The 72,089-nt window shown below is 40.8% G+C and overlaps 1 protein-coding gene across 1 annotated transcript; it reads right to left on the reverse strand.

The window, feature by feature from the left end:
• Positions 1–12,959: 12,959 nt before the first annotated feature.
• LOC136883528 (uncharacterized) lies at positions 12,960–54,099 on the reverse strand. The gene is made up of 4 exons (XM_067155895.2): positions 53,993–54,099; positions 39,962–40,111; positions 19,619–19,783; positions 12,960–13,201 (listed from the first exon to the last, which is right to left on the reverse strand). The coding sequence occupies exons 1-4, from the start codon at positions 54,068–54,070 to the stop codon at positions 13,040–13,042; spliced, it is 555 nt and encodes a 184-aa protein (XP_067011996.2). The 5' UTR covers positions 54,071–54,099; the 3' UTR covers positions 12,960–13,039.
• Between the last annotated feature and the right edge of the window lie 17,990 nt (positions 54,100–72,089).

Genomic DNA, 72,089 nt, shown 5'->3' on the forward strand with positions numbered 1-72,089 from the left:
GAGTATAACCGACAGATCTCACCCGAGCGTAGCCGAGTGGCTGCACATTGTCAGGCGCTAGACACAAGTCAATTTCCAGCTGTCTCACGGAATGACAATGAATAACTATAGAAGAAATGATGGTTGGGCGTATGTTTGTGTAATAAGGTGTTACTGCTTAATAGACTTTAAATTGCGAGTTTATTACACATTATCTGCCTCTACAAAGATCTTAGATCTTTCTCAAATTTGAGTATAAAAAGGGACATATTCCTTGACATAAAAAATGGTATAACTTGAAAACCGTACGTAATATGATTTCCATACTTTGTAGTTGAATACGTAGAAATATGATGTATAAATGCCTAATAGAAACTTTTTTGATTTAACCTTTCGTTTAGCTACAAAACAGGTTTTCCTTTCTCCTGAAAAGTAAGGATTTCGGAATGTGTACACTTTTCAACTCGCCGATTCAATTACAATTGCTTACGTTTTCCGTACTATCCCAGTTAGGAGCTATTTATCTTTTCTTAAGCCATTCCATTTCTTTTTTTGGCGTTCATTACACAAGCAAGCTGAAGAAATGTTGATATCAGTATAAGCGAATTTTCAGCTGTCTCACTAAGTGTTGCCACTGCCTTTTCGATACGCCGTGCTACTGTGCGACTTTCCGGAAAGTTTTGCTCGTAGATAACCAGCATAAGCGATCATAAAGGCGGTGAACGTGCGAAATACGTCAGTGAACTGCAGGAAGAGATTCCTACTCCTTGGAACGAGTGTATACGTGCTGTGTAGTAATACAATGCGTATACCTCGTTTATTAGTAAGAAAAATGTAAAACGCTTATACAGGGTTTATTCACTGTATAACTAAACAAGAGTTAAACAACGGTATAAGGACTTTTTATTAGTAAGACCCATTATGTTTTATGTGTTTTCCTTATCTTCAATTTTATACTTATTTATGCTTCTGACACGATATAAATAAATTTTGAAGTTGGCGCTCATAGTTGTAAGATAAATTTTATACGTGATGTTGGTAAAACTTCCTCCCTGCAGGTGTGCCAACCCTGGTATACTGCTTTTGTTTCTACGGCATTGTTTAGTGCCTGTGTGAGCAGCGCCTCTTGCGAGGTTACCGACTCCAAATGTTCGTCACATGGAGTTCCCGTCGCAGGTGGGATGGACCTTCATTCACTGACTGTAGCAATTCCTGTCGGGTTTGGAAGCGATTTTGATCCACATGCCGTGAAACGCATCTCCGGTCCCTCTCAGTCAGATTCTTTCTCGGACCACAATTCTGACTTGTTTCGAGGCCATGTGTAGTACACCACTACTTGTAGACACGCTGAACAGTCCGCTGCGAAACACCAACAAATTCAGCAACTTAATGCATAGTACGGCCACGGGCACGGCCAAATACGGTTGCCCCTTTTGCCATTTTGTCACATCCTCACATCTACCCATGCTAACGTACACTGTCCGCTCGAAGCATCAATGTTTCACTGATTCCCACTGCCTTGTGCTCACGTAGAGGCAGTACGCGTGCAGTTGAGCAGGGGATTCGTTAGCTGCGCCATCTGTACCGGCCTCTAGTGCATGCGCGCTAGTTTGACTCTTTTGTTTGAGGAGCTTATCATGTTCTGCCTCATAATAAACATTCAACGATGTATTTCCTGTTCCACAACTCTAGTTTGAAGGTTCCCACAAACGTTACAGTTCTATTCTGGAAGTAGGACATTGTCCACGCTTATCTCCTCGTAGCACCATGGCCATGAGTAATTCATTTCATAGTTACTAACATAAATACTACGACTGTTTGTTAATTTCACTATGCATTCTCTGTAGGTTAGGAAACTCAATTTGAATAGATCACTTACGGGGCCCTGGAATGCCCTATTCCTTCAATGTTAAATTATCAATGTTTGGTGTACCTTTTCTAAACAAAAAATCTATCCATGATAGACGTGTGAAGTTTTTGTGTGGTTAGGATAGGTATGTTGACTAGCTACTGAAGCGTATATAATTAAAATGTTGCCTCAGGTTTAATAAATATGTACTCTTAAAGGTGTCAAGTTAATATATATAATGTACAGAACAGAATCTCCACTAACCCTTGTCTAGTCCCGCGAAAATTATTACGTTACTAGTCGCGTATGGAGGTAACCTCCGGGGTTAAAAATGCCTGCCATTTTCGTCGTTTGAGATGTTGTTTTGGCATTTTCGGTTGCAGTATTCTTCGATATAATTAAAAGAAACCCTTTTAAGTACTTGTAGGTTATTTTTACACAGGTTGTTTGATCTAAAAGCAGAATACTGTAGACCTTAACTATGTCGAATGATCTTATGATATTAAATTCGTGAGACTCGCCATTACCTACGACGATCACATCATATGACATATGAAGTAATATTTTCTAAAATAAGTTTAGAACAAAACAACGAGGTCATCGACCTCCAAAATAAAATAAATATGCACTAAAATTTAAGGTAATTTACTTAATGGCACACGGAGGAAACGTCCAGGTGATGTCACTCGTCACAACAATGATCCCACATCGCCGAAATGGTGACAGGACGAGTCCAAACGAACAAGGAGAAAAGTATAGGGAAGGGGAGACCCACAGATCAACTGGGAAATTCAGTACCGTGCAAAATGTAATCGGCCCGGAGGAAATCTCCGTGAGCGACTATTAAAGGTTAAGGTGACTAAAAATTTGAAATCGAGTAATTAGAGACCTTTAGTACATGTAGAGCACTGGAATAAACGATCCGTGTAAGTCTCAAGCTCCTACATATATCCGAAGCTGAAGAACGGTGCATTAAGTGATAAAAAAGTAAACTTATGGGAAAATAGGCTCGAAAGTTAGAATGTTAAAATAAGCCACCCCCATACCTGGGGTCATCCGTCCCCTCTCGAGACTGGTCCAGCAGTTTTATTTTCATTGCTTTGTCGTTTCCTGGCTTCCTTGGTTAAATTTTGGAATTCTCCGTCAGCATTTCACAGTCATTCCTTGTCGCATCGTAACATGGTGTCCAGAGTTCGACACCCTACACCCAATCCTACCTTTTGCAAACCCTTACATCTTGTTACATATCATTCAATGAATGTTTCAACTGCATCAAATACTCCGAAGTGTAGGATATAAATACCCACGGACACTGTCTTGAGAATCCCACTCCAGATAACATTGTTTGTCCTCTCGCGTGGATTTGGTGTCCATTCGGCCCCGTGGTGTAGGGGTAGCGTGCCTGCCTCTTACCCGGAGGCCCCGGGTTCGATTCACGGCCAGGGCAGGGATTTTTACCTGGACCTGAGGGCTGGTTCGAGGTCCACTCAGCCTACGTGATAAGAATTGAGGAGCTATCTGACGGTGAGATGGCGGCCCCGGTCTAGAAAACCAAGAATAACGGCCGAGAGGATTCGTCGTGCTGACTACACGACACCTCGCAACATGCAGGCCTTCGGGCTGAGCAGCGGTCGCTTGGTAGGCCAAGGCCCTTCAAGGGCTGTAGTGCCATGGGGTTTGGTTTGGTTTTTGGTTCGGGCAGATATTTTTTCAGTAGATCAAGTATGCTAAATTCCTAAAATTTTCCTTTATTATTTCCATCGCAGAAAGAGGTAGACTGTGTAAATTGTTGTACTTATTTTTCGGGTATCAAACCACCGATTTCATGACAAAAGTGCTATATTTGAAATACTCAAACTGAAACCTTAGAGATAATTCCGTCGGCCATAATGGCTAACTGCTGACTACATTGCATGCATGAAATACTTTAAATATTTAAAAAATGCTTCCACTTATCACAAAAAGTGATCATATCATTTTAAAGCCGGGAATTCAAAGTTAATTTTACATTAAAAATAAGAAAATTGATTTTTATGGCTCTAAATCTCCATTCCGGGTCTCCTTAAGAAACCCACACCAGTCATAACTAGTAAGTATCGAGAAAAAATAAATAAAACTGTCAACACACTATAAGAAGGAGAATTAAACGAAACCGTGCAATATATGGTTACTATAGACATACAATTTTATCCTCGTCGTTCTTGCCTTGGAGTATGAAAAAAGTTATTGAAATCCATCTTCAAACTATTAGGTCGTGTTACATACATGTAGTACGTGTTGAAGAGATGTTAAGTACAGAACAAAAATGGCCATCCGGACACCAGTGGGATCCGAACCCACAACTTGGGAAAAACGGGTGACTTGCCCACACCAACCAACCGACCGACCGACCGACCGACCTACCTGATATGCATTTGAGGCAGTCACGCAGGTAATTATTTTCCCTATCTGTTGTTTTCCTATCCTTTTCTTAAATGATTGTAAAGAAGTTGGAAATTTATTGAATATATCCCCAGGCATAGTATTCCAATACCTAACTCCCCCTCCTATAAACGAATATTTGCCCCAATTTGTCCTCTTAAATTCAAACTTTATCTTCATATTGTGATCTTTCCTACTTTTAAAGACACCACTCAAACTTATTCATTTACTATTGTCATTCCACGTCGTCTCTCCACTGATAGCTTGGAACATACCACTTAGTCGAGCAGTTCGTCTGTTTTTTTCCAAGTCTTCCCAGCGCTAACTTTGCAACAATTTTGCAACGCTACTCTTTTGTCGGAAATCACCCCGAACAAATGGAGCTGCTTTTCTTTTGATTTTTTTCTATTATTTTCTTGAATAAAGTAATCCTGTTGAGGGTCCCGTACATTGGAACCACACTCTAGTTGGGGTCTTACCAGAAACTTATACACCCTTTCCATTACATCCTGACTACAACCTCTAAATACCCTCATAACCATGTGCAGAGATCTGTACCCTTTATTTACAATCCCATTTATGTGATTACCCCAATGATGATCTTTTCTCACATTAACATCTAGATATTTATAATGATCCCCAACAGGAACTTTCACCCCATCAACGCAGTTATTAAAACTGAGAGGACTTTTCCTATTTGTGAAACTCACAACCTAACTTTTAACCCCGTTTATCATCATACCATTGCCTACTGTCCATCTTAGAACATTATCGAGGTCATTTTGCAGGTTCTCTTAATCTTGTAACGTATTTATTACTCTGTGCAGAATAACGTCATCCACAAAAAGCCTTAATTCTGATGACAGTATTGCTAGACCTGTAGCTTACATCCTTTACTACAGAACAAGTATGACTTAGTTGGATTACAACGCTGTCGTGAAAGTTCAATATTCATAAAAAATAACCGTATTAAATTTCCCCTTGGAAAATTCAAATGTTCATAAATATGTATTTCAATAAAATATGTGGCGCGATGTTAACTAGCAACCATGCAGGCTGTGATGTCAAGTAATGACGAATGGTCATGACATACAAATCGACGGCCTTTACACCTCTCAAGGTACTGTTGCTAGGTAACAACGCGTAACACTTCTGTTACATGGAAATATTTCGTTATACATATTTTATGATGACCCCCCTCCACTCCCACCACATCACTAAGATATATTTGTGTCAAAATTTAATAATCACCTTGTGGGTGGGGGCAGTAAAGTAAACCCAAGGCATCCCCTGTCTGATGTAAGACGTGACTACAAGGGGATCCCAGGGACTTCGAACTTGGACGTGTGGTTTGGCAGCCACGGGGCTCTAGCAGAGTCTGACATTGCTTTCGTTTACTTGTGCCAGACTCCTCACTTTCACCTTTCTTTTCTGACCTCTCTTCGTCAACTCTTGTTTTCTTTCGATCACGACGGTATTAGATTAGCGCGACCTCGGAAGTTGTTCATGGCTTTGACTTTTTCTTTTGCCGATATCTTCATTCTTCAAAGTGTTGGACCTCCTATACCTGATTAAAGAGAGGATTGTTGCCCAGTTGTACTTCCTCTTAGGATAAAATCACCACCACCACCACCATCACTACTACAATCACGAAAATTAAGTAAGAATTATATTTCCATATAAAAGTGACAAGCAAACTTTCTGAAATGACCGACCGGACGAGTCGGCCATGTGGTTAGTGGCGCGGATCTGTGAGCTTGCATCCGGGAGATAGGGGGTTGGACCCCACTGTCGGCAGCCCTGAATATGGTTTTCCATGGTTTTCCATTTTCACACCAGGCAAATGCTGGGGTTGTACCTTAATTAAGGCCACGGCCACTTCCTTCCCATTCCTAGGCCTTTCCTATCCCATCGTTGCCATAAGACCTATCTGTGTCGGAGCGACGTAAAGTAAATCGTAAAAAAGTAATAAAAAATAAATCAAATGACCGATTATAGAGAGCCCAGTTTGAAATCTCGGAAGTGAGTGGTTCCTGCTGTAGTCGCTTCGGAATGATCCTGAGGTGGTATCCAGTATCAGTTATAAGTCCCAGCTTGCCTTCTTGATGGTGGTGGTGATGATGTTGATTATGATGATTATGGTCATCATCATCATCACCATCATCATCATCACCTTAACCTTCTTCTTCCAGTGAAAGGGTCGACCGCAACGAGAAGTGTCCTCTCTTTCTCAAGTCCTATCTCCTCTCCCATCTCAGGTTTTGTGTAACTCTAGACCTCATTCTATCTATGGTTTATTTTTATTCACCTGCTGTTCCGTAAGTTATTTATTTGTTACTCGCTATATTTCGTTGTCCGTGTTCTTGGCTAACTGGATGGCACACTCCTTTTCGAGTTCGTTTCGCGGTTAGGTCGCGAATTTCAACCTTCATTTGTTAAGCATTCTGCCTCGGGGACTAGTTGTTTGTACCATCTTCAGTATTCTCACAGACGCACAAGTCTAGTCTTTCCGTGGCCTGAGGTAAAAGCGAGAAGGACATTGCACCCTAGGACATAAATATTATCATCCTATCGCATACCTTCAGGGTATTTACACGCGGTAGGTGTTACACAACACGGGATATACAATAAACAAACTTTCACAACAAAATACGAGGAATGGAAGCGCACTTACCTTAAGTCAGTCCCAATAAATATGCCGTGAAATAGAACAAGACAACAAACTAGGCCCAGGAAGGTCAGGCGGATCAAGTAATTAAAATTGGAAAACTAAATTACTGACTAAAATTAAAACACTAGTTTAAGAGAAAATTTTTAAAAACTTTCATTTGTTGAAAATAATTAGATCTTCAACCTGATATTGTTTAAAACAAACAAATAATGAAGCTTTTAAAATATGTGTATTTTACAGATACAACCCTTTAATTGGTTCAAAAGAATTAATTGAGTTGAATACGGCCTCTGTATGACTCGGTTCAAGATAAGAGTGAAAATAAATGGATAAACTTATGCCATCAAGTAAGAAATGTCAAGAATTGAAACCGACGATCAAATGTAATAAAGAATACTCGAAATATTCATACGATTCAAAACGGAGCAATTAAACTAAAATCAAATAGCATTTTCCCAGATCCAGACATCCACAGATTCATTTTTTCAGAATCAGGACAGACGAACCAAGACTCAATCGTCTAATGTCATATGTCAACATATCATAACAATGGGACACGCCCCCCAAATACAAATCATAGCAGCCAAGGCAACCAGATCAGGTAACACGGCGTCCCATATCATAACTGAAGCTAGATACAAGAAACTATTTTCTACCCATTATTTTAAATGTAACCTTTGGTGCTATTTAAGAGTGAAAAATATAAGTTAAGAGAAAATCAAGTAACTTAAACCACCGTCGAATCAATGAAATAAGAAAATAAACTTGCCAAGGTAATTCAATTAATAAACAAAGTCCAAATTCATGACCCATACAATAGAATATCTTAAAACAACCGCAAATAACTAGAATCTGCAGTATAGATAATAACAATCATAATAATTTCGAACTTTGAATTTAGAGGAAAGGTCAGAGATGTTAAGTTTTAAAGCATAATTCGAGTCGAGTGCGTTACATTCTCATTGCTACGATATACATATATCCTCGAAAGGAATTCTATACATTGTTACCGAAAAATATTACTATTTAAATTACAATTAAGTGAAGCCCATATTGAATTTCTAATGATAAGACAAACATTCCAAAAGTCCCGATAAATTTTAAATGAATTTATACGGATTTCAGTCCAACGTTACTTTTTGTTTACGAAGATTATATAGCTCCAGAATAATTTAGGATTTTCATGTTTTTCGTACACAATAAAATCGTAGTTACCAAAATTCCAGGTAAAATAAGATGTTCAGCTTACTTGAATTTATCCATCCAGCTCCAAAGGAAGGTTAACGACAGTACTCACAAATTAAAGATTACAGGAATTTAAAAAAATCCTTTCAAGAAATTTTGAAGGCATATTGCCCTAGAGTGATTTCATTACCCGGGATCCACAAAAATTTCCATCTCACACATTTTCTTCATCGAATTAAAGAAACTTCGAGCTCCCCAGAAAAAGTGACTCTTCTCTACTCAAAGAGGGTAAAACAACCGAAAATCACTCCATTGTCAACAGTTAGTGTAAACTCGTTAGATAACTGTTCTGGTGGTTGCGCGACTAACCGCTAGATAGTGCCAAAGTACGGTGAACGGTAAACATCCTCTATCGTTTAGCGCTCAACATAAATTATATAAACTAATAACACAGATATACAGAATTTAAAACATGGTAGGATGAAATGAAAATGATAATCCACAGCCTGTTTCCAGTCACTCGACCGGTTCAGGTATGGAATAAATGAAGCCCCATCTAGTGGCGAGGATAGGAAAGGTGCCGGCTGCCGAAGCCTGTCACACTCCTCTGGGGCAATGATTAATGGCTGATAGATGAAATGAAATGTTAATGGAGAGTGTTGCTGGAATGAAAGATGACAGGGAAAACCGGAGTACCCGGAGAAAAACCTGCCTTGCCTTCGCTTTGTCCAGCACAAATCTCACATGGGGTAACCGGGATTTGAACCACAGTATACAGCGGTGAGAGGCCGGCGCGCTGCCGCCTGAGCCACGGAGGCTTCAGTAGGATGAAATAATAGGAAAATTAATTTGGGCCTTAAGGCCAACCACACAATAACACATATACTAATGTTTACGAACATAAGATTTCTACCAGTTCCAAAACTCATTACAATCTTGAGGAAGTATTTCAATCTGCAGGTGTATACATTAACTGAGAATGAGGTTTCAAATACAAATTACAATTAAAAGAGCGGCAAAAATATTTTTAAATCAAAAATTAAGTTCGCAAAAGTAAACCATAATTTAATTCAATCGATTGAAAATGTTAAAGTCATTTAAGCCCTTTAGGCTTTTCAGTCGTGAAATTACTAGCTTTTCGCCCCAGTGTGGCAGTGGGACAAAGGCAGGCATTGTCCCACATAAGAGGCTTTCAGTCGTGTCTCAACGGCACACTAGCCACCAGTATCTTGGAAAGGTGTAGCAATCCAACTGATGAGCCCGCAGCTGTATACTGGTAATTTGACTACTGAAAAGCCTAAAGAGCTTAAATGTATTTTAAATATACACTGACTGACAGAGCAAATGCAACACCAAGAAGGAGTGGTCAGAACTTTATGCCAATTGCAGGGTAGACTGACGTCACTGAGGTATGCTCATGATGTGAAATGCGCCGCTGTGCTGCGCACGTAGCGAACGATAAATGGGACACGGCGTTGGCGAATGGCCCACTTCGTACCGTGATTTCTCAGCCGACAGTCATTGTAGAACGTGTTGTCGTGTGCCACAGGTCACGTGTATAGCTAAGAATGCCAGGCCGCCGTCAACGGAGGCATTTCCAGCAGACAGACGACTTTACGAGGGGTATGGTGATCGGGCTGAGAAGGGCAGGTTGGTCGCTTCGTCAAATCGCAGCCGATACCCATAGGGATGTGTCCGCAGTGCAGCGCCTGTGGCGAAGATGGTTGGCGCAGGGACATGTGGCACGTGCGAGGGGTCCAGGCGCAGCCCGAGTGACGTCAGCACGCGAGGATCGGCGCATCCGCCGCCAAGCGGTGGCAGCCCCGCACGCCACGTCAACCGCCATTCTTCAGCATGTGCAAGACACCCTGGCTGTTCCAATATCGACCAGAACAATTTCCCGTCGATTGGTTGAAGGAGGCCTGCACTCCCGGCGTCCGCTCAGAAGACTACCATTGACTCCACAGCATAGACGTGCACGCCTGGCATGGTGCCGGGCTAGAGCGACTTGGATGAGGGAATGGTGGAACGTCGTGTTCTCCGATGAGTCACGCTTCTGTTCTGTCAGTGATAGTCACCGCAGACGAGTGTGGCGTCGGCGTGAAGAAAGGTCAAATCCGGCAGTAACTGTGGAGCGCCCTACCGCTAGACAACGCGGCATCATGGTTTGGGGCGCTATTGCGTATGATTCCACGTCACCTCTAGTGCGTAGTCAAGGCACGTTAAATGCCCACCGCTACGTGCAGCATGTGCTGCGGCCGGTGGCACTCCCGTACCTTCAGGGGCTGCCCAATGCTCTGTTTCAGCAGGATAATGCCCGCCCACACACTGCTCACATCTCCCAACAGGCTCTACGAGGTGTACAGATGCTTCCGTGGCCAGCGTACTCTCCGGATCTCTCACTAATCGAACACGTGTGGGATCTCATTGGACGCCGTTTGCAAACTCTGCCCCAGCCTCGTACGGACGACCAACTGTGGCAAATGGTTGACAGAGAATGGAGAACCATCCCTCAGGACACCATCCGCACTCTTATTGACTCTGTCCCTCGACGTGTTTCTGCGTGCATCGCCGCTCGCGGTGGTCCTACATCTTACTGAGTCGATGCCGTGCGCATTGTGTAACCTGCATATCGGTTTGAAATAAACATCAATTATTCATCCGTGCCGTCTCTGTTTTTTTCCCAACTTTCATCCCTTTCGAACCACTCCTACTTAGTGTTGCATTGTCACTGTCAGTCAGTGTATTTTTGTCAGTCCGCTTCAGTAATATTTTACGTAGTAGAGCCATTAATTTCGTGGACTGGCCCTAATGTAGCTGTGGTGCAATATAGCTGAGAGTTTGCACTACAGGATGTTGCCGTGACAGTTCTTCGCTAGCCCGAGCAAGAGGCAGTTGCATGCATACAGTATAAGCAGAACTACAGTCTCTGTTGCGAAGGGTAGTTGAATGTCAACGAGAATGTCATAGTTTGAGCAGCCGACAAATTTCAAGTTCTACCAGAAATTAGTTAAATCCGCTAGCGAAACGTTTGAGATGATCAAATCGAAATCGCCCAGATCACTACGACGAGAAAAAGACGCGAGAAGGCAGGTTTAAAGACTATGTAATCCTTGACCTGTTAGCGCCAGTTAACGAACAAATTGACTTCAGCACGTACACAGGTGTACGCCGTGTTGCCTACACTGTAAGCTCCAGTACAGGACGTTATTAGTCTAATTGTAGTTCATGAGTGTACGCCATGTTACCTGCATTGTGGGCGTCAGTCTACGAACTGACTTTAGTAGTATATTGAATTTGTATCCTGAATGGTAAAAATCCTAATTTTTCAGATATCTTGTATATCAATAAGTAAATAAAATTGCATTAACTATGATAACTAGTACACGAGCTTTCCACTGACATCTGATCTGCGAAAAATAATGCCCAAACTAAAGCAGCACCTTCTGAAGTGTTGGGATATTATATCCTTCCAATTCTTCCTCCTCCTATGGGTGTGGATGGTGCAATACGTCCATTATGGAACCCCCATGAAAAGAAAGTGGAAGTTCCAGTTGATGAACTAAAGAAGGGGAAACCAGTAATGAGTAGCAAGTGTGTTTTTTCACGTGAAAGCATTCTCGTTGTACACACGTCGGACAAGAAAGCAGATACTCTTGACAACAATGTTTCTCGGTGATCAAATAGATCAAATAGATGAGGCCACTGAGTACGTTCTACAACGTAGCAAAGGGGGCAGTAGACAGAGTTAAGAAGTACAAATTGTTGGCCATTGAAAATATTTGTTCGTCTTCTGAACATGAATGCGTACAATAGCTATGTTGTTTATGTTGGAAACAACCTTGGAAGAATTGAACTACTTTTCTTTTTGAGAAAATCAAATGATCTTAACTATGTCTCTCGGTCATGGCCATCCGTCAACGGAAGCTAATTTGAGATGACCATCAGCCATTAGACAAAGAATGAACGGTTGCTAGGTAACATTGTCTGGCCATCCATGCATACTTCACGTCACAGCCTGCACGGTTCTTAGTGTTAAACTTCCGGCACACGTTTTATGACAGTACATTCGTAACCTAAATTTATAGATGACCCCTCAAGCATAAGACACATGTATGTCAATACTCACAATAGCATAATATTTATAAGATAAATTGTTATAAAATTGGTGAAGGCTCAGATAGCAGTTATAGCGATACTAACGAGTTTGCTTCGCAGCATTAGAGAGGAAACCTTGAAATTGAATTCAAAATATAAATAATAAATTCTCTAGTGCTCTCAGATACCACCATTGAAGAGAAAACACTATGCCGTGTGTCCCAGAAATCGGAGCAGAAAATACAGAAACCTTTGTGAGCTGGGTGAAAAGTATGTCTGCCAAAACCATTTCAGTATCGAGTACGAAGATTGTCTCAAGCAGAAAACCAAAAGTCAGTAAAATACACCAAATATTAGTGTTGAGACCCTAATTAATTAATTTTTATAATTCCACTTTTTACGACACTAGGATTATTTTAGACGAGTTATGTCTTCTTTGAAGTTAAGATATTTTCTATATGAAGTATTAATGGGAAATCTAAGGTTTATTTCAATTGTATTTTCTTCAATTATGGGCTCTTTATTCAAAATCATCGTCAAAATAGCAAAATTTTGTTATCATAATGCGATAATCTCACAAAAGAATGGGGTAATTTATTACCCGGTGCGAGCACTAGCGTGACAAAACCTGGCGCGAGAACTGAACCATTTCACTGAATGGAACCTAGATCTGTAGGTAAGATTATTTCAAAGATTGCTTTGAAGAAAATTACGAAAAATTATTTAGGACAATATATATTTCAAATGTTACATCTCACACAGAATTCTTACAATTATTTTTCTTCCTACAAATGTCAGTTAATTTTCTTTATTTCTTTGTGAATCATTTCCCAAGTCTAATTAGCAGCCTTCTCCTCCACACCAACATACAGCTCAACGCAACCAATTCTTTCCTCACCACGTTGAAATACGTCTACTACTCTGTATTCCCCATATTCCAGCTCCTCCACTGGAGTGTCCTTGAAAAAGACGATCCAGTTATCCGCATTGTAGGTGCCCTAAAACAAAGGAAATAATAATGATTAATAGATAAAACACACTGAGGGCGATGAATAAAAACAAGCGATTGCTTTAGTTTGATTTTTCCAGTAACTGCTTGGCACTTTATGAATAATGCCTTAAGTAATTGCTACTTCTATTAGTAATTGCTGGAATAGAAATCCAATGATGGTAAGTCAGCAAAAGTCTTGTATTCCTGCAACAATTGTTTAGCAATAAACCAATACAACTTTGTAACAGCTTTTACTAAACAGCTTTTGCTTGAAAGTTCTTAAGGGAAAATGGAATATGACATTGGGTGAAAAAAATAAAATTCGTTTTTCTCTTAATTTGTTCTGTAAACATTCCTCTTGAAAATGACACCTTAAACATGGCTCTATATTAATTGTAACTATTTTATTTTTCCATTTATCTGAGACTGGGTGTGGCGTCATGCCTGACTCCACAGCTGTCTACCTTCATTCGTGACTTCAAAGCACTTACTTTCCAATGGGATACTAATATGTGGTAAAAGAAAGGTTTTGGCCGATGACCTTAGATGTTAGGCCCCTTTAAACAACAAACATCATCATCAACATCAAAAGAAAGGTTTAATTCAGTAGGTACTGTTTGAGTGAGTTTGAAAGAGGACGCATTATTAGCATGGGAGAACGTGATGCATCCATCCGGGAAATTGCTGCTCGTGTGGGACGAAGTGTGTCGGCAGTACAACGGGTGTGTACAGAATGGATCACGGAAGACCGTAGAACACGATGAGATGGGTCTGGTCGCACCACCCAGACCATCAACCGAGAACGTCGACACCTCATCCGAATGGCATTGCAGGACAGATCTGCGTCCTCCTTGGCTCTGGAGCAACAGTGGGACAGTGTAACACATCGTACACTATCAGGAGTGATCAGTCCGTCGCCGTTTATTACGGTCTGGATTACCGGCGCGTCGTCCACTTCTCTGCGTACATTTGACTAATGTGCATAAATATGCTAGAGTGCAGTGGTGTATGGAACGACCTCACTGGGGACAGGAATGGCAGTAGACAGTGTTTTCGGACGAATCCAGGTTCTGTTTGTTTGAAAATGATGGCCTCATTTTAGTTCGCCGCAGAGGGGGTGGAGCATCCCATTGACTGCATTCGCACATGACATACAGCGCCAGCTCAAGGCCTTATGGTGTGGGGTGCTATTGGGTACAACCACACATCACAGTTGGTGAATGTCCAGGATACTGTGACCAGTTTGACCTACGTGAATGGCATCCTGCGACCCGTAGCCATACCCTTTCTGCACGACACCCCAGACGGCATATTTTAGCAGGACAATGCTCGACCGTATATTGCTGCACGAACACGTGCCTTCTTTTTGTCAGAGGATGTCAGACTATTGCCCTGGCCCGCCCGATCACCGAACTTGTCGCCAATCGAAAATGTGTGGGATATGGTGAAACGACGGGTGCGGCGCTGTGACCCAATGCCAACCACCAACGATGAACTGTGGAACCAGATGAATGCAGCATGGATGGCTATACCCCAGGACACCATTTGCGCCTTGTACGCTTCAATGCCATCTCGGATGGAGCAAGTTATCAATGCCCATGGGGGATCCAGTGCCTACTAGGCAACAGGACACATGCTGAATTTAGGTGACTGAAATGCTAATCGTTTCTGCAGAACATACTAATGAGCATGTCAAGTGAATATGAATTTACAATCTCTAGTCTTTCAAGGTGTTCTGCTTTTTCTTTTTAAACATGAATATATACTCCTTGGATTTTATTATCCTTGATGTGTTTGTAAACATTGCGATTGTTTCGACTTTGTGTTTTGGTGGTACCAGTAGTTTAGTGATCTCTCTCTCACCTCCATAGTACCCTTTTTCCAGATGGTAAGTCATAACTAAGTTTATGATACAAGTAAATTCCCACCTTCCAATACTTGTCAATTTGTTATAGCTAGTTTATTATTTACATAACACAATCCAGCTTAATCTATAAGTATAATACTAAATAGAACATGTTTCGTTCCAATTATAGAACATCTTCAGCTAAAAGATTGAACAAAAATTGGCGAGACAAATAAAACGATCGTGATGATCATGATAATGATAATGATGATTAGATACAATTATCATTCATGTTGGGTTAAAATTTTCCAACAAGTCAATGTCCAAGTTAACTAATAAAATCGACGTAAGGGGTCTTCTTTTTAGGTTGGAGAAGTGTGTACTTGTTGAATCTTGAAAGTAAAATTAAGAATATAAAATATTCTCTTACGATATGATTGTCGGGGAAACTGTTGAAAACAACCGCAGTTGAATTTGAATTTAAAGTTAGACTGTTGAAATAAGTCTGAAACGAGAAAGAAATTAAGTAACAAGGGTGGTATTTTAAAGGATAAAACCTTGTAAGAATGTATATTGGTGAGGTGTATATGGATATATGAAATTATTTAAACTTACCTCATAGTCGGTCGTGTTGTGTTTAGCCTCCTCCCTTACGCCGTATCGTCAACTGACTAAGTTTGTATGTGTGTTAGGAGCTTTTGGTATGCGAAGGGAAGCGGAAGGAGAAGTAGGGGGAAATGCTGTGTAGGGTGGAGTTAACGGAGGGGAAGCGTGTTGGATGTTTTTCCGGATCTTATTTGATGGCTTTCCTGGATAAATCCAATTTGGTAGCCTCTTCTAATAATATATTGATATTCTCTGTTATTTCGTAAATATTCTGGCTAGGGTTCTGTTTCTGATCTATCTTAATATAAATGTTTTCCAGAATATTCATTAATTTACCTTTATAAAGACCTATTGTTTACAATGCACTATGTCTGCTGATATGGGTTAGAGCAATTTTGTTACTTTCGTTGATCTATCTGTCTTATCTTTGGCTTTGACAATATGAAACTGACTAAGGTATGAGCGATGCTAGTAATGCCATTCCTTCTGCGGCCAGTCCCTGCTATCAATGGTGTGAAAATGTTGCTCATAAGGTCGGTTGGTGCATGCATTTCAATGGGATTGGCAGACTGATATATAATAGCAACTTCTGGCTCGATGAGGAAAGCAACGGGAAACTACCTCACTCCTCATTTCCGTAGTACGCCTCTTCAGTGACGCCTAGGTCATCTATGACAGCTGATGGCAGAGCTGTTGAGGATCCAACCAGCCTTAGGGGTGAAGAGTGAACATACATAATAAAAACTTCCGGGTTATTATGCCTATTATGCCGTGGTCCAGCGGTAGTCGAAACGTCTGGACGAAATGAGAGGAGTGCACCACGGCATAATAGCCCGGAAGATTTTTATTATATTGACGCCCGCCGTAAAAACCTTCATACCTTAATAATTTACCTTTGTCTTTCGTTAACAAAGTGGTCAAGATTTTCTATTGTCGTAAAATTATGTTTATATTCAGTCATATGTAGACTCATGGCCGAGTATTTCCTGTTTCTCAGCATTAACATGTTCCTGGTATCTTGCTAAGAAATTCCGTCCTTTTTGCCCAGCCCTGAGAATCCCACGATTCATAAAAGAGTCTATTCCAAAAGCCCACCGAAGATTCATACCATCCTGACGCACAAAAAAGGAGTTCCTTTTTACGCATGTTAAATTGAGGATTTAACACACCCTTGTCCAAAAACGATTTCAAAAATGAAATAATCTCGTTTACAAAATAGAGATAAACAACGGATACACAAAACACTACAAAGATAGATTAATAAATAAAATGAAGAATAAACCTCAAACGCAGCTGATGAAATAGCACAAAAAGAAGAACTTTGCCACTTTCACCTATAATGATGGAAACATTTACCAGATTAGTAATATTTTTAAGAGACTTAATTTCGAAATTGCCTTTCGCACCAATAACAATAATCAACGTTTAATTTTCAATTACAAAAGCATTGGAAATTATAACAGATATTCAAACTCGGGTATATATACACTTATGTGTTCAAATTGTGTCAAATCATACATTGGGCAAACAGGACGGAATTCCTTTGTAAGATACCAAGAACATGTTAATGCTGAGAAACATATGAAGTACTCGGCCGTGAGTCTACATATGACTGAATATAAACACAATTTTACGACAATAGAAAACGCATTAACCATTTTGCGAACGTTAAACATGTCAGACAAACTGTGGCTTTGAATCCTGTTTATTCTGCTATGGTATTCGTCCTAGATTATGTTGATTGAGCTTCAGATCCCCTATTCTGTACCTTGCAATTCTTGTTCCACCATTTCTTCTCCTTTCTGGTGTTAGTTTCATCTTAACTTTTGTTAGGTAGTGGTCAAGTTGAAGTTGGTCCCGCGGGCCATATGTACATCTTGAATTTCCTTGGAATTGTCATACCTGATCACAACATGGTCAATCTGGAATTCACCCAGAATCTCCACGTTTTTGGTTTCTTTGGCTTCTTCTGGAACTTGATGGACATGATATCCAAGTTGAATGTTTTTCTTGAGAGTGGTTTTACGTCGCACAGGCACAGACAGGTCTTATGACGACGATGGTATAGGAAAAGCGTAGGAGTTGGAAGCAAGCGGCCGTGGCCTTAATTAAGGTGCAGCCCCAGGATTTGTCTGATGTGAAAAAGATAAAGCACGTAAATCCATCTTCAGGGCTGCCGACAGTGGGATTCGAATCCACTATCTCCCAGATGCAAGCTCACAGGTGCGCGCCCCTGTTTAATTTTTAATAATTAATTTTTAATTTCTCACATAACTATATCAACCTCTTAGCATTCGTGTTTGTCTTGTTATGGGCCGTGAAGTTTCCTGTGGTTCTTGATGGTTAGTTCCTTCCAATTGGAGCATTAAAGTCTCCTAGCAAAATTGCAACATTCTTATCTGGAACATTTTGTATGATTTCTTCCAGGTCTTTCCAGAATTTTTCTACTTTCTCTGGATTTTTTGGGTTGTTCTTATTTATTGGTGCATGTGCGTTTATCAGTGTGTATTTGTTATTCTTATTTATGACAGTTAGTGTTGACATCCTTGGTAAGGTAGACTTGAATTCTTGTCTGCCAGTGAATTGTGTACTACAAATGCTGTTCCAAACATCCAAAGACCTTTAGTATTTTGTATTTTCTGTGCTGCTCTGCCTTTATATATATATATATATATCCGATAGTGGTGCGTTTGTGTTGTGTCCTCGTCTCTGTATCTTGCTTCTTGAATAGCTAATATTTTCAGTTGTTCATCCCTTATTTTAGTCAATTCAATTTTCTTTCCTATTTTCAACATTGTATTTATATTCAGTGTCCCTATGAATGATCTTTGTCTACATTCGTGACTTGTCTTAGGGATTCTAAGACCCCGCGACTGATCTTGAGCTGCGCAATGTTGCTGGGCCCCCGGATCCGAATGCCTAGCTTCGGTGGCTTTACCATCACGAGGAATCGAGTTAATCATTGCACCTTTCATGACTGATACTTGTTTATAGATAGTGCTTCTAGAAATTTGCATTTATGAACACCAGTCAAAGGTAGGTGGTGAAGTGGACGAAGCGCCGGTAATCCAGACCGTAATAAACGGCGACGGACTGTCACGCCTGATAGAGTAGGATGAGTTTCACTGTTCCACTCCGGTTCCGTGGCTAAATGGTCACCGTGCTGGCCTTTGCTCACAGGTGTCCCGGGTTCAATTTCCGACAGAGTCGGGAATTTTAACCAACATTGGTTAATTTCGCTGGCAGGGGTGATGGGTGTATATTTCGTCTTCATCTTCATTTCATCCTCATCACGAGGCGCAGGTCGCCTATGGGAGTCAAATCAAAAGACCTGCACCTGGCAAGCCGGACATGTCCTTGGACACTCCCGGCACTAAAAGCCATACGCCATTTTTACTATTGCACCAGAGCCGACGGGGATGCAGATCTATCTTACAATGCCATTCGGATGAGGTGTCGATCTTCTCGGGGGTGGTCTGAGTGGTGCGACCAGACCCATCTCATCGTGTTGTGCGGCCTTCTGTGAACCATTATGTACACACCCGTTGCACTGCTGACACACTTCGTCCCACACGAGCAGCAATTTCCCGGATGGATGCATCACGTTTTCTCATGCCAATAATGCGCCCTCTTTCAAACACACTCATTTGACGGTACGGTTCTCGCATACGTCTGCGAGGCATTCTGCACGTCTGCTCATGTCACATAGATCCATCACCTTCAGTTTGTAGCCAAAACGAGAGCCGCAGGCACATTTTACCAGTTGGTGGTGGTGCGCCGAGAGATCGATGTGGACCATGAACCTGAGGGCCGACATGGTTCAGATGCTAATCATTTCTTCAGAACATAGTAATGCACATGTTATGTGAATATGGACTTCCTATTTGTTGTCTTTCAAGATGTTCAGGTTTTTATGAACATGAGTGTATTACGTTAGAAACTAGGGGTCAGTTGTAAAAAAAAATTACTTACTCCAGCAATAGGACATTCAGGCTTCACTTTCAAGTACTCCTCAGTGTACTTCTTGAAAATATCAGGCAAGTATTTTTTGACATCTTCACAAGCGTCGGCGACAAAATAATCATAAATTTTGAACCATTGTCCACTTTGCATTTTCTTGAATACGGTGGCGGCGATCTGAAATATGAAAATAATTAACATTTCAGTAATCTGAAAATGTGACCAAGTCAACCAAAGAAGCTGTGTGTGATTCCAATGAATGAATGGAATACTCTTCTCTCCCAGTCAGGGATGACCGCCAATTGGGAAGAGAATGTTCATTTATTATAGTCACAATACAATACCGGGTGAGCAAAATAAAGCGGAACCACTCCATTCTGTGCGTAAGTGAGTCGGTCGGTGACGAATTACATTGCCGGATGTATTGAAGGCCGCGCAACTGCGCCAGGATATACTTTTTGTTGAACTTTTGCGAACGTGGCAAGTGTTTCGTTGGTGACTTTAGTACGTGTGATTTCAGCGAAAAGGCTCAAGCCGGGTATCGGTATTCTGTTCCCCTAATAGTATTTATTTACGATCCATACGTCTGTACATAAAGTGCGAAGGCCGTGAGAGGATAATTTCAAGAGAAGCTTCTTGATATTCAAGTTCCAGGTCGGGTTTCGATTCATAGATTAGTAAATAAATTACGTAAGACGGGAAGTCGTATTGAATAAGAAACGTAATAAGTCACGTACAGGACTCACATAAGAAACTGTAGGTAACATTGGTAACGCCCTGGAAAGGCCTCCTGCAAAATCACTTCGACAATTTGCTCAGGAAATGGCAATTTCCTATGGTTCTGTTCGAACGGGTGCAAAGTTACGGAAGGGCAATAAACAATTTCGTAAACAGGTGCCAGAAATATTTGAACAACGAAGGGAGGTAGTTTCACCATCTCCTGGCATGATATATGTGAGTACATTTAATTTTCGTGTTGTTTTGTGTTGTTTGTTTGTTTGTTTGTTAGAAATAGCTTACACGACAATGTATTCACTGCGGACTTCCTGTCACGCACGCACCTCCCGTGTGGAGGCTGTTGCCGGGCTGCGGGATGGTTTCGTTTTATGTTGCTCATCCTGTATAATATAATGTAGGCAGTTATTTTTTTTACAATATACAATATTTTAAAATACACAACATTGTTACAACCTTCGCCTTCTGAGACATTTCCTAGATTTTAATCATGTTATAGTGTCCAGGATATCTCCTCTTGTATATTCCTACCACATATGAATGGACGAAAACGATGAACAGATCCCCCCACCCCCAGTGACGGGTGATCAGCAATTGGGGGAGAGAACATCCGCCCACATCAAAATTATCAAACTTATTCCATCTAAAAGACTGTCAACACATTATTACACTATCATTTACTGCTACAGTACATTATATAAACTTATAATTTGAAGTACATCCTAGGCTTTAACAACGTCATAGGGCCTAGGATACCTCCGCATACATGTTCATACTACTACATGAATTTTCTCTGCTTTCATCTTTTAATTTCGTTTCCCACATTCCTCGTATAATATTACATAGTTTTGCTGTTTTTCCTGGTGCCTTCCATTCTCTGTTTAGTAACTTAGCAATAGTGTAAAGCAGCCATATCAAACCTTGCTTCATTTCTCGAATGTTAGGCTGATAAAACTAATATGTGAAAAGTTACAGTTTGGGTGTCCGTGAGGTAGCTCTGTAGAGTTAGGCCTATAAGAACAATATATCGCCATTAGCTCCTGGTCCAGCTCTTAAAGTTAGTCTCATATAACCAATGTATAGCGGCCATCTTGCATCGGGGCCCTAGCACTAAGAAGTTGCGCGAGGCCGCCATCTTGCTCATCCCTTTGTAACGGTTCAAATCCCGTTACAAGATGATATCTGTATTTTTATTATTTTATTATTTTATCTGTATTATTATTATTATTATTATTATTATTATTATTTTATCTGTGATATTATTACTATTATTGTAATTATCAGTCTTATTCAATTCTATTTTGCAATGCCTGTTGCTTGCAAGATTGTACTTAGATGTATGCATATATACGTATGTGTAGAATAACACTCAATACCTGTACAGTGAGAATTGTTGTATATATCAGAGATTGGGTGTGACATCCTTACATTGTGCAATATGGCTGACATTTCTGCCAAGTCATTGCCAAGTTATAGCTACGTCATCGTATTTATTTAGAATATGCGCTCAGAGAGTCAGCCGCCCCGGGGCTATTTCACAACTGTATGTAATATCTGTCGCGTAGGTGGGAGTATGTCATTGTTATTTCTGGAGATTACGTAGTTGTGTCAACCAACGTCTATATAAGGTGGATGCATATTGTAGCGTCAGTCATTAGTTATACGGATGCAGTACAGTGAAGAAGTCTACTAGATCAAGAGGCCTTAGTTGGTCAGCTAACGAGTGTGAACGAGAGATGGAGAAGACTCAGTGAGCCATTAATTATTGGTCATTGAGAGAGTGAGGCCAAAAGTTAGTTGGTCGCTTAGTTGAAGACACGGACGCAAGGCTTACCATGGAGTCAGAGAGGGCAACCCTGGACCTGCCAAGAGGTCATACCATATTGACTTACAAAGAAGTCAGATGATATGGAGAAGAAGCAGTCACAAGGATGTATCACCAAGTTAGGCGTGACACATCTACGGTAAACACCAGATCAAAGGAATACGTCGTAATTACACTAAAAGTGTTGAAGGTACAGTCAAGTGAATCAGTGAGGGAAATATTTCGTATAAATTGTTAAATGTCCGGTCAAGAAGAATTCAAATTCATGCCTAGTTTCTTTCAGTTGCAATGTCATAATTTCATATTCTCATCTGTTTTATCGCAACAAGACTCACTATTTTTTGATATATTATTTAAAGAATATATATTGTTCTATCAAACGAATTCATAGTTTTATTTCAATGAAAGTAAAATATCTTAACCTCAAAATTAATGGGGAAACCGAACGCCAATCTCCTTTTCCCAGAACTTATATGGTATGTTGTCAAAAGTAAGCTTATTACCCCACACCCTAGAGATAGTCAAGAGTCTCATTCTATTATTGCTGCACTGAGTGGCAGCTGGCGCCCTTCAAATAACGTATGTGTAACTAAGCAGGTAACAAGTAAGTGTGAGTACAAGGTACGACGAGTGTGTATTTTATTTAATGAATATTAATTTTCATAATTTCCATTTTAAATGCAGATATACAGATTTTTCAAGTTAAAATGCAGTTTAATATGTTTGTAAATTTAGTCAGACAGTTAGGAAACTCACACCTTGTGCCAGCTCCGCTCTTTTATATATTGGTACAGACCATGAAATCCTCTTTGACTAGGCGAAGGTCATCGCGCCTGTAAAGAATTCTATGTTCGACTTGTAAGGAAAGCCATAGAGATAAAACTGCGCCCGAATAACATCAACAGGGAAGACGGCTTCAAGTTATCAAATACATGCATAGCACCACCATGGCACAGCGCGACGATCCCTGAGTCCAGTTAGTGGAGAGGTCGTGACTTCCACGTTCCTGTGATGAATTTCTTTGCTCACTTTCGGAAGCAGACCTTCACAAGTCCTGATGAAGGCCAATGGAATTCGGCAAAAAGCTTGGGTTTGCTAAATATGTATATATACTAGCATGTGCCCGCGGCTTTGCCCGCGTTTATTAATTACACCGTTAGATGTTTCTAAACTATTTATTTAAAAGCAAATTAAACATTATATTTATTAACTCACATCGTTTTGACGTAAATTGCATGAAATACATTATTTAATTTTTATTATATTTTTACTTTCAATGCTTAAGATACCGGGTTGGTGGATGGTACAAATAATATTAAAACCATGTAAAAGACCATGTTATATAATGCAAAAAATATTGTTTCCTTATAGAGCTTCGGAATAAATTATTAATGTCCTTCCGTTTGGAGGTAAGATGTATACTGTATTGTGTTTGCCTTTCGAACTCTTGAACAATCCACGTACAGTTGACAATGGCAAAAGCACCGTTTTCGAAGATGGAGTCCTACAACTTTAAGCGATTGTCCTATGATAAAATTTCAGATCTCTGTCTGTCGTAATTTGACTGGGCTTCGCATACGTATATACAAACACTTTCGAATATTACGGGCTGATGGCTCCTCGTGTCGCGGGCCGAAAATGGCTTCCTACTCAATGGACTACAGTCCGAGGAATACTACTTAGCCCGCGGCATGCTCAGTCATGATGGTGGCTTCAATAATATTCGTCATCGGTTTCAGAGCCGTGTTCATTGCAGATGGAAGGATTCATATTCCTGAGAAGGATAATCGGCGCCACAATCGTCCACCCTAAGATGTTCGAGAGTACTCCAGGTGACTCCAGATTGTTCATAATATCTGTCGTGTAGTTGACAGCCTCATCTGTATGACATGTCGTGTCGATAGACTTTTCAATTTATAGGAAACCAGATGATTCTTGTGAATGTTGCTTGTTGATGACGTTCACAGCTTTATGTCTTGGTGCAAGAATTGCTCTTATACACAGCCATGCGTCTTAGGTGAAAACCTGTGCCCACGTATGACAAACATTTTAGATCTTTGTTTGCCGTGGATTTGGCTGGGCATCGCACACATGAACACAGACAGACAGACAGACAGACAGACAGACAGACAGACAGACAGACAGACAGACAGACAGACAGACAGACAGACAGACAGACAGACAGACAGACAGACAGACAGACAGACAGACAGACAGACAGACAGACAGACAGACAGACAGACAGACAGACAGACAGACAGACAGACAGACAGACAGACAGACAGACAGACAGACAGACAGACAGACAGACAGACAGACAGACAGACAGACATCATGGATTGAAGGAAAATGGCTTGCCATTCCACGGACTCAAAATGGCACTTGAGTGATATATGTATTATTCCTTGTTTATTCTTATCGTCTATCTTGTGCCCGTATCCAGTATTCGGGAGATAGAAGGTTCGAATCCCACTGTCAGCAGCTCTGAAAATAGTTTTCCGTGGTTTCTCATTTTCACACCAGGCAAATGCTGGGGCTGTACCTTAATAAAGGCCACGGCCTCTTCCTTCCCACTCCTAGCCCTTCCCTGTCCCATCGTCGCCATAAGACCTATCTGTGTCGGTGCGACGTAAAGCAAGTAGCAAAAATATATCTTGTGTCGTGTATGTTTCCTCTAAATGTATCCAAACCTTGCCCCCTTTCTCTACGGTGTTCGGGTATGATGTGAGATGAATCTTAGTAGCGAGTTTTTACGACCGGATGACTTTCATGAGGTCAACCTAATCAGAAGAGTTAATGAGATGAAATGAATTTCATGATATATGATAGTAAGAATGAAGGTTGAAACCCGGCGTCGGCACATGGCCCACTACTCTGAATAGCTCAAGATTTTACGTCCCGATCCAACGAACGAATCATCATCAACACCGTCATATGCCCTCACACCATATAAGACCAAAAACAGCTTCCTACGCCCTGGACGTAAAATGGCTCCTTGAATTGTGTGCTCTACCTATCTTTTATGTACGTTGCCTAGCGACAGTGACTCTATGCATTTAATCTTGGTGACAGCACTTTGGATTGTCATATCCCAATACACGTTTTCCAATGGTGTTTCGTTCATAACTCACCAACGAAAGCGAAAATGAAAATCCCGGCTTCGAGGTGCATTCGGACCCCCTTCTACCTACCTATGTTCAAAATTTCAGATCTCTGCATGCTGTAGAGTTTGCTGGGTATCGCGCACAGGCAGACAGACAGACACACAGACAACTACTTCCTTTTATTATTATATAAATATAAGTGGCTTTAATCTAGTTCACATATTTATTTCTTATTTTGGTGTAAAGCTCAGGTTCGTTTTCGATTTTACTTATCCATCTAAATATTTCTCTCTTATCTTCCTCCTTTTCTTACAGTCTCTTAGTAGGTGAGCCATTTACATATCTTTATTGTATAAAATCCATCGATTAACCTCACGATTTTGTATTATAGCTTTATTCTTATCAATTCCCATCAACCACCAAATTATCCCTCTTATTTCTCTTTTTGTTTACATTTCAGTCCTTGCTGTCATATTTTTACTTATTTTACAAAATTTAACAAGTGTTCTCTTGCTATTACTTTCTGATGAGGTACTGTATATTAAACACATAACATTTAAGCTAGGAAAAACCAGAGTCTTGAGTTCGTAACTGAGAAGTTCGGAAAGTTTGAATCAGGCGGGCAAACTGCTCGAGGAGTTCGAGTCATGTTTTTTTTTCTTGGTCAGCCTAGACACGTGGAAAAGCAAGAAAGTATTTTGTTTGCCACGAATGAAGAAATGACCTCAGGTACACACGTCTGGGAGCAAGAGTACAGAATGCTTGGCGGGATTTTATGCCAGTCGTATTTGATCTAGAGAGGAATTGGAACAAAACTGACGAAAGAAAAGTTGCGAGGACTAACAATTGTTATTAATTCATTGTTAATGACGAAGTTTTGAAGTCACTGGGTGCTCATATAAGGGATATCTTGAAAAGACGCGCCTGATTTTTAAAACTCTGTGGCATCGTCGGAAACATAGTGCCTGAGTGAACTTTCAGTTTGGAAGGTAAAGACTTATAAATTAAATATCTTAATCCCTGGACGAATAGAAAAAATAACGGTGTATTTTTTAGTACCGTAAGACGAGTGCCGGTTTAAATAATTTTAATATGTAAATTTATCAGTGTCTTGTCTATGACATGGTTACGATTAAAAAACAGATCAGATGTAAAGCTTTTCAGGCGTTTGCTCTATCAACCAGCGTTTCGTCTTAGGTCTGACACTTGACTCATCAGAGTGAGATGTGTCAGACCCTACCCACTGACGCTTGGGTGTATGCAGGTGAACTTTTCATTTTTTCATTTCAAAAGGTTATTTCAACTACCGGCACAGAGCCCAGCGTGAACATTTACAGCAACAGAAAGAACATATATAAAAGTTAAGAGAATACAACGAATATGGTTAAAAGTCAGTACACAGATGAAGTAAACGTGTTGAAAGGTTTGAAGTGAAAACACGTATTAGAAAACTTAATCAGCACCATTAAGGACACTTAACAAAAAAAACAGTATTTAACAGGGGAAGAACGAAGTAAGGAACAACACTGCACTGGAAACACAGAGTTCACAGATGGCACTTGCGGTGCCGTAGATATATGTCGGTGGGAGGTGATGTACCACCGCAGCCAGGAGCATGCAGAAATGACAACATGAGAAAAATAAATGTATGAAACCATATAGGGCGGTGGAGAGCGGGGTGGTTGGAAATTAATAAGGGGTGGGAAAAATATGAGCATGTGGAGGGGTTCGAGTGTCATGGAGAATAATATTAGCTAGGGGGGATAGGGGAAGTGCTTCTGTAATAAGTGAATTATTGTAACGAATACCGTTTGTAAGATAAGTGAACCGGAGTGAATGGAGATGTGTAAGGATAGCAGGAAAAGTATACAATGGTTGAAAATTCACAGAGGGGGTATCATAAGTCAGTCGATGAGCTATGCGAAGTGCGTGTCGGTCGTATTTTAATAAGTGATAGTAGTCTAAGGGATGGGTGTTAATCCAGGTTAGGGAGGCGTAAGTGACAACTGGGGGGATAAAAGCAAGGTAGACTCGTAGGATTTGGGCGGGATTTAATCCCCAGGAATGACCCGTAAGGGAGCGGAGGACACGGAATCGACCTAAAACTTTACGATGTATTGAAGAAAGATGTAGAGTCCATTTAAGGTTATTTTGAAATTTTATGCCTAAGTACGTTAGTTGGTTAGTTTCGTTGAAAGGTTGATTATACATTGTTAGATGGACTTTGTTAGAGGGACGACAGATACGGGATTTGGAACGGAATAACATAAATTGGGTTTTACTAGGGTTAACGGATAAATGCCAAGAATTGAGCCAACATTCCAAAGTATTCAGATATTGTTGGAGCTTAGATTGTAGGGAAGTATAGGTGGGGAAAAGAGCTAAAACAGCAAGGTCGTCCGCATATTGATATAGACGTAGGGGAACGGAGGGGTGGGGAGTGTCATACATAAACAGGGAATAGAGGAGAGGGGAAAGAGGGGAACCTTGAGCAAGACCCGAGGGGATAGGAAAAGTAAAGAGTCGGTGCCACGGATGACTATATCAGCACTACGGGAATGGAGATAGTTATAAAGAAGGCGAAGAACAGTGGTAGGCAAAGGTAAATGGCTGAGTTTATAGAAGAGGCCTGGATGCCACACACTATCAAAGGCCTTATCAACGTCCAGACATATTAATGGGGCTGGTCTATGAGTTGGGAGATACTTAGTGAGAGAAGAAGTAATATGAAAGAGATGGTCCTGAATACAGAAGTGAGAGCGAAAACCAGCTTGAGGGGAAGGAATAAGATGTAAAGAGTGTAAATATTGGGACATCCGGCGAGTGAGAATACCTTCAAAGATTTTAGAGAGAACTACTAGAAGAGAAATGGGACGGTAGGAGCGAAGGTCTGACGGAGGTTTGTTAGGTTTAAGGAAAAGTAAAATAGTGGCTTTACCCCAGTGTCGAGGATAAACACCAGTGTAGAGCATAGTGGTCTAGATGCTAGAAAGAAGGTGAATTAAGAGCATGGGGCTTCGCGAATATGTCGATATGTAATACGATCACTACCAGGGGCTGTGTTACGGCGATTACGAAGGAAGTCGTAAATTTCATTAGGGGTAATAGGAGCATTAACGGGATGAGTGTAATCTACAGTAGGAAAATGGAGAAAAGAGGCCTGTAAGTGAGGGAGAGTAGGTTGGTAGTACTGATAGATGGTAGGTTCATCAGGATGTTCATGAAGAGGGTTGGTAGAAGGGGAAAAATGGTGGTGTAATGAACAGCAAAGGCATCAGCTTTATCTTTATCAGTCAGAGGAGGAGTCGAAGAAGTACGGATCGGGTAAGTAGGAAAAGGAGGACGGGTATGCGTCAAGCGTCGGAAAGTGGTCCAGAAAGTTCGAGAGTGATGTAAGTTAGAGAGGTCGGTACAAGCAGTCGTCCAATGTTTGAGCTTAATAGCTTTAATGTAAGAGCGGGCATGATGAAGTGTCTGACGATGTTGTCGTAAGGTATTGGGGTCCCGAGTTCGAACATAAGAATGATACAGATCATGAGAAAGATTAAGTAAAGAGAGGTCTTTAGGAGGTATGGGGGGGTTTGGTAGGGTGGTAGGAATGGCGAGGGATGTGAAGTTGGTCTGCCTGAATAAGTGCTTGTTCTACCCTATCGATTAAAGAAAAGAGATCAGGCGAGGAAGTAGGAAGGGGACAGTCAGTTAATAAATCAGTTATAGTTTGTCGATAATTTGTCCAATTCGTTTGTGAATAACGTTGCTTAGGAGGGGGTCGGGAGCTAGGGGATCGAGGGTGGTAGGAAAGGTGAGGGAGGGTTAGAAGCGCGGGAGAGTGGTCAGAGCCTAGTTCTAAACATTTAGTGATGGTAGGAGAAAGAGCCAGATAAGGAGATAAAATAAGAGCATCGGGAATGGTGTTAGAAATTGGACGGGTAGGGAAAGGAAAGGGGATCTGTACGCCCCGAAAGTGAGAAAGTAGATCCTGAAAAGCGGTAGTTTGAGTTACGATATAAGAATGGATATTAATATCAGCAAAAAAAACGTAATTTTGAAAAGTATTATCAACATACGTAAGAAAATGAAGGGGGGACGGTGTGCGAGGGGTTAGGTAAAGAGTAACAAAGACCAGAGATGAAGTACCTATTAGGTAGAAAGGTTTCAAGTATTACATATTCCGAAAAATTATTTGAAAAGTGATAAAAATGCTGTTTGGTGATAATATGCTTTTTAACCCCAATAGCGACTTCTCCACGAGCTGCAACGTGGTCATCAGCGCGATAAAGATTATATTGAGAGAAATGAGGATGGAGTTTAGGGGTCAAGAAAGTTTCATGTAGAATAAAAACGTCGGTGTCGTACGGAGAGAGGGAGGTGTCCAATGGGGCGCGATTGGCGGAGACTGAGCGGATACAGTATTAGAAAAATATGCCTTGATAACCACTAGCTAATCAAGGGAACTGCATTCAGGGGGGAAAAATGCAAAATGCATCTTATTCCCCGAATAAGCCACATCTAGATGGTTATTAAACACCAATCGCGCGGCCAGTTGGATCTGAGTAAAGACGTGGGGTCGGTTAAAAGGAAGGACGTTCTGAAGCACCATCGCTACAAAGCTGTACAGGTACGATGGATTCAGGCTGAGAAGGATCAGGGTTAGGTTTAGCCTTGCATTTATAGGAAAAAGCCGGGTAAGGGAGGGGGCAATTAATACACTCGGGTTGAGCCCTATTTGAGCAAGTGGACGTAGAATTGTCCTGACTGCATATGGCGCATACCTGGTGCTGAATTTATGGGGTGCCGGGCAGATGATCATACCGGTGGCACCTGTCGCAGCGAATCCTCAGCGGCGGTGCCGAGCGGGCTGGCTCCATCCGGTGGCGACGACCATAGATAACAGCGCCGTCTCGAAGAAGGACGTCCAGAGTGGTCACCTCCTTAGACAAAATCCTAATGAGTGATGTAGGTCCCTTCTCGTTGCGGATACGGATGATTTTGAAGATTTGGTGGCCCTCGAGCTGTAGCTGATCAGCCACCTCATCATCCGTCCAGTCGCGATCTACTCCGTAGGCGACCACGGGCATGATAGGAGTTGGGCGAGACGGCGGCGGTGGGCGTCGGGCTGGCTGCTGTTGTGTGAGGTTAGTGGCTCGAGTGTGTGAGCCAAACTGTGCCACCCCAATAGCCGTCACTAGGTGGTTATAAAACGGCTTGCTGGTTTTGATATTGAAGTAACCATCACGAGTACGCTGGATTTCAATATGATAGTCCTGGTAGTTGGGAGTGAATCTGGTGAGCAGCTGATAAATCGCTCGAGTATTGGCCTTCGCTGGATCAATGTACATTAGCCGTACTACATAGAAAGGAGCAGGTGGAAGCGGTAGTGGGTAAGCAACACTTCGTTGCCGGATGTGCGGTGCCAGGGCTGGATTTTTCGCCATAGTGGCGAAACTCTTCATATGAGGAGGCATGTAAGGATTAGCTGAAGGCGGCGGTGAGGATGGTGAACGTGGCGGAAGATGGAAATCTGACACAATATTCCTGCCCAATAACTGCTGAATGCCTGACACCGACGCACCCTCAGAAACGTCCAGAAGTTCACTAGGCGAAGTGTAGACCGAGCCAGAACTGATAGAATCCGGTGGGGCACAGACTTTCTTCCTGTCGCCTGCTGGAGTTGGCGATTCCACATTTTGAATACTGCGAGCTTGCTTCGGCTGGAGTTCCAGTTCCATATTTGATTCAGAATGTTCTGGAGACCCTGCTGGATGTGTCGATGGGTGACTCATGATGACGAAAAGAGATTCTCGATGACACTAGTAGAGTCCAGAAGCTTCCAGAAAATCGTGGAGTAGAAACAAGATGGCGTCCCAATATTACCAACGACATATAGAATAACAGGTGCGCGCACGCGCGTGATGCAGGTGAACGAACGAACGAACGATTGAAGTTATTTCATTTCTGTCCTTTGACAGGCGGGCCGTCAGCTAAATAAGTAGCTCTTGGGCCTTTTATTGTTAATTTTATTGATGATTTGTTTTTAAATGGGTTTGTATGTGTTGTACATACGTTTTCATTGTTGTTGACTCTGGCGCAAAGACCGCGGGACCACCAAGGGGGTCCAACCCAGGGAGAGGACGCGCACCCCCCCCTCCATAGTTTCCCCCGTTATCCCCCGTTTATTGAATTCTTTGTTTTGTACATTGATGCAGGTGAACTTATCAGAAGACCTTTATAAGAGGCATACATACATACATACATACATACATTATCATTATAGACTGTTATGCCTTTCAGCGTTCAGTCTGCAAGCCTCTGAGAATTTACTAAACGTCGCCACAATCCTCGATTTGCAACTAGTGTTGTGGCCTCATTTAGTTCTATACCTCTTATCTTTAAATCGTTAGAAACCGAGTCTAACCATCGTCGTCTTGGTCTCCCTCTACTTCTCTTACCCTCCATAACAGAGTCCATTATTCTCTTAGGTAACCTATCCTCCTCCATTCGCCTCACATGACCCCACCACCGAAGCCGGTTTATGCGTACAGCTTCATCCATCGAGTTCATTCCTAAGTTAGCCTTTATCTCCTCATTCCGAGTACCCTCCTGCCATTGCTCCCACCTGTTTGTACCAGCAATCATTCTTGCTACTTTCATGTCTGTTACTTCTAACTTATGAATAAGATATCCTAAGTCCACCCAGCTTTCGCTCCCGTAAAGCAAAGTTGATCTGAAAACAGACCGATGTAAAGATAGTTTCGTCTGGAAGCTGACTTCCTTCTTACAGAATACTGCTGATCGCAACTGCGAGCTCACTGCATTAGCTTTACTACACCTTGATTCAATCTCACTTACTATATTACCATCCTGCGAAAACACACAACCTAAATACTTGAAATTATCGACCTGTTCTAGCTTTGTATCACCAATCTGACATTCAATTCTGTTGAATTTCTTACCTACTGACATCAATTTAGTCTTCGAGAGGCTAATTTTCATACCATACTCATTGCACCTATTTTCAAGTTCCAAGATATTAGACTGCAGGTTTTTGGCACAGTCTGCCATTAAGACCAAGTCGTCAGCATAGGCCAAACTGCTTACTATAATTCCACCTACCTGAATCCCTCCCTGCCATTTTATACCTTTCAGCAGATGATCCATGTAAACTACGAACAGCAAAGGTGAAAGATTACAGCCTTGTCTAACTCCTGTAAGTACCCTGAACCAAGAACTCATTCTACCATCAATTCTCACGGAAGCCCAATTGTCAACATAAATGCCTTTGATTGATTCTAATAATCTACCTTTAATTCCATAGTCCCCCAGTATGGCAAACATCTTTTCCCTCGGTACCCTATCATATGCTTTCTCTAGATCTACGAAACGTAAACACAACTGCCTATTCCTCTCGTAGCATTTTTCAATTACCTGGCGCATACTGAAAATCTGATCCTGACAGCCTCTCTGTGGTCTGAAACCACACTGGTTTTCATCCAACTTCCTCTCAACGACTGATCGCACCCTCCCTTCCAAGATGCCAGTGAATACTTTGCCTGGTATACTAATCAATGAGATACCTCGATAGTTGTTGCAATCCTTCCTGTTCCCTTGCTTATAGATAGGTGCAATTACTGCTTTTGTCCAATCTGAAGGTACCTTACAAACACTCCACGCTAATTTTACTACTCTATGAAGCCATTTCACCCCTGCCTTCCCACTATACTTCACCATTTCAGGTCTAATTTCATCTATTCCTGCTGCTTTATGGCAATGGAGTTTATTTACTATCCTTTCCACTTCCTCAAGCATAATTTCACCAACATCATTTTCCTCCTCCCCATGAGATTGGCTGTTGGCAACACCACCATGATGATTTTCTTTTACATTGAGAAGATGTTCAAAATATTCCCTCCACCTCTCCAGTGATTCCCTGGGATCTATTATGAGTTCACCTGAATTACTCAAAACACTGTTCATTTCCTTTTTCCCACCCTTCCTAAGATTCTTTATTACTGTCCAGAAAGGTTTCCCTGCTGCTTGACCTAGCCTTTCCAGGTTATTACCAAAATCTTCCCATGACTTCTTTTTGGATTCAACAACTATTTGTTTCGCTCTGTTTCTTTCATCTACATACAACTCCCTGTCTGCCTCGGCCCTTGTTTGTAGCCATTTCTGATAAGCCTTCTTTTTACGTTTACAGGCTGCTCTCACTTCATCATTCCACCAAGATGTTCGCTTTTTCCCATCTTTACACACAGTTGTTGCTAGGCATTCCCTTGCTGTTTCTACTACAGCATCCCTGTATGCCACCCATTCACTTTCTATATCCTGAACCTGCTTACTGTCTACTGTTCGAAACTTCTCACTAATCATATCCATGTACTTCTGTCTAATTTCCTCGTCCTGGAGATTTTCTACCCTTATTCGTTTGCAGACAGATTTCACTTTCTCTACCCTAGGCCTAGAGATACTTAGTTCACTACAGATCAGATAGTGGTCTGAATCATCGAAAAATCCGCGAAAAACTCGTACATTCCTAACAGATTTCCTGAATTCAAAGTCTGTTAAGATATAGTCTATTATGGATCTGGTACCCCTAGCCTCCCATGTGTAGCGGTGAATAGCCTTATGATTGAAGAATGTATTCGTAACAGCTAAACCCATACTAGCACAGAAGTCCAGCAAACGCTTCCCATTCCCATTAGCTTCCATATCTTCCCCACATTTACCAATCACCCTTTCGTATCGTTCAGTTCTATTCCCAACTCTCGCATTGAAATCGCCCATTAGCACTATTCTATCCTTGCTGTTGACCCTGACCACGATGTCACTCAATGCTTCATAAAACTTGTCAACTTCATCCTCATCTGCACCCTCACATGGTGAATACACGGACACAATTCTTGTCCTAATTCCTACCACTGACAAATCTACCCACATCATTCGCTCATTTACATGCCTAACAGAAACTATGTTGCGTGCAATGGTATTCCTGATAAAGAGCCCTAACCCAGACTCTGCCCTTCCCTTTCTAACACCCGTCAAGTACACTTTATAATCTCCTATATCTTCCTCATTATCTCCCTTTACCCGAATATCACTTACTCCTAGCACATCCAGATGCATCCTCTTTGCTGACTCAGCCAGTTCTACCTTCTTTCTTCCATAAGCCCCATTAATATTGATAGCTCCCCATCGAATTCCATTTCGTTCGCCAAGTTGTTTCCAAGGAGTCCCTCGCCTGTCAAATGGGAGTGGGACTCCATTACTCCCATAGGTCCGAGGCTTGCTTAAAGTGTTCTGAGCTCGGTGAATTCATGAAGCAGGATGCTGCCCTACTTGCACATAGTCCAAGTGAGGATCTCTCCTCTAACGGGTTATGGACCACCGGTGAATTGTGTAGTCCTAGCCGCCTGAGCACAAGGAGGGCCACGACTCAGAATATGTCCGAGATGCCCACTCCCATTCCATAGCAACTGGTATCCCGACTATCAGGACCACTTACTAGGCCACTCAGCCGTTGCCCATGGTTCACGAACTAGGACGTGACTACAGTAACCCACAAACATGAACCAGAGGCACAGTCTGATAATTGCATACGGGAGATAAATCTCCACAATGGAATTTTTGCCCGCCTAGCAATTCCGATTGGAAATTCTAAGTTCCCATGGAGGGAATTAGATATTTTTCCACAAATAGAGCATGTAAAAAAAACAGATCAGATGTAGGGTAGGGTCTGACACATCCCAGTCTGATGAGACCTAAGACGAAACGCTGGTTGATAGAGCAAACGCCTGAAAAGCCTTACATCTGATCTGTGTTTTGACATGCTCTATTGGTGGAAAAATATCTAATTCCCATCATGGGAACTTCCAATGGTTACGATTGAATGAAACAGCTCCTACCATCTTAATTTTTATCATTTTCGCTTGGTAACTCGGAGTGAAAACGTCGCTTTGCATACTCTCCAACTCGACGTTTAGTGAGGGAGTCCAGCCGTCTAGGCTACCCTGGAGCACAGTAGAGGTGGAAGTATTTCTTTAACACTAGTGAATTTTGTCTTCGATAATTGCTAGTCACTGAGATTGCGTTTGGCAGTATCCAAAGAATTAGTAAACACTTCGAATCGCAAATCAGATTGCCTGTCATAACAGTTAAAATTATTGAAGTTATTCTAGATGTGAAATTATGCTAAAATTCATAGACGCTAAAATAGACGGTCGTACTTACGCCGAAGTTCCGAATTGAATTAATATAGAAGGTGCTTTTTGTACGTACAGTTAAAGCAGGTGCGGAAAACATTCGTACAAACGAGTTTGGACTTTTAAAAGCCAGATTGCGTGTGAGGGTATGGTTTTTGTAATTTTTTACACGTTCAAGAAAATGTGAAACCCATTGTATCAAAAAGAAAATCCCCAATAAGGGAATAAAATACATAACAATTCCAGGAATGGGTTTATGATGGCCAGCTAAGACATACAGAAAGCTTGTAACAACCTTCGCGATGCATTTTGATGTGTACATAGGGTAATGTGACTTACCCCTTTTATAAGGTGTTTACTTCATTACGTCACCGTGTTCTGTAAATTTTGAGACGAATTTTAGTTAACCATTTGTTTGTGTTTCAACGTTTGTAATGTACCACGTAAATTTCATATCTCGGGAAATCATTATAGGGAAATATTTCCGTTGAGTGTCTAATTTTGTGTATTTAATGAGGGAAATATTTTTCTGTGTCGAGGGCTGGATTATTTCCGTCAAGTAACAGTTTTGTGTATTTTTATATATACCGGTATATACATATTTTCGAAGGTACTGCTTGAGTAGGAAACCGTCTCGTTGTGTTCAGCAGAAGATTTGACATGTTTTGATACCCTTATTGTCCATTGCAAATAAAATGTAAAACATTTATGGACTCTTCTGGTATTTGAAATGTATAACGTGAGTTGTGCAATCGGGTCGCGATCACGATCATATAGCGTGAAGAGAGGGAGCGAAGCGCGTATTTTCAATGAAATTAGAATTGTCTTAGAGTGCGATTGGAACCCACTATTTCCCGGATGCGAGCTCACAGCTGAGCGGCCCTAACCGCAGGGCCAACTCGCCCGGTTTTTAGAATGTTAAGAATTGTCGTGAGTTATGTTGTGAATTATTATTCGGAAATTTTGTCAGGGAGTCTAAGCTCCGAGTTTCGGTTTATTTGAGGAAGTGCTGTTAATGTTAAAATGTACCGGTATGCGGGAAATTGGTTTACGCCGTCAGAAGTGTATTTGTCATAGTGGAAGATGTAGATGTGGATCAGATATTCCGTGTCAGTGTTGTAGGAGGGAGGTTGAATTTGGCTCAGATGGTTGAAGTCCTATAGTTTCTGAGAATCAGATTGCCAGGAGATCGCCCAGAGGTATTTTGAGATTGTTTCATGCCAGCATTCTGTGTTAGAGATGTTCTACCGGGCGAGTTGGCCGTGCGGTTAAGACCGTGCAGCTGTGAGCTTGCATCCGGGAGATAGTTGGTTCGAATCTCACTGTCGGCGGCCTTGAAGATGGTTTTCCGTGGTTTCCCATTTTCACACGAGGCAAATGCTGGGGCTGTGCTTTAATTAAGGCCACGGCCGTTTCCTTCCCACTCGTAGCCCTTTCCTATCCCATCGTCGGAATAAGACCTACTTGTGTCGGTGGGCCGTAAAGCCATTAGCAAAAAAAAAAAGAGATGTTCGAGGATTATTCGCGCATATTTTATGGCACAGGGAAGTTCGCTGAAACTCGTGGATTCGTGGCCCCGTTAGACCAGCGATCCCGTTGAATGAAATTTTGGAGGCCAAATTTTTATGAGACATGCCTACTTAAACCTTCTCGTATATTGCATTAGTTTAGTGTTAATTTCTGTCACGCTATGTTGTGGAAACACGAGTTTATTTCTGCTATTTTGAATGCTGGGGATGCACCCTAATTAAGGGCAAGTTCGCTTTTTCGCCACTCTTAACCCTTACCTATACATCATCGCCGTAAGACCTATGTGTCGGCAAACTTATTGTCAATTTCAGCATTGAGTACCGAACATCCTAAACGTATTTCTGTATCGATTAACATTAATTATACATTTAAATAATGACTCAAGCAATTTGAAATCTTCTCCAAAATCGTAGGTTCTTCGTTGAGTTTCAGGATCAGAATAGTCGATGGAGGAAACAAAAGAATGGTTTGCCACAAGGTAGTGTTCTCGCCCCTATGCTCTTCAATATCTATACGAATGACCAACCTCTTCCAGTTGGCACCAGAAGCTTCATATATGCGGATGATCGAGCTATTGCTACTCAAGCAAACTGCTTTGGGGTTGTCGAAGAAAAGTTATCAGGGGCTCTTTCTGAACTTTCCTACTACTACAGAGGAAACCAGTTGAAGCCTAACCCATCTAAAACTCAGGTATGTGCGTTCCATTTAAAGAACAGACAGGCGTCAAGGAAATTGCAGGTAGTATGGGAAGATATTCAACTAGATCAATGCCCAACACCTAAATATCTAGGTGTAACATTGGATCGTGCTCTCACCTACAAACAACACTGCATGAACATCAAGCAGAAAGTGTCGACTAGAAACAACATCCTTCGTAAGTTGTCTGGAACCAATTGGGGTACACATCCAAAGACGTTGGGAACTACAGCCCTGGCTCTGTGTTACTCCGCTGCAGAGTACGCTTGCCCTGTTTGGTACAGATCAAGTCATGCTAAACAAGTTGACATTTCTCTAAATGAAACATGTAGAATCATTACTGGCTGCTTGAGACCAACTCCACGAGATAGAATCTACTGTTTGGCTGGAATCGCCCCACCAGATATAAGAAGAGAAGTTGCATCCATGAATGAGAGAACTAAAGCACTTGCCTCATGTGCCCACCGAAGATTGAGGTCTAGGAGGAGTTTCCTGAATACAACCGAAGATTTAAATGAATCTGCTCAATCCACAAGGTCGAGATTATGGAGAACTAGAAATCCTCAACTTGCTGGTTGGATGCTACCAATTGAACATCTCCCTCCAGGACACGAGGAACATTGGTCTACGTGGAAATCGTTGAACAGGCTTCGCACTGGGGTTTGTAGATCAAAGAACCAATATGGTAAAGTGGGGCTTTCCTGGCACATCCAGACAATGTGAATGTGGTGAAGACCAAACCACAGCCCATTTCATGAACCGTAGTAAATGTCCTTTAAGTTGCACAATAGAGGACTTGATGGCTGCGACACCTAATGCCCGTGATTTAGCAAAATTCTGGGCAGACACTATTTGATATGTATGTCATTAAGTACCATTATGCTATGTAAAATGTATGCTTCTGATACGAATAAATAAATAAATAATACAAAGGGCACTAGGAAAGTTTTGCAATATGCAAAAACTGTTGGCTGGACACCCCTGTTATGGTGAGGGATGAAAGGAGGGGTGAAACCAGTTGTTACCAAGCATTGGGATTGAAAGCAATTTTAGATGTCAGTGTGGTCTAAAGGTGAATATCGCGCATTTATCTGCTACAATCTTGCTCGTGGATTAACTGTTGACCAGTGCCTGGATGAAATGACTCCTGTGCTGGGGAAAGACTGTCCACATCGGACAACAATTTTCCGCTGGTACAAAGAGTTCCAGAGGGGAAATTTTGAGGTTGAAGGCGATCCTCGTTCTGGGCGACCGTCTGAATCAGTGACTGAGGAACACATTGAAGCTGTGATGAAAATGTTGCAGCAAGAGAGACGTTTGACATATCGGCAGGTAGAAGAGACCCACCACATTCCTGCACCAGCTATTCATTCAATTCTACACTACCATCTCCATGTTAGAAAGGTCTGTTCCCTTTGGGTGCCCCATTCACTTTCAGAGAAGCACAGGGCACATCGAGTGAAATGGTGCCGAAAAATGCTAAAACGGTATGAAAATGGGACTTCGCGTAACGTCAATAGCATCGTTACAGGTGACGAAACTTGGCTTTATTATTACGATGTCCCAACAAAATACCAGGACAAGGTGTGGCTGTTTGAAGTTGAGGGTACTCCAGTGACTGTGCGAAAGTCAAGGTCAGTGAAGAAAAGGATGATTGCAGTATTTTTCACTGAACGGGGCATCCTGACTCGGGTTGTACTAGAAACACAAAGGACAGTTACTGCGAAGTGGTACAATGAGACTTGTCTGCCTCAGGTCATCCAGGCTCTCAAGCAGCTCCGTCCAAGGTCATGGCTCAACACTTGGCTCTTGCATTACGACAATGCTCCAGCACATCGTGCTAATATAACAATGGATTTTCTAGCCAGATCAGGGTTGACTGTGCTTGATCACCCTCCATACAGTTTTGATCTTCCCCATGTGACTTCGCACTCTTCCCAGAAGTGAAGATGAAGCTAAAAGGGTGGTGTTTTGCATCCGACCAGGAGCTTCTGGCAGCATGGGATGAAGAGTGTGAAATTGTAACTGAAGGAAAGTGGCAGAATTGGTTCAGTGACTGGTTTCGACGTATGGAGAAGTGTATTGAGTGTGGTGGAAATTATTTTGAAAAAGTCTAAAGCTTTCACTCACATTGCAAAACTTTCTTAGTGCCCTTTGTAGCATATTAATGTCGTTAATAATATTACTTCAGTTATTTAGCATCCATCGTAGGTTATGTTCATTTAATTTAAAATATGTACCAAATGTTTTTCAAGGCTATACTTACCGATATTCCTGTGGTATCTGGCATTTTAAAATCTCCATTATAAGCAAATTCGTACTTGCTGACCTTATTCAGTTTAGTGTGATACCCTAATTCCTTTGTGCCTTCATCTTTGCAGTGTTCCATGCGTCGAAACGCAAGATCATACGGGCCCTGAAATGAAAAAAATATAACAATGACAGCTTCATCGAGTTCATGACCCTGTTACGGTGTTCACTGTTAACTTCCACTGAAGAGAGTAAAGGGTCTCTCTTATAAACGTAGACCGAGCGTACGCTGTTTGTACTCTGCGCTGCAACAGCTGCCTCAGCCCATATTACGTCGTGCGCAACACCGCTGCTTTAAGCGTGTATAAAATCTTATATGAAAGCATACCTTATAAAAGAAGCTGGAAGTGTCGTCCTTCATAATGAGGTTGTTCATAAACAACACCAGTAGCGTGAGTTGTGACGCTTCACATGACCAATAAGATGAAACCAGGCCTCGTGTGAAAAGAACACACACGGGGCGAGTTGGCGTGCGCTTAGGGGCGCGTAGCAGTGAGCTTGCATCCGGCAGATAGTGGATTCGAACCCCACTGTCGGCAGCCCTGAAGATGGCTTTCTGTGGTTTCCCACTTTCACACCAGGCAAATGCTTGGGCTGTACCTCAATTAAGGCCGCGGGTGTTTCCTTCCCACTCCTAAGCCTTTCTTTTCCCATAAGACCTATCTGTGTCAGTGAGTCGTAAAACCAATTGTAAATTGAATAGAAAAGCTGTGGGTCGAATAAACGATCACTCAATGATGCAAGATACCACTCACAATATCTCGCTCTTGTGGCAGGATCAGCAGGATTTAAACAATAGGCCCGTGTAAACCTGCACGGTTTGATGGGTAACAGCTTTGCAGCTCTGTGTGCAGAAGAAACCGAAACTTGTTGTGCTAATTTTTGTGAGTGATTTATTCGGTGATCGTTCATGATTCGTACCAATGTCATTCCAGCGTTTACTCTGTTAAAACGGTTCGTGCGCGCGCAGGTTTGTTATATGTTGAGAACTGAGCCAGTAGTTTCAAATTTATTTACAATTACACAAATCTGTGCTCGTGAAAGTGGCTTTTCACCAGGAATTTTCTGAACAAATGCATCGCGTATACGTCGATCCGACTCGTACTTAAAATAACTTTAATATAGGAAAATACGGTGTTGCAATGATAACTGTGTCACCATCTGAGATTCAGACCGGCTGCCGATAATAGGTCGAACACGTGCATATTCCTTGCAAGGTTACAAACTATGGGCGCGCCTCCCCTACAGCTGCTTTGGTTTCCGAGAGTAATAAACGCCGCTAGGCGGTCTGGGTTTATGAGATACCCTGCATATTTGTTAATGTTGAATGTAATAAAGGATTAGAGTATAATAACAATTTTCTGCATCTGAAATACGTTCACTGTTAACTTCCATTGAAGAGAGTAGTTGGTTAATCAAATGAAGGATATACAGGGTGGTCCGAAACAACGTGAGTCGGGCATATAAACATTAGAGTATTGGTGAATGGTGATAAGTAAAGGTAAGGGTGTATTCTGCCCGAAGGCAGGTCCGAACCTCCGCCGATGTGTGCCTGAGCCGGAGTTTACGTACGGTAGGTTAGCCAGTTCCTTTCCGCTCCTCCATTCCCTTTCCCTCCCCACCAACAGCGCGTGGCAACCCATCCAAATCTTGACTACGCCCAATGTTGCTTAACTTCGGAGGTCTCCCGGGATCCGGTGTTTCGATATCTCGCACCGTTGTCATTTTGTTAGCTGTTGAAATTAGCCAATCAGATCACTTCGTGGTATAATTCAGATGGGCTTTACGCGGCCGAAAATGATGAACTAACTTGTTTTAATGCAAATATCAACAAAGAGAAAACAATGAAAGAAGGAACTAAAAGTAATATAATTTAGTGATCATAATCTTGCTTTATCTTTATTTTCTTATTTTCTGCGATATACGTCGGCACCATCGTGTAGGGGTAGCTGTCTGCCTCTTACCCGGAGGCCCTGGGTTCGATTCCCGGCCACTTTAGTGATTTTTACCTGGATCTGAGGGCTGGATCCAGGTCCACTCAGCCTACGTGATTAGAACTGAGCAGCTATCTGACGGTGAGACAGCGGCCCCGGTCTCGAAAGCCAAGAATAACGACCGAGAGGATTCGCCATGTTGACCACATGACAACTCGTAATCTGCAGGCTTTCCAGCTGAGCAATGGTCGCTTGGTAGGCCAAGGCCGTTCAGGGCTGTAGTGTCAGAGGGTAGGTTACGTCTGAGATATGCACACTACCGAAACAAACAAAAAATAATAATATTGTTTCACTGAATGCACGCACTAATGAACAAAATAGCTAAAAAGTTATTGAGAACGAAAGAAATGAGTTCCAGCTATTTTCATTCGAATTTGTCATATTTAATCTTCATCTTCTGAATCTCCCTGAGATACTTTCGTTGGCCTACTGAATATATTCTCACGAAACACTCTCTACTCATCAGGAATATATGCAAAAAATTAGCCAGTGACTGAATTAACACTGACTGGTCGTCTGTCACTGCATAGTGAAGTACAAGCAAATATTCGGCACATACCAGTTTTCATGATTGATCAGTTCAACAAAATATTATGGTGCTGGAACGTAGCCTTTATGACGATCTGCTTTCTCTACGGATTCCTGCAATTTTTTACGAAGGAAAAAATATAGGAATCATTCCCTTCTTCCAACTGTCACATAATTTCCTATCCTATATCTCCATAACACGCTCGGTTTTCATTACCTTCTTAAAGCTGATGAATGCGTTAATGTTTGAATATAACTATGGCCCAGATGTTTATGACAAGTCATATTTTAATTCTTTACATTATTTCAATGGAAAATACAAGTTAAGCATAATTTTATCTACGGCGACTAAAATGATGCAATTTTCACGGGTCATATAACGTCATATTTTGCCTCTTTTAAGAGTGTTTTTCATTTTCCGGTAATTTTTCATATTATGGTCATATTTCCGCATGAGTTTTAGTGGCTTTTTGATATTTTTATTTCATTTTCGCATATCTGCTTTCACTCATTTCAAAGACGAATTTTTCACATCTCGTAATTGTTGTCCCTAATTTCTTGTATTTATCTTTTTTAGAAATGTATTGCACCCATAAGCGAATGTGCATAATGAATGTATAATTAAATGTTTAATAATTCGCATATGGGAATACTGCAGAAGGCAGGGAAAAGCTCGCAGTCTCACAAAGCAACATTCAGGCGCCGTTCAGACTGAAATTATATCCACAGAATACGTCTTAAGGCACGAACAGGAAGTAGCTAGCCTGAGTGGTACGTCCAATTATGTTTTATGATGCCGACGAGAAGTGGAAACTTTCTATCCAGTTCCCACGTGAATCCGCACATCGGAATGTGCTTTGTCCAGGAAGTGCGAGAGAGAAACGAATAATACCCGTCATCCATTGGCAGAAAATGGAAGAATCCAGACTATTAAGAGCGCGAACATCTCAGCCAATCACAAAATTGCAAATTTCAATGTCTTGTCACAGCGGGAATCTACAGCTAGTATTTCGCGATTTGGTGCCCGAAGTAGCTGTGAAATATTGTGTCCTGACTTCCAAACAATATTTGAGGATTTACCAGTGCAAATGTGTGGTTAATTAGTGGTTAAATAAGAAATTTTCAAGTTTAGATGGAAGAGTGGTATCGCCCAGGAAAGGAACAGTCATGGCGGGAAGGTGCCATACTCTTACAGAAAATAGAGCCAGTGACGCGCGCCGTCGTATAAATTAACCTGTGATCGTTTCTCATAACGCAATGTAACACGTAAATCGGACCAAAATTAGGAATGTTTAGAGCACATTTCCTAAAATTCTAACCTACGGACATATGATAAATCGGTCCCAAGTGCAGGATTATTACGCCACATCCCTTCCACAGAACTATTTTCGAAGTGGGGGAGGACTGTTTACAAAACTGGTGACAGCAGTGTGGTGAACGTCAGTCTCGTGAGAAATTCCAGTCTCGTAAGAACTTCAGTCTCGTCAGAATTTTCAGCCTTGTGGTGAGTCGCAGTCCTGTGAGAATTTCCAGTCTTGTAAGAATCTTCAGTATCTTATACAGTAGTTGGCATCCGAGTGAGTAATGTATTTATTTGTGAGTAATATCTTAGCCGAAATGAACACTTTGACAAACTGTTATTCAACTTTAGTTCAGGCAGAAATAATCAGGCAATTAAATTGACAAATGGCAATGGTAGTTATATTCTCAACACTTGCCTTGAATGAACTTAAAGTACTTTTTTTTTTTTTTATAGATATATCTGCTTTTTTATTGACAATATCAAACACTACTTACATACTAAACGAGATACACAAACTTCTTATTGTTTTTTAAAACAAAAATATTAGAACAAATTTAGGTTAATTCCGCAAACAGAACGTTGATAAGTTGCATCTAAACAAATAAACAAATTAAAATTTAAGACAGGAGAACATCAAGTCGTTCACAGCAGAAAAAAAAACACACAAAAACTTTTTTCCTTTTGCACACTAGGAGCAAACTTAATTATGCCTGTCATTCATTATCCAAATCCTTGAACAGTACACAGTTTTACCACCACAAAACACTCTGCAGTTAACATAAAATTGGCAGATATTACACAAAGGACATAACAGGAAGGCACTCAGAATTTAAAAAGATGTGTTCCAAAAGCTTCTTGAAGACACTTCTGTCTGACCATCTTCCATCGTTCTTTCCTGAGATGATCCAGAAATCCAGGTAAAGTCACACTTGTATGCTGAGCATACGCCTTGATGTTGTAGTGAATGGCTCCGGCTATTATCCATATGCAAGCGTTTCTACTCTCGTTCTGTGCGTGATGTAGTTCCAGATTCAGCATCTCTCTCACTCTGTCACTGGTTGTTGTTGTCCCTGATATCCTGTAGATAGCGTTCAGTGTCCATCTCCAAACTAGTGCCGCATTGCCGCATGTGGTAATTCGATGCACAAGACTGTCCGTCTGATGACATACCAGGCATTTGTCATCAGATACTTGTCCATGCCGTTTCAATTTCTCACCCGTCGGGATGATTTCATTTGTGTATATGTAGAGCGATACCCTCCATTCAATCGGGATCCATTTGTTCCAAATATTTTCCCAGATCTGCTTCCAGTCACGATGTGGGTATTTCTGTTGTACGAGTGGAATACATTTAGATTGCTTCAATCGGAAGTTGTATATATTCTTAGCTTTATCCAACTTTCCAGCTGTAATTTCTGTTTCTGGAAGTTGCTGTAGAATGGAGAGAGCGCTCCGGAAGCAGCTTCTAAAGGGATCTTGTTGTTGCAGGTTTGTTGTTACACACAAATTGAGCACTGCACTGTCAAATACATCTCCTCGTGAGTACAATGCTCTAATGATATGAGACAGAAAGAGTGCCGCGCATTTCTTTTCGACTGCAATTAGGCGCAAGCCACCATCCTTTTCAGTAAGATGAAGTTGATCTCTTCTTATTCTGTATCTGTATCCTTTCCATAGATAAAATCCAATTGCCATTTCAACACGTTGGCAAATGACATGTGAGGCGGGAAGAATTTGGGCAAGGTACCAGAGCTTCGACAGCGCAAAGATATTTATATGCCAAACTTTTTGGAAAATGTTGAGTCGTCTTGAAAGTTCCTCCTTTAGCTGAAAGCGTAGGGTGTTTAGAGCAGAAGTCCAATTAGACTCTATCGTCTCCGAAATATCGTTACTGAAGGTAATGCCCAATAACTTGCAGTGGTTAACGATTGGAATCCGGGAGCTGGCAAATACTTGTCGATTGTCATTTGAACCTAACAGCAATAATGAGGATTTGCTATAATTCACTTGTGCCCCAGACACCGTACAGAAGGCCTCGAGAGTCTCTTGCGCATGATTAGCATCTTCGTCACTGGTCAACAGTAGGGTAATGTCATCCGCATATGCGCGTACTGTGAAGCATTCGTTGTTAATACTTAATCCGGTTAAAGAATTTTTCAAACTTTGAATCAGGGGTTCTATTGCTAAAACAAAAAGTGCCATTGATAATGGGCATCCTTGTCTAATTGATTTGTGTATCGAAAATTTTGCTGAGAGAAATCCATTTATCATAACTCGGGAGGATGCCTTGTGGTATATGCGCTGTATTGTTTCTATGATACGGTTTGGAAATCGAAACTTTCGTAAACCTTTCCAAAGATAAGAATGTGCTATCCTATCGAAGGCTTTGCTGAGGTCAATGCTAGCCAGAGCTCCTGAAGCAGTGTCACACACTGAATGATATATGATGACATCACGTATTGCCAGGAGATTATGGAAGATGTTTTTTCCAGGTATAGTGCAAACCTGTCCATTGGTAATTAATGAAGGGAGGATAGTTCTGATTCTGTTCGCTAAAATCTTGGCCAGTAGTTTATAGTCGGTGTTTAATATTGTAATAGGTCTATAGTCACTGATATACGTGCAACTGGAGAGTTTGGGAATTAGGATGATAATTCCCTCTGCAAATGAATCACTTATGTTGTGACTGAAGGCATAATTAATAACTTGTGTCAGGTCTTTACCGATAATGTTCCAAAATTTCTTATACCATTCATACGGGATCCCATCATAGCCTGGCGTCTTATTTGATGCAGTATGGTCTAACGCGCGCTTCACTTCTTCTTCGGAAATATTATTAGTAAGATGTGCGATATCATCTCCTTCTAGATGACTCTGGAGTTGATGAAGATATCTGTCAATATCGAACTCTGAGATGCTGTCTTCTGCAAACATTTCACGGAAATATCTCTCACTTTCTGCAAGGAGTTGTTCCTTTGTAGTGAATATTGTCCCTTTACCATTATCCCATCGATTAATAAATTGCTTATTGGCTGACCGTCTAATTTTGGCAATGTGGTAGAGAGAGATTTTCTCTCTTTCGATGAGGGAAGTGCCTTTTACGTGCTGATGGAGTTGTTCTAGGCTGCCTTCTTTAATACCTAAAATAATTCTCTTAATAGAATTTAATGCAGAAGAGACATTTTGGCCTTGCTGTTCCTTGTGATGCAGATCAAACAGAACTCTGTCATAGAATTCAATTTTCCTACTTGTATCCTGGTTGTGCTCATACGCTATTGTCCGTCCGAGAGCTCTAATGGCAGGTTTAAGTTTATATGTCCACCAGTCCATCACGCTACTATAGCGATTTTGCGCTAATTTGCATTGGTGATAACACTCCGTGAAACGTTGGACATCCTCAGTATTGTTGAAAACAGACCTATTCATCTTCCATATTCCCTTCCCAACGATGCATCTGTCACTCCTTGTTGTCTTCATCATAACTAGAACGCTGTGGTGATCGCTAAAGGCGACGGGAATCACCTTACAGCTATCGAGGACCTGTACTTGCGCCTTAGATACGTACATCCTATCTATCCTGGATTTCGACTCGCCACGGCAAAATGTAAATTCGACATGTGAGCCGTGTAGCTGCTGCCACACATCCTTGAGCTGCATAGACTGTATTAGTGTCTGAAGGCCTGGACAAAAGTTAAAAGTACCTGTTTGGTCTCGTGGGTGAAGAGTGCAGTTGAAATCACCTACGAGAATAATTGGACCAGGTGTCACTAAATGGGGCACTATTTCATTAGTAAATAATAGGTTTCGGTCCTGTTTGTACTGTGATCCGGATGGGCTATATACGTTTATCAATCGTGTGTTATTATAGGTGGCAGACAGAAACCTTCCCGTAGGGTCCATAATGACATCAGTGAGCTGAATTCCTTTCCTGTATACTATTGCAGTTCCTCGGAAGTTATCACCTACGTTCGTTACATAGTCATAGTTATATAAGAAATGGAAGTTTGTCTCATTAACTTCCTGGAGGAATAAGATGTCAATATCATATTCCTTCACGAACCGACTAAGCAGCGCTTGAGTTGTAACACTCCTTGCTCCATTAATATTAAGGGTGGCGTAAGTTGTAAGAAGATTCACCATAACAAGACAGAGAGGGAAAGCAAAATGCCAAGAAGCTGTATTCATGTTTAAGTAGACGGTTATTTATAGATACGACAGGTAGTGGTTGGTGCAGAGTCAGTTAGGTACAGACGCTTTAGAATTAGACCCTTTCCGCTCGGCACTCTTCTTTCTTGTATGTAGACGTGGGTCCCTATAGCTTACGGAAGTATGTGATGGTTGACTGTCCTTCAAGCTTTTGTCCGCCGTGGATGACGTACTGTGTGTTTTATTTATGTTTCTCATTCGAGGTGAAGACATCTTACTTTGCTTCTCTTCGCCAATACACGCTTCAGTTTCCACACCTTCCTCTGCCATTTCTGTATCTAGTAAGTCCCGATCGGGTGTATCTGCACTGCCCATAATTTCGGTTTCCATCCTAGAGGGGAGAGATGCGTTGTTCGTGGTCTGGCTAAGATCCAGAATTAAAGGGGCACTTGGAGTATCTATCAGGTAATTCACAGACTCCTGGGCAGGCGTGGAGTTCACTGTGGCCAAGGATATGGAAGGCACGTCTTTAGTTGCATTAATTTGTTCATGGATGTCAGGAGGTAGGGATTTGGAAATGCTATGTTCCAGCTCAGTCTTCATACGTTTATTCTGACTCTCGGTGACCGAAGGAAATTCATTCCTATCAATAGCCGGGTTGTGTGCTGTGTTTTCCTCATTGTGTATAGCTGCCCACGGTGCTTGTTTACTGGCGTTGTGGTGTGGCTCGCTTAGCGAGGGGGAAACTGGTATAGTGGAGTCTAGTTCACTGACGGAGGAGTTAACAGGTGTGAGTGTGTCATTGTTTACATTTCTTCGCTCTGTCAAGCGATTCTGGCGAAGCGGACAGTCTGGTTTCAAGTGACTGGGCGAATTACAAGCAAGGCATGTTCTAGTTTGGCCGTCATAAATAACCTGTGCACGAAAGCCTTCAATATATAAGAAGGAAGGTATTGGGTCTTTTAACTCCATTCTAATAGCACGTATACCGTTGCGTACTTTGAAGGGGTATTGCTGTGACCACTCCTCGTCCCTGTGTTCTACCACTTTCCCGTATTTACTTAATACTAATGAAATGGACTCTATAGGCACTTCCGGGGGAATATTTAGTATTCGAACATTCTTTTGTACCCTGTCGGCTGGCATTACAGTAACTTTTCCTATACGACCATCACTTAACATTATTTTCTGAATCCCTGAATAGTGACATATCAAACGTTCGTAAATCACTGTTGAAATTACCTTAATATATGCTGCGGTTTCCAGATTGTCCAGCTGGATCATGTCGATTTGATCTGATGAGAGTTTCAGCAGTGACTGGATCCAATTATGTACATCCCACGCCGAAGGCTTATTCTCACGTTCAAATATGCATTTCAGAGTATTTCTCCTTACAAATTTTGTTGCCATGATATTACTTATCTTTTCACTGTTTCACTGAAAACACAATTAAACGAATCACACAAGTAGAACTCGAAACAAACTCGTAGTTGTCTTAACAAGCACACTGATGTGACACGAGCGACTAGCAGGAGATGCAGAGCAGACAACCTTCTCTCACCGCTAACAGCGGCCAACTCTAGTACTAGGACCGAGATGAACAATGAATCTCTTCGTAACACGTAGCTGCATAACACTTTCCCTAGTTCATGTGTAGCTTATATATTTTGTGGAAAAGTCATAGTATGGAGAACGATTCTTATAAAATTCTCCACGTATCATTGGGAACATTACATTTAAATTTTTCCACACTCTCATAGAACTGTTATTGCAAGTGAGATATTTGGGAGCAGAATTGGTTAAGCCAGTTACAGGGAGAAGGACTTTGTTTTCAGTAGTGGAATGCTGCCGCACTAAGACCTTGAGTCCCGTGTTTTGATCAGAGGAGGTGAATAACCAAATATCCTTTACACAAACAAACTGAGAGGGGTGAGAGAGAGACGACAGCAGGCAGGTAGCGGAGTCCAGACATTTAACTTCACGTCAGGTGATCAATGCAGTGTCATTGAATATTCTTCGTAGGAGTGTTTAAAATGCGAGTGCTAATATAAACATGGACGTGTGCAACGCTATTGTAAAAATGCATCAAGTTTGCGTGTGTGACCTCTTGGATAACATCAGCTTGAAGATGGAGTACTAAATTCATCATGACGGAGTCCGGAGGATGATCTGACCTGCCTCCAGCACAAATAAGGTAATTTAGCAGAATGCAAATATGTAAATATATAGGACTATGAACAATCGATGATCAAAAACATAGTTTAGAATTTTAGATAGAACTGTAAATAATTCACGTGTTGGATGGTAGTAATTATAGTTTGATATCATTTTCATTTTTGAGTTAGACGTGAGACTACGGCAATTATATTGGACGATTCGGAATATAAATGACATAGGGTCACAATAATTATAATTATATAAATTAGGATCTTAATAATAATAATAATAATAATAATAATAATAATAATAATAATAATAATAATAATAATAATAATAATAATAATAAGTGTTAGCGAGTGTTATTTGCGTAGTTTCTTTAAGTAATTCTTTTCATATTACTTCTGGATCATTTTGAAGTAAGTCATTTTGACATATGAGAATACTATTTTACAAAGAAATTTACATACAGTGTAGTGCAGATTTTAAGATGATAAACAATAATAATATTAACTATGGTAATGAGCGTTATATTTTTGTTGACGTCTTGATTTTGTAGATGCCGTCATGTCAGTTTAAATGTTTACTCTTGCTATTAGCGCATCCAATTTATTATTTTATGTTATGTAATCATTATTCAGATGACCGTTTCCGGTAGCTCTCATACTTTGTATTTCGCGACGATCTGGTTGATACGCGAAAGTTAATTTCTGTATTGTAACGTGCTTACACATTTCGATAGCCGTGTTTTTGAGAGGCAATCTCGTTATTTCACTTAAATAATTAGTGACAGGAAGCCATTGATAAGTTAGCTCTGATACTTCGCAAAATGTGAGCTGTAGATGATCAAAATAACGAGCAAAGTAATAGTAATATCCCTGATGTTCTGCGTTGAGAAATGGAAAATGTGATATTTGGACCATGTCATGAATAATGTCGTAAAAATGGATATGTGAACGACACAGTTATTTCGCCCGCCTGATACGAGCGAGGCCGTATTATGAGTTACTACGTTGAGAATATTGATGAATAAATAGAATTGAGAGATGAATAATTTAACCGAGAGTGTTAAATATACGATGACATGTGTAATGGTTGTAGACGGAAAGCCTGTATTGCTTCAAATAGTTTCCAGGGAAAATAGATGTTCGGAAAATATGCAAGTTAGAGGCCGAGCAGATTTGTGAACAGAGCGACTGATCAATGTGTGTTTCGGCAGTCATGTATAATCATTGACGACATGTAATACCAATAATTATTGTCCGTAAAGATTGAATAATGTCATGTCCAGGTATTTTGGTCTGATATTAGAAGATTGCCGTCAAATTCACATAATTTTGCTACTTGAATCAGGGTAATATTTTATACTTCGATATTGCGCATTTTTATTTTAAAATTTTTATTAAGCAGCGATTTTTGGGATCTAGATTTTTATTATGATATCCTTTCCTTGTATATATTTTGTCACCGAATTATTTTAGAATCTGATACGTGAATAGTGTTTGTATTTAATTTATGTAAATAAAATAGGTGTAGTCAGGTTATTTCAATTTCAGTATTTCTTGGGAGCAGTGTTTCTCCATTGACATGTTCATTTATGTAAATAAGATTTCATGTGTTAGGGTAACATATCGTCGATTAGTTCATAGTCAAAACCATAGTAGTGGTGCGCTCATACCCAAGACAGTTAGTAATCACCAAACCTTAGAAATCCACTACATTTCAGTTAGGAAAATGAAGCGGTCTTTAATAAGCAATTGTATCACAAGTGCCGCAGATGAGTTACATAAATAAGATGGGATCTGCCTCCATCTAGAGTTGGTACCACACAAATGTTCATTCGCAATGAAAATGCAGGCGGCGGCAAACTAGGTAAAGTTAACGATGTAAAGGGATCGCTTTCATTTGAGATGTAAACTTGAGGCACTTGGCCTATTTAGTACAAGTATTTTAAGTGTCCATACTATCACAGTTAAGTAATTAGGTTTAACGAGTTAAATGAGTGGTGGTAGCACTTAGATGTTCAGTTCAATAATTTTTTTTTGTTTTCAGCCACGAGTAGTTTAAAAATGTGGCAAAGGTTATAACGCATAAAGTACCATGTTCATGGTTTTTCCTCTCTTTTCCTCTTATTGTTACACATGGTTAGTGTATTCTATTATCATTTTTTTAGAGTTGGGTGTTCCCCGACTGAATTTGAATATGGGTTAAATATTTGATAGACACCTCAAAGTCAATGTCAATTTGATGAATTAACAAATTAACCAATTAATTACTGAATTTATTTTGAGAGGACATTTTCCAAGGTATTGTAAATTATTTATTCAAATGAGACTGTATTTCTGACCAGTGTTTGAATGTGGTCACGTCATCGTCATGGAGACAGTGGTTCGATGTACTCCGGTATAATTTCATTTTGATCGACCTTCAGTCGAAATTTATTAAGGCAGATAATTAATTAATTGTAAGGCAGATCTTTTGATTGTTTTAAATTTTAATTTCATTTCACATTACTTTTATTTTACACCATTTTACTTTCTTTTTACACTTTGCGAATTTTGTTAAATAAACCATTTTATTTATTTAAATTTTAATTCAGTCTTTGGGTACCGTCATTTAATAGTTTAGTTTACCCCATCTTTCATTTCCTCACCCCCGATTGACGTGTGGCCCATCAACCCGAGGGATCCACGGACGCACCACGCCTGAGGAACAAGAGTCTACATGAGGCGGTAGGTATTTTTAAATGTCATTATTTGCAGGAGCAGCCGGCGCACATATCAAGAAAGAAGACCACCGCATGGTGTGCCTTTAAAAGGGCACAGTATATTTATGAGAAATAGGAGTGTAAGCTGTATGGAAAGAGACAGATACGTATAAAACGATAGAGATGTGAGCCTCAATTGAACTAAATCGACGCATTTCAAATATGGCCAAATAACATCCTGCGATGTTGAATGGTCTTTTTTCTCGTTACAAGTCAAGATTGAGTGAAAATAGAAGATCGTTCCTGTTTGAAAAGTCCACAATGTGTGTAATTAGCTCTTGTAATTCCTCTGTTCACCCTTCAAAATGTGACATTATTTCATTCTGTTCAGAGTCGTGAGTTAACTCTGGATTGAGTAATTAAATAAATTCAAAATTTAATCATAAAATTAATATTATTTATTATTATTACTGAATGTTTTAGATTTTAAAAGTACATTTTCAATTTAACATTCGTTTAAACAGCGGTAACATTTTGAAGATTTTGAAAATGTGACCAAAAAACTCTAAGTCATATTTATTGTCATATTTTATGACATTCTAGGTCATAAATGCTTGCATATTTCAAAAAATTTAGGTCATAAACATTCGCGCCCCAAATGTAACTTTTAAGCACTATATTTTTGATATTTCTTTATTTATTCCCCTTCTTCAAACTAGTCGTTCAATTATCGGACACCTTTGGGCAGATTCAAATACAAAAACACAAAAACCTACTCCTGTCCAATAACACCAAGGGGTTTACTGAAAGCTTTACGTCCCCATCCGACGGACGAATCGCCATCAACAGCGTCATGTGTTCTCACTGTGTACAAGTTGGAATTAAATCCAGGCTTTAGGCGCGCAAATTAGTGATTAGAAATTGTATACCACCACCTCTCCTACACATTCGGCTAACATTCGTATGGTGATATTGTAGTTCAGTATTTTTTCTAACACTCATCTATGTTAGATGGCTTTACTAATGTAATTGTGCAAGAGCTAACCCATCAAAAACGGGTTTAGAAGTTAGATTATGAATTAACATTTTCTCTTGAACTAGCTAATACCTAACCATTTAAACTGTGCTATATAATAATGGGTTTGTACTTACAGCTAATTTCGTCGTTAAAGCAGAGACATAGGAAATGCCTATTGCAGAAAATGCTAGAAGATAAACACACGAGCACATAGCGATGTTCTGTACGATATTTGGAGCTCGTAAACTGGGATGGCTGTGACCTTGCGTGAGAATGTTCGTTACTCATATTTATATCCTGAGCGTTGATTATCGTTGTGATTAGAAGCTTCATTGTGATGTCAACCGTTAAGCATGAAAACAAGTTTAGAGGTTTTACTGGTCATAAATAAGGAATTATTTTGTTGTTTATTTAACTCCCATACAGAGCAAAACTAGCTGAAGCATGGTAGTAAATAAGCATTTCACAACATACATTGCTAACGTGTCCAGAAATCCTGATATACTAATTTATTAGGTCATTCTTTGTCATTTTGTATTTTAGGTAATTTTCTTACATGTTAGTGGATTTTTGAATCATATACATGTATGGTATTGGATATTATAGCAACTTTCAGTGAGGATTAATGAAATGTCGTGTGGCTTTTGGTGCCGGGATTTACCAGGACGGGTTTGGCTCGCCAAGTGCAGGTCTTTCTATTTGACTCCCGTAGGCGACCTGCGCGTCGTGATGGGGATGAAATGATGATGAAGACAAGACATACACCCAGTCCCCGTGTCGTAGGAATTAACCAATTAAGGTTAAAATCCCCGACCCGGCCGGGAATCGAACTCGAGGCCGTCTGAACCGAAGGCCAGTACGCTGACCGTTCAGCCAACGGAGACTTGAGAATCTTACAACGCTTTGTCAATCTGGGGACTAAAGAATCATACTTCTCCACTTATTTCTTGAAAATGTCCACATTCCAGTAGAGACAGCTCTAATTGTAGAAGTCTACGTCGTGAACGATCGAGATTTTCTTCTGAAGATGCGGACTAATGTTCACTGCGGAACGTAAAGAATTGCATCTTCTTTTCTTGGCATGGCAAAAGCTCAAAAGCAAAAGCAAAAAGCGAAGTCATCTTCGTACAGGTCATGAAGGCCCTTGGAGAGGTGGAAGGTAAAGGACACTTGATGGGGTAGAGTGGTGAGCTCTACGCCCGGGCACCTTTGCCACCAGGAATTAACTTGATACTCATGTTTGGTGTAGGCTGAGTGAACCTCAGGATCATGTATGTGCACCTCCAGGAAATGGAAATCTTGTTTCTTAAATTTTTCGACTTCCTGATGGGAAATCGAACGCACGTCCTTCCGGGTGAACCGAGCATACCTTTACCACCTCGGCCAGGCAGCCCCTAAAAGCTCAACAGCTTATTATAATATCTATAAGATAAATACAGACTGTACCAACTCGATTAGTCAATTGATTGTAAACTTTCATTTTTTTTAAGTTTTCGGATCATTTTGCTGGATTTTAGCCGTCATTTAGCAGATCATTTTTAAACATGTTTAGGTAATCAAAATCCTGGCCCTGATTATAGAATTTCACAAAATACTGGTCTTCGAAAAAGCTATTTATAGTTTCACCAGCGTAATATCATAGATTGGTTCATGGGATGGACTACACTGTAGCCGCCAGTGTCTTCGAGTTCATAGCCACGCTGGGGCGAAACATTGGTAATGTCGGCCTTATTGTTCATGGTTTACATGGATTTATTTATTGTATGGCTTTTAGTGGTGGGAGTGTCCGAGGACATGTTCGGATCCCGTGTGGGTGGGGGGTTGCAGATCAAGAATACACCCACAAATCCCCTGCCTGTCATGACAGGCGACTAAAAGGGGCGACCAAGGGATGGCTGTTTTAGAACCATGAAACTACTTGTGATTAGTAGCATCACGCGGGTTCACCATGGGTAGCCTTTCCTGCTGCCTAGTAGGCACTGGGTCCTCCATGGGCACTGATAACTTGTTCCATGCGTGATGGCATCGATGCGTATAAGGTGCGAATGGCGTCCTGGGGTATAGCCATCCATGCTGCATTCACCTGGTTCCACAGTTCATCTTTGGTGGTTGGCATTGCGTCACAGCACTATACTCATCGTTTTACCATATCCCACACATTTCCGATTGGTGACAAGTCCGGTGATCGGGTGGGCCAGGGCAACAGTCTGACATCCTGTGACAACAAGAAGGCACTTGTTCGTGCAGTAACATATGGTTGCGCATTGTCCTGCTAAAATATGGCACATGGGGTGTCGTGCAGAAAGGGTATGGCTGCCGGTCGCAGGATGTCATTCACTTAGGTCAAACTGGTCACAATGCCCTGGACACGCACCAACTGTGATTTGTTGTTGTGCCCAATAGCAACCCACACCATAAGTCCTTGATTTGACGCTGTATGCCTTGTGCGAGTGCAGTCAATGTGGTGCCGCTCCGCCTGTCTGCGGCGAACCAAAATGCGGCCGTCATTTTCAAACAAACAGAACCTGGATTCATCCAAAAACACTACCTGCTGCAGTTCCTGTCGCCAACGACGTCGTTCCATACACCATTGCAGCCTAGCATGTTTATGCACATTTTTCAAAGGTAGGCGGAGAAGTGGACGACGCGCCGGTAACCCCAGACCATATTAAATGGCGACGGGCTGTCACTCCTGATAATGTACGATGAGTTACACTGTTCCACTTTTGCGCCAGAGCCGAGGAGGACGCCGATCTGTCCTGCAATACCATTCGGATGAAGTGTCGATCTTCCCGGCGGGTGGTTTGTGTGGTGCGACCAGACCCATCTCGTTGTATTCTACGGCTTTCTGTGAACCATTCTGTACACACCCGTTGCACTGGCGAAACATTTCGTCCCGTACAAGCAGCAATTTTCCAGATGGATACATCACATTCTCTCATGCCAATAATGCCCCCTCTTTAAAACGCACTCGTTTGACGGTAAGGTTCTCGCATACATCTGCGAGGCATCCTGCACCTCTGCTCAAGTCACATTGATCCATCACCTTCGGTATATAGTGACAACGAGAGCCTCAGGCACATTTTACCAGTCGGTGTGGTGCGCCGAGATATCGATGTGGACCTTGAGCCTGAGGGCCGATGTGGTTCAAATGCTAATCATTTCTTCAAAACATACTAATGAACACGTCCTGTGAATATGAAGTTCCTATCTCTGGTCTTTCAAGGTGTTCTGGTTTTTATGAACACTAGTGTACAAGGTAACAAAATATTTACAAAAACGAAACCGAAGCACCTTACAACAATTACACACATCAGTAAACCCCTATTGGCCTCGTATGGTTTATTATAACAGAAGAAAACGTATATTACAAAAAATTAGAACCAAATCAACACAAAATACTGAAAAGGAACGGCCTTCATCTGGTCCCTAGACCCCTGTGCTACGAGCCGGGTACATAGAGATAGCACAGCACACACAGAAGCACAATACTTACGCAGTCACCTGCCCATTCGCTGCCACAGTCATTAACCTTTCACTCAACATAGTTGATGATCTGATCAAGCGAAAAGTAATATTGATTCTCAACCGCTGGACACAACCACCCACCTAGACTACGCTTGTGAAGGGAAGGGGAAGGAACAAGAGCGGGGACTACTAACGTCGAAACAGAAAATAACATGCCAATAAGATACACTCAAATCATAGCGCAGGCGCACTTCAGGTGTCTGTAAGCGTCTTTGAGTCTTAGAGACTAATTCCAAGATAATTTCTTGTTATACAATTTTCTAAAAATCTCATGAGGAACACGTCTGTGACATCGCTGTGACACCGTAGGCCTTGGTCGCCGAAGATGCTGCGGCTGTGGATTTGTATAAATAGTGTTTGTTGATGTAGAAAGTGTACCGTTCAGGCTTCGTAAGTTCAGGCTTTGACTTTGTTAGTTGCAACTCCCTAACAAGATCATATATTCCGGCTTAGTATAGATATCTGGTTCCAAATTGCTCTCATGACTGAAATTGAAATCAGTGTCGTCACTCGAATTCGTCTCTATTTCCGTTTCTCTAGTACTCTGTTTTTGTGGCGATGGAATTGACAACTCTTCACAATGTCGTACTCGAGCAATAGATGATGTGTGCTGGGGCAAGAAAAAATTGTTCTGTTCTTGGTACTTTGTAATATTCGTCATACAAAAGTAACAGCTGTCGTGATGATTTGTAGGCTCTCGCCCTAATTGGGGAATTGAAAATGACATACATTTTCGTGGAAACCCTTTAAAGTAGACCGGAAGCTGCCATAAGTCACATGTGGAGCCCATGTAACATGTTGGTCTTGATAATGCAAACCAAAATAAGTGCAGTACACCTTACAGAACCTTGTGCTGCGGCTGTGGATTTTTATAAATAGTGTTTGTTAAAATAGAAAGTGTACGTCACTGACGTCACATTAGTCGTTATCGTAGGCCTTGGTCGTCGAAGATGCTTCGGCTGTGAATTTGTATAAATAGCATTTGTTGGAATAGAAAGTGTACCCTCAGTGACGTCACATTAGTCATTACCGTAGATCATGGTCGCCGAAGATACTGCGGTTGTTGATTTGTATATATAGCGTTTGTTGAAATAGAAAGTGTACCCTCAGTGACGTCACATTAGTCATTACCGTAGATCATGGTCACCGAAGGTGGTGCAGCTACAAGTTTTTCTTTTTTTGCTAGGGGCTTTACGTCGCACCGACACAGATAGGTCTTATGGCGACGATGGGATAGGAAAGGCCTAGGAGTTGGAAGGAAGCGGCCGTGGCCTTAATTAAGGTACAGCCCCAGCATTTGCGTGGTGTGAAAATGGGAAACCACGGAAAACCATTTTCAGGGCTGCCGATAGTGGGATTCGAACCTATTATCTCCCGGATGCAAGCTCACAGCCGCGCGCCTGTACGCGCACGGCAGCTACAAGTTAAATTCATTTGACTTAGAGTTGCAGTTCTCCTTGATATAACATTGAGTTTCATTTATTGAAAGACATGGTCATTGGCATTTCGTAAATGGAAACGTTTCTTTTTAAAGAAATCGATATATTGAACCCTTCCAGCTTTTCACTAATAAAGTTGGAACATCCCGTTAGAACGATCTAGTGGTGATCACTTTAAATAACCAGGATTGCCATAAAAAATGGTAAATTTACTTTTCTAAACCTTTAAAGTATGGAAAGTATTGACATCCGGAACAAACTAACTGCATATTTGCAGTCCATAGACTGGTTTGATGCCACACTCCATGCAACCCTATCCCGTGCTAAACTTGTCATTTCTACGTCACTGCTACATTCTACATCTGCTTTAATTTGCTTGTCATATTCATACCTTGGTCTACCTCTACCGTTCTTACCGCCTACACTTCCCTCAAAAACCAACTGCACAATTTCTGTGTGTCTTAAGATGTGTCCTATCATTCTCTCTCTTCTTCTGATCATATTTAGCCAAATCGATCTCCTTCTTTCACGAATTCGATTCAATATCCCTTCATTCGTGGATCGATCTATCCATCTCACCTTCAGCATTCTTCTGTAACACCACACTTCGAAAGCTTCAATTCTCTTTCTGTCTGAGCTAGTTACTGTCCATATTCCACCTCCGTAGTGTGCCATACAGTATCACCCAGCAGTGGTGAAAAAATAAAGTTAATATACTGAAAGAAACTAGAATTTCGTGGCTTGTTATCATTTATTAAGGCAAAAATTTTATTTCAGGATAAAACCTACATATGCAGGGTGTTCCTGGAGAAATAGTCAATATTCAGGGATATGACAGGTATGATCATTCGGAGCAAAAAACTATTCCGGATGGTTTAAAAGATAGGACACATTTAATGTTCATTCGTTTTTGGGCTAGTGGCGCGCTCGTATGTGTCATACCCACCCAACCTCTTTGATGTTTTCAAATGGGTACAAGTCTGCAGCATACACGTGTTCGTACGTGAAGAAAGTCGCCATGTGCTGGTATTAAGACTAAGCTGCACAATACACTGCTGTTCCTACATAGGTTTTTGAACTACGCCTTGGGAAGAAAAATGGGAACTTGGAAGAATACCTGCTTCAGGCAATGTGCTGAAAACATTGGTAAAAACTCTACGATCAGGAATTCGACGTGTCGGAAAGCGCCGTCGGTATTCCTCGACAGCAGCAGAAGCACTACCGTCGCAGAAGCTGTAAACATACACCATATCTGCACATTCTTCATTAGTGTAGATGTGTGGCATTTTAGCCAGCCCGTGTACAAACACAGTTAACCGATGCTTCTCTCTCTGATACACTCTCAATCCCTTGCACTACTTCACAAATAACACAGCATGGACAACTGTACGTTTAACGGACTAGTTTAATGGTAGAAATACATCCCTAGCAAAGAGGTTGAAAGCAATGTGGTAGGTTGGGCTAGAATTAAACGTCAAAGAGGGTGGGTGGCTACAAAACATACGTGCGCGTCACTTGACCAATAGCAAATGTATGTTAAATGTGTTATATTTTGGAAACCATTTGGAATAGAGCAAATCTTCATATGAAGACCCTTGATTCAAATTATCTTTCCTGTCATATGCCTGAATACTGAACATTTCTTTTGGGACACCCTGTTTATTAGCAAGTCTTAAAGAAAAATCTGAGCTTTCATTCAAGTTTCATTCGCATTTATCTGGGCAAAGTGTATGAAGAACTGCTGCAGGCAGCAAGCATGAAAATGCTTCAAGGAACGTGGAAATCTGTTGAGTGAATCAGGACCGCATTATTCACGGCCTGCTACTAACTGGACTCAGTGATCGTCGCCCTATGCTGGTACTCCAAAAATACATACGTAACACCACCATGGCCCAGCGCGACGCACTCCATAAACTCTCGGCAATGGACGGTGAGTCAGTAACTTCCCACCCAGTCACATGCACGACTTCGGGTTTCTGATATACAGTAATTGCTACAACCGGACAGGTAACCTTTCTATTGCGCTAAAAATATGTGGGGCATGGAAGATCAGAATCTACTTTTCCTGTCTCATTTTTTCAAATGATTATTCCGTTAGATTAACATTATCAGTGGTAGGACACAGGACATAAGGTCGTAAATATGCGCATTATTGTTTGTCGAAAGATAACTTTGTACTAGCTATAAGATTGCAAAATATATTTTCTACCCAGGTCATGATCTAGACAGCGATCCTGTATTGTTCCTAGAAAGTGTTTCATTAAATTGATAAACAATTTGGAAAAGGATGGAAAATAGAAGGCTTGAAGGATGAAGAAATAAATAATCAATTTAAAGGAGAGATGAAGCGAGTTTGCAAAAGAGGGGTAAAATGAACGGGATGGCAGGAAGGAAAGAAGGAGATAAGAAATTTAGCTACCCAATTTCAAGGAATGAGTAGACTTAAAACCAGAAAAATCATAGATGACAGAATAAATGCTAAACCTCATACAAACCAGAAACCAACTCGGAGCAAGAAAGGATATAAGAAAGTGAAAAAAAAAAGACAGTATAGTAATGTAGAGTAGCAATGTGCATACGAATTCAAGATTATGCGTAAGTGGGAAGACAAGACCAAGTGTATCGTAAAATAAACACCTTGCAATATTAGTTAAAACCAAAATTCTGCAGTGATAAGAGAGGATTTTTTTTTTACAAGTTGCTCTACGTCGCACCGATATAGATAGGTGGGATGGGAAAGGGCTAGGAGCGGTAAATAAGTGGCCGTGACCATAATTAAGGTACAGCCCCAGCATTTGCCTTGCGTGAAAGTAGGAAACCACAGAAAACCATCTTCATGGCTGATGACATTGGGGTTCTAACACGCCATTTTCCGAATATAAAAGTCTTATTTTATTTATTTATCATTGTTACTTCTCGTCAAGCCTCCGTGGCTCAGACGGCAGCGAGTCGACCTCTCGCCGCTGGGTTCCATGGTTCAAATCCAGTCCCTCCACGTGAGACTTGTGCTGGACAAAGAGGAGGTGGGACAGGTTTTTCTCCGGGCACTCCTGTTTTCCCTGTCCCTCTCCAATATCATTTCATTTCTTCTGTCACTCATTAATCATTGCCGCAGAGGTGTACGACTGGCTTCGGCAGCCGGCACAATTCCTATCCTCCCCGCAAGATGGAGGCTTCATTAATTCTATCCCTGACCCGGCCACTGACTGGAAAACGGGTTGTAGGTTTTTATATCACTTCTCGTCAAACAAACTACTTAACGCACTTGGACTGTCAAAACGACTCTTGCCCAGATCCCGGAGTGTCACGTGCTGAACGTATTCCTTGGCTTTCTCCAGCGGTTGCGCTGTTTGTACTGTACAGTCGCAAAGCTCCGTCGTTCGTCTTTCAGCCATCAGTCCACAAGTAAAATCACCGGTGACCTGCCGCAGCAATAGCTGCAAAAAAGATTGAAAATGAAACTGGTGATAAAGGAAGTGTGAGAAAAGTAACGGAAAATGTACTGAACTCCAGAAGACCCTGAGGTATTTGCCTTCAAATTTACGCTTCCGTTTTGACTATAGATATGGAATTTTTGAACATTGGCAATTGCCCTGCCATCTTCTTGTGCATGCTAGTTACTAGAGGTGTGATAAATGGTTATTTTTGTGTAACTGTTACATCTCTTACTGCTACAATAAAGTAACTGTGAAAAGTAACAGTTAAAAATAACGTCCAACGTTACTCACCTTTCATAGGTCACAGCCTGGTCACGGCTTCAAGCTTGTCTCCTTACAGCTGTGTTGCGAAGTCCGCCAAGTCCCATTCTTCACTCGCACATGCGCGCACTCACCACTACATTGTTGAAAGTCGGTACAGCAAAACACGCATTCCTATTTGCTATAAACTTAACGAGAGGCAGACAAGGGTTGAAATGAGAAGGCAACAGAGCGTCTTTTATTAAATCTAGAGGAGTGAGTTTGACAATGGCCCCATCAAGGTTAGAACGTGATGTGAATATAATGGTGTGTCAGTAACAGAGACGAAAACGCTGCGCAGGTGCCGTCACGCGGGGAGCATTGCGAGAAACCGGCTCCACGGCCACATGGTTTGCCGCTGTTGTACTGTATGTTTTGTGTGATAAACCTGCGTTATCTATTGAAATACGTGTCATATATAATTTGAAGCTTTGTTAGTATTCTCGTTAATGTACACGGATCACACTTTTGAGAATGCCGGGCTGTGCAGTAGCAGGTTGTTTAAGCTACTCCAGAAAAACCAAAGAATCAGACATAAAGTATTTTTCATTCCCGAAAAATGAAGACCTTGCCAGAGTGTGGGAAAACGCATGTCGGCGCAATGACAAATTTAGTTTGAAACATGGTATGTACTTATAAAATACGATAAATTATTATTGTCGTTATTCTATTTATGCTGTATTAAATTAATACAAAAGTATCTTATTGTTTTAGGTCGAGTTTGCTCGTTTCATTTTGCTACGACGTGCTTTGAAATCCCTCTAAGACAACAATTACTAAATTATCGGAATAAAAACAGCCGTAATTTAAAACCGGATGCAGTTCCCACTGAGAATTTACCACTAGCACGAAACATATTAACTCCCAATAATGACAGGAGGGTTGAGAGGGCAAAACAGAGAAATCGACATAAGGATGTAGCTGAGCTTCTAAGATCGCCGACTGCTGAGTTGAACAGGTGAGTGAGGAAATACGGTACAATAAATATATGCTTAAATGTAACATTCCCACTATTTTTTTTAAACTGAAAGAATAAATAACGTGTATATATTGATTTTAGGGGAGATGGAACTGAAGCAAAGGAGGACTACAACGGAGACAATGGAACTAACGAAATGGAAGGTTTGAGAAGGAAGATCCTACTGTTGAAAAGAGAAAATAGTGACGGAAAAAATGTGAACAGCTATTGAAGAACGAAGGAGAATTACTACAACAACTAAACAAGGCAAATGACATTTCTGAGAGAATAGCTTCAATATTCGGACATATCTTTTCTCCAGGGCAAATAAAAGTGTTAATGAACAGTGAAAATAAAAGTGAAAGTAAAAAGAGTTCGTTGGACTTCTGACGATATGGCAGCAGCGATATCATTGCGAAGTGTTAGTCCAAAGGCATACCGTTACCTAAGAGCACATCATTACCCATTTCCGGCTCCATCAACATTGCGCACATGGGCGGCATGTTTCAATGTAGAACAGGGCATACTACGCGATGTGTTTGTTTTAATGAAAACCAAGGCCCAGGAATGAAGTAGTCAGGAACGTTTAACTGTTCTGGTATTTGATGAAATGTATATATTGAATGAAATTTGCATTGATAAGAAACTGCAGCAAAGGGTAGGACCACACAAGACTTGTCAAACTGTCATAGCAAGAGGCTTAGTTAAAGTATGGAAACAACCCATCTATTACAAATTTGATCAGGAGATGACACAAGAAATTCTGCGCGAAATACTGGTAGAATTGTACAATATCGGTTTCACTGTTGTTGCCATAACTTGTGACATGGGTGGTGGGAATATGAAACTTTATTCAGGACTGAACATTGGATACAATAAGCAGTGTTTTATACAGGATCCTAGTGAAGAGTCACTGAAAATACTTTTTTATGCAGATGCGCCGCATTTACTGAAGCTTGTGCGAAATCATCTACTTGATCAAGGTTTCAATGTGAATGGTGCAGTAATAGACAGATCAGCTTTCGAAAAATTGCTGTGCGCATCAAGTAGTGAAATAACACTTGCTTACAAGGTTACTAGGTACCATTTAGACGTGTCTGGATCTCAGAGACAAAAGGTACGACCTGCTGCTCAGTTATTGTCTAGGACAGTCTCAAAAGCGATCGAATATTGTGGCACCCACGGCTTGATGCCAGATATTAACTGGAAACAAGTAGCTCTCCTGGCACAGCTGTTCAATGACTGGTTCGATATTTTCAATTCGTGGGAAAAATTTGGAGCCCATTCGAGTGTTAATGCTTTTGGTACAGATTTGACAAACCAGACTACTCTTTTAAGCAAGGTGATGGAACAAGTGTTAGCAATGACTGTTGGAAAGCATAAGTCTTTGTTGCCCTTCCAGAAAGGAATCCTACTTAACAATGCGTCCCTGATAGAAATGTATCGGTACCTGGTCTCTAAATACAGCCTGGAATATATATTAACATATCGCTTGAATCAGGACGTCGTTAAAAATTTATTTTCATACATAAAAGGAATGGGAGGTCCTCATGATCATCCAAGTCCCTTGGACTTCAAACATAGATTAAGATGGTACATTCTGGGTAAACATTCTGCTGCTGTGTTTACTCAGAATAAGAACACTGTGGACAACAACGAATCGTGTTTAATTAAACCACTACATGATTGTGACAATTTACGTAATGGTGATGGAAAAGACGATTATTGCCTTACACAAACCATGCTGGCTCAGCTACGTAAAAGCTTGGATGATGAAAACGGACAGAGTTACGAAGAAGAGGAAATTAATGCTAATATTTTCGTTCAGTCTGAATATCAGAGTGTAAACGAGGTGGACATGACATATTTTAATATGACTCCAGAACACGCAAATGTGCTTGAAGGTTTTGAAGATATGTTATCAAAAGTAATAATTACCCAGGAAGGCTTGAAATACATTGCTGGCTATATCGCTCACAAGTTTCGCAACAAGTATTCCTACTTAGGCACAATTGTTCAGCAGCCAGAAGCAACAACCAAACAACCAGACTGGCTCCAATGTATGTCAAGAGGAAATTTATTGAGTCCCAGTGACGATTTACTGGAAGTTACAAATATACTGGAGAAAGAATTTAATGACCTTCACGGTAATTACCTTTGCGGGGAACCCTGCATGTTTGACAAACTGACAGAGAGAACCATGAAGCAATTACCGCCAGCAGTGAAAATTCCTCGAGAAGTGATTTTAACCATAGCGTGCACAAGATCTTATATTCGCTTAAAACAATCAAACAGGAAGAACATTCTCGTATATTCACGTAGAAAAACGTCCAAGAAAATGTCAAAAATTACAAACTGCTAGAGCCATAACGCTTATGTATAAGGCATTCATTACATAAATTGACCGTAGCAACATATTTGAGGTCTCTCGATTGTAAATAAATACATTTTGAACGATGAGCTTGCTTTGCTCCCAGCGTGACGTCACGACGGTAGACTGGATGCGCACTGACCGGGTTAGAAGACAAGAAAACATTATCTGTCCGCCAAACCTCGACACAAACCGGTACAAGAGGATCGATTACGTAAAATGAAGTAATGTTATCTATAGTATGTTATCTATAATATCAATATGGAAAGTTAGCATACTAATTTATTTATGGTACAAAGAAAATTATACGGGTGGAACTTATAATAATATTATAATGTAGGTAGCCCTGCGCAATGTCTGAGTCAACGATTACCCCTGAGCAGTTCAATGTGTCATAACAGTTTACACTTTAGTTACCAGATAACAGCAGCAACCTAAACAAATACACTATAGAGTATATCATACATTATATTGTATTTGACTTAAAGCAATCTCCTACGAAAACGCCCTCACTTGGAAGACATGCGTACTATATGAACTCTGTAAGCTGCTACTAGTGACAGTTCCACTTTCTAGTTACTGTTTTCAATAGTACATTATTCTGTTATCGTTACTCGGTAACCTGTTATTTTTATCACCGTTACATTTGTAACAGTGACAGGCATGTAACTGTGACAAAGTAACTGCTACATTATTTATCAGCCATCTCTACTAGTAACAGTCATGAATCACTTTAATAAAGTAGGCTACATTGCATTTGACTGCCCTATTCATTGGCTGATTTTAGTATTTCATTGTAAATTATGGTTTTTTGTGAGAAACCCTTTAGTTTCCGGGAACTGAACCTGATATGCTGTACTTATAATTTTAATTTTGACAGCCCTCGCAGCTTTAACTTTACTAATTGCCACACGGCTGAAAACACACCGAGATAATTAGATGTTTATTTTGTCAATATTTTGACCCTGTTCTGTGTTAATGGTCATCGCGAAAGCAAGGTGTAACGGGAACTGCCTCCCTTTGAATTTGAAAGCCAGGTTACACTCAGTAGACACCAAATCAGTCCCAGGTAGGTAAAGTACCTGATGCTTGGAAGAACATGTAATGACTTTTAATTTTATATACGGAGTTAAAAGTCAGGTTGTGAGTTTCACAAATAGGCAAAGTCCTCTCAGTTTTAATTACTGTGTTGATGGGGTGAAAGTTCCTTATGGGGATCACTGTAACTACCTAGCTGTTAATACAAGGAAAGATCTTCATTGGGGTAATCACATAAATTGGATTGTAAATAAAGGGTACAAATCTCTGCACATGGTTACGAGGGTATCTACGGCTTGTAGTAAGGATGTAAAGGAGAGGGCATACAGGTCTCTGGTAAGACCCCAAATAGAGTATTATTCCAGTGTATGGGACCCTCACCAGGATTACTTGATTCAAGAACTGGAAAAAATCGAAGGAAAAGGAGTTCGATTTATTCTGGGTGATTTAAGAGTAGCATTACAAAAATGTTGCAATGTTTGGGCTGGGAAGACTTCGGAGTATGAAGATGAGCTGCTCGACTAAGTGGTATGTTCCGTACTGTTAGTGGAGAGATAGCGTGGAATGACATTAGTAGATGAATACGTTTGCGTGGTGTCTTTACAAGTAAGAAAGATCACAATATGAAGATAAAGTTGGAATTCAAAAGCACAAATTGGGGCAAATATTTGTTTATAGGAAGGAGGGTTAGGGATTGGAGTAACTTACGAAATGAGATGTTCAATAAATATCCAATTTCTTTGAAATCATTCAAGGAAAGGTTAGGAAAACAACAAATAGGAAATCTGCCACCTGGCCGACTGCCCTAAATGCAGATCAGTAGTGACTGAGAAAAATAAATTATAATTTTGTCAAACATCGCTTATTAGAACCAACTTACATTCTGGTGATAACTTGATTTCATTGACATAGGACAATCTGCATAGACAACTTTCACAGAGCCCTATATCGGTCTGGCATAGAAATCTCAGCGGAGACAACTTTCATAGAGCCATCTACAGGCGATACAGTTAACTGCAATGACCTAAGAATCACATTATTCTAATAAATGACGATTTATTTAAGTAAAGGAATTAATGAAAGACATAATATTTTTCTAGTTACTCTGAGATAGGGACCTTTCTTTCGATGTGTAGCACGTGGGAATCAGTATTGCGGTTTTCTCACAATTTTGTGTTACACGTTCACATTACATATATAGATTTTACGAAACGGAAAGGAACCCAGTGTTTCCAGACAAGATTGTTTCAGAGAAAGAAAAAAATTGCAAAAAATTCTTTAGAATCATCATATATTTCAAATGTTATCTCGCACAGAAATCACAATTTTTTTTCTTCATACAAATTCTAGTTGGTTTTCTTCAGTTAGTTGTGAATCAATCCTCGCGCTACTCAGCAGCCTTTTCCTCCACGTCAACAAACAACTGAATACAGCCAATTCTTTCCTCAGCACGTAGTAATACGCTTTCTACTTTGTATTCTCCATATTCGAGCTCCTCCATCGGGAATTCGTTGACATACACGACCCAGTTCTCCGCTGTGTAAGTGTCCTAAAACAAAGGAAAAACTTTAATCCATAATGATGTATAGTACAACACGGTACACTTGGAAATAAGCCGCCACCTATTGTTGAGTGGTTAACGTGCTAGCGTCATGTAATGAAGACTGCAGATTGACGGATTTTTGAAGGCAAAGAATCGGAGCACACTATTCCTTAATTCTTATAAAAGGACCTTTGTGGCCAACAAAGCAAGTGCTATTTCACCTAAAATCTCTAGGCATTCTAATCCATCTACAGAGAGTCCAGTTTTGCTGATAAGAGAGTTTTACATAGTTAACTTTTTTCTTCTTTTACAATTAGCTTTATGTCGCACAGACAGAGATAGATTTTTGGCGACGATGGGTTAGGAAAGTGATAGGAGCTGGAAGGAAGCAGCCGTGCCCTTAGTTAAAGTACAGCCCCAGCATTTGCCTGGTGTGAAAATGGAAAACAACGGAGAACCATCTTCAGGGCTGCTGACAATGGGGTTCGAACCCACTATCTCCCGAGTACTGGATACTGGCTGCACTTAAGCGACTGGAGCTATCGAGCTCGGTGGACATAGTTAACTAGAGTGGCGAGTAGGGTTGGGCAGACCGGAACAGTCAGTTGTTCTGGAACATTTGGAGCTTGAGTTACAGTGTGCCGGCACACGGCACACGGGACTGTAACTGCGCGGTAGAGAGAACTTCGTGAGGCAACATGACATGCTTCGCGTCGGCAGGAATATGCTGCTGTACCGTACGTGCCGTGTGTAGTTAGGCCAGCGTAAAGCTGCAGGGAGCGTGAAGGAACAGTCGGAACACTGAAATTCGCGCCCAATATTAACGTTTAACAGCTGCTTTCAGGGGAAGATTATTTCGATCAATATGAAATACACATGACACTGTTACAACGGCAGTGCAGGTGCTTAAAAGTAGCTAATCCAAGGATATTTACACCAGCTGAATATATCAGCCTGTATTGTGAGTAATTACTGCTAGGATGAAACTTCACGCCACGTGAAGAAGCAGTCGAAACTCTGAAATAGGCACTCAGAAAGTCATGTCTAAAGGTTGTTTTTATGATAAGAATGTTTCCATTCATTCTGACATACACCTGTCACAATTAGATTGTGTTTATAAATGTCACAATGATATTTTCACCAATTAAAAATATACTCGCACAGTTGAAGAAACATTCGTCAGTATTCTATTTACGTACACAATATAGAAGCGGAACACGAAAATAAAAAAGTAACCCGAACAAGCAAAACACGAAGATGAAAATTAAACTCTATTTACAAGCAGAACAGTAGATTAAAAATAAAAATCTACAAGCAGAACACGAAAATGAAAATTGTGAGATGTTTAAGTTTGAAATGTCTCGTCACTGTGCCCGTTGAATATTCCTTTGCAGACAAAGTAGAACAACATACATTGCATTTCACTCTGTAGGGTTTTATTCTAAGAACGTCGTAATTAGGACTCCGGTACGACATTATTCAACGTTTACCGTATTTCGTACGGTATATATTAGTAGGCTTCAATTAAAACACTCTTACAAAACAGAACACATTAAGTTATCCGCCTGTAATGAAGGCCAGTTGCCGGTGCAACGGAACTCAAAGGACAAAGAGGATACGATGGGACACGGAACACTCCATCACATGGCGGCACACTGCCGGTATCGACAGTCAGCTAGTGGGTGAAGGGCAGAGCATCGTGGCGCTTCTGACAGGATAGCGAGTCACTGTCTCGGTCTCGCTCGAGAATGTTTCAGAACAACTGACGCTCTGTGTTCCGGAACAGCGGAACATAACTGTGAACGGGCACAGTGTGCCGAAACAGGGACATAGTGCCCAACCCCAGTGGCGAGTGAGTTGTCTGCATGAAATGAATCGTGTAGGTTAAAATTTGTATTTGGCACATAGTGGGTTCAAACTGAACATTCTTCCTTGAAGGATATTTCTATTTCCACATGAAACGAGAACCGAAGTGATTCCTTAATTTAGGCCAAGATCTCCATCTTCCAAGTCCTTCCCATCGTAACAGAAAATATATCTGAGTCAGCAGCATCATAAAAAGAGAAGAAGGAATGGTTAAGAGTATTAAATAAATAAATAAATAAATAAATAAATAAATAAATAAATAAATAAATAAATAAATAAATAAATAAATAAATAAATACTACTTAAATATTATTCTTCTTCCGCTCTTCCTGCACCTGTGGGGTCGCGGGTGCAAACTGTGTCACACATATGTGTAAAATAACACGTAAGGTGACATCTTGTGTGCGGTAATTTAGGATGTTAATTATAAAAATAAAAAATACTATGGCCCAACAGCCCCGAAGGGCCATGGCCTACCAAGCGACCGCTGCTCAGTCCGAAGGCCTACATATTACGAAGTGTCATGTGGTCATCACGACGGATCCTCTCGGCCTTTTTCTTGGTTTTCTAGACCGGAGCTGCCATCTCACCGTCAGATAGCTCTTTAATTGTAATCATGTAGGCTGAGTGGACCTCTAACCAGCCCTCAGATCCAGATAAGTATCCCTGACCTGGCCGAAAATAGAACCTGTGGCCTCAAGGCAACAGGCAGGCACGCAACTCCTACACCGCGAGGCCGGCCGAATGTTAATTATAAAGAAAAGAAATATGTTTAACAAAGATGCCCGAAGTACGAGTAGTATGCGTGGAGCATCGAATAGAAATTGAATATGATGACGTGATATTTTCATTTAGTTATTTCTTCAAGAACTATTTTACTATCCATGACAAAGGATTTAAGACGCTTCAATTCATGTGATTGCGGCTGTAGGGAAGAAAGGACACTACAAGGGAAACCTTTCCATCCACATATTCTGTTAAAAAAAGAAAAAAATCATGAATTCCTTGGAAATTAACAATATCCTCAAACCAAATGGATGGAAACAATGGCAACCAAAGATTCGTGCTGTGCCTCGCAGATGATTACAGAAAGGAAGAGGCCGTACCAGGAAAGTTAAGTCATGAAAAAGGATTTTTCAGAATTTGGTGATGTATTGTTTTATACTTCAAAATGTAAGACTGAAAATATAAAAGCTATACGGTGTATTCATTTTTATTTGATAATTTTATAGTTTCTAAATGTAGATTTTTATAATTTATAAACAATAATTTCCATTGGTAAATGTATAATAAAATAATTTACATATTGTAAGAAGATAACATCTATTCCATGACACTTCTTTTCTATAAAATATTATCTGATCCGTCCCGTCTTCTAACTGGTGGCCTTACATATTAAATATCTTGGAATATATTACGTTACGTTCCTCTCCATCTGAGGCCAACGCAAACAAACTTTCTTTGGAAGCCATTTAAACGCTGAAACCATCGGATAATTTTTGTAATTTATGGTAGAATCGTAGTTCATTGGTGAACATTCTGATCATAAATGATTAGAATTACGTGTTCTAACCGTATCATGATATTGTTGTGTATGTTTGGAGTGATCTCAGAGCATAGGCTTTCGTTTAACAAAAGACGTTTCTCTTCCTCTTTGGGAACTATATCTTTCACGATCTTGAGATAATTTACCGTTTCGTTACACGGAAGTTTCCGTATCTCTACGGAAAGTCTGGTGTGCCCTTTCAGTC

This window comes from Anabrus simplex, chromosome 11, assembly GCF_040414725.1.
Source record: "Anabrus simplex isolate iqAnaSimp1 chromosome 11, ASM4041472v1, whole genome shotgun sequence".
Classification (NCBI taxonomy): Eukaryota; Metazoa; Arthropoda; class Insecta; order Orthoptera; family Tettigoniidae; genus Anabrus; species Anabrus simplex.

What these genes read in the sequence shown, in the direction of transcription:
- LOC136883528 (XM_067155895.2), bottom strand. Translation starts at nt 54,070, where the DNA reads ATGTGCTCGTGTGTTTATCTTCTAGCATTTTCTGCAATAGGCATTTCC. An exon ending in CTTTAACGACGAAATTAGCT is followed by an intron (nt 40,112 to 53,992) that starts GTAAGTACAAAC and finishes TTTTCATTTCAG; the next exon opens with GGCCCGTATGATCTTGCGTT. An exon ending in CAGATACCACAGGAATATCG is followed by an intron (nt 19,784 to 39,961) that starts GTAAGTATAGCC and finishes TTCATATTTCAG; the next exon opens with ATCGCCGCCACCGTATTCAA.